Source organism: Lolium rigidum, chromosome 3 (assembly GCF_022539505.1).
Source record: "Lolium rigidum isolate FL_2022 chromosome 3, APGP_CSIRO_Lrig_0.1, whole genome shotgun sequence".
NCBI lineage: Eukaryota > Viridiplantae > Streptophyta > Magnoliopsida > Poales > Poaceae > Lolium > Lolium rigidum.
The window spans coordinates 219,798,659-219,870,747 of NC_061510.1; the positions used below are offsets into that span (position 1 = coordinate 219,798,659).

Sequence of the window (72,089 nt, forward strand, 5' to 3'; positions counted from 1 at the left end):
TTGATCAAGTAAAGCCAGGTAAATCGACTATGAGCATCAATAAAACTGACATAATAATTGTGACCACTAAAAGAGGTTTGTGCTGGACCCCAGACATCAGAAAAAACAAATTCAAGAGGACTCTTAACTTCTCTGGTGGATGAAACAAAAGGGAGTTGGTGGCTTTTGCCTTGCTGACAGGCATCACACACAGCTATCTCTTTATTGCTAGACTCTAATGGCAGTTCATGACGATGAAGAATATGGCGAACAATGGGAGTGGCAGGATGACCAAGGCGAGAGTGCCACTGGGACGGCGACACGCGGACACCGCTGAAGACGCATGGGGCGGATGGATCCTCCAGACGATACAAGCCTTGGCTCAATCGACCACTAAGCAGAACGTCCCGGGTTGCTCGGTCCTTGACAAAAAGATCAAACGAGTGAAATTCACGTAGGACATTGTTATCAAGACTGAGTTTGGGAACTGATAATAAATTGCGAGTGAGCGAAGGAACCCGTAAAATATTACGAAGATGAAGCTGCCTAGATGGATGACTAGTTAAAAGAGATGCTTGGCCAATATGAGATATGGGCATACCTACACCATTGGCGGTGTGAACCTTGTCGTGCCCATAGTAGGGCTGATGCGTGGTCAGCTTGCTGAGCTCGTTCGTCATGTGGTCCGTAGCGCTGGTATCCATATACCACGCCGGATCAACAGGGTAGGACGGTGTAAACCCGTGATCGGCATGCTGGTCCTTGGCCTTGGTGGCGACGTGAGCAGCAGGAGACGAGGGCGAGGCAAAGTCCGCCATGGCGAGTTGGCGCTCGTTGTTCTTGCCATCATTGCCAAGGACGAGGAAACTCCGCTGAAAGCGACGGTGGCACCGGGCGGCGACGTGACGAGCACGGCGGCAAAGCTGGCACACCCGATCCTCGTGGAGGCTATCATACTCCTGATCGAGCCCTCTGAGCACGTAGCCAGCGAATTCCTCGTCACGAAGGGGCTGACCGATGGAGGTCAAAGTGTCCGCCAGCACCTTTATCTTGTTGAAGTAGGTGGTGGCGGAGGAGATAAGCTTCTTGATGTCTTCGAGCTTGTTGCGGATGGCCATCGAGCGCGAGGTAGAAACCTGGGCGAAGGCATGCTCCAAAGTGGTCCAGGCGTCGCGGGAGGTGGCGGCAAAGAGGCAGAGGCCGGCGACCACCTCGCTCAAGGAACCCTGGATTGCGGAGAGGATTGCTTGATCCTGCTGCTCCCACACACGATGCTCAGGATTGATGGCGGGGCCATGGATGGTCGCAATCACCTGCGGGGGACACGGCAGGGAACCATGAACATACCCAAGGAGAGAGCGGCTGCGGAGCAGCGACAACACCTTGGCGCGCCAGAAAAGATAGTTGTCCGGCGTCAGCCGGATGGTGATCTGGTTGTCGAAGTGAAACGGCATGGCAGCTGCCGTGATGACGTCCCTGAGCGGAGGAGCAGATGGCGCGGTCTCCAGGGGCGAAGTGACGTCCACCGAGGCCGGCGGTTGGATGGCGAGCGTCGATGATCCGGAAGAGGTCACAGACGGCGCGGCCATCGTCGTGGCAACGGTTGTGGCAGCCGCAGCAGGGGCAGTGGACGGCAGGATCGGGCCCGAGAACATGGAGCCAACGCTGGTGGTGCCAAAAAACTGCGGCACCGGCGGAGCAAGCGACCCCGGCGGGGTGTTGAGGAGGGCGGCTAGCGAAGCAGGAAGAACCCCTGTGCTAGAGATGCTCGGTGCGGAAGCGGACATGGCGGTGACGCTAGGGCTAGTCTAGGCAATGGCCGACGGGGGTGGGAGAGATCGGTGGCGGCGGCTAGGGTTTGGCTAGGCGGCGGCCAACGAGGAGGATCGTTAGGTTAGGCCGATACCATGTTAAACGTATAATGTTGGGGAACTTGCTCAACCCTCTAGGGATGGCTTATCTCTCATATATATAGGAAGGTACAATGTACCAATACAAGAGTATAATACAAAGACCACATACGGTCTGTACAAATACACAGCTATACAAGTCTAAAAGGGTTGGATGATGTACGCCTACGAACGACGATTGCAAATCTTCTCTTTCTTAATAGATGGTCCCATTTTGCTGGTCTCACAGCAAGCCACATCACCTCATTAACAATCTTCATCTTCCCCTCATTGTTCTCGGCCGTAGGCAACGTTTTTTATGCCCAGCCTGATACGGCACGAGCGAAATGACAACAACTTGGTCGCCATACCCACGGGAGGACTGAACAACCGTACCTTCGTGGCCTGACCCACGTGTATCGAGAAGATGGGCTGACCGAATGCACCAGCCCATCACCCGTTCGACCACCACGAGTCCACGACTCTGTTCGTCTTCCTCGCCAGGTCGTCCGTAGATCTCTCTCCCCACCACGACTCCGATCGGTTCCTCTTCGTTCATGGCCACCGGCCACCGCTCGCAACGGAACGGGTATGCTCTGCCAATCCCCGCATTCAACTCAATAAATCCGTCCTTGAAGACCCCATCCGAGCCCGTTACTACTGATCGTCTTCCAAGCAGCGAAGGGACGAACCACCTCTTCTTCTCCAGCATTTAACTAGCAATGGAAACGAGCGGCCGCCTCCCGGCCCCCTTTTTATTCTCAAGAACCCACCTCATGTGTGCCCCGTCGCCGTCCTCCCGCCTTACCTCGCGTCTCCCTTCCTTCATAAGTTGATCATACAGATCTTCCAGCAGCCTGCCCTCCATCTTCTGCATCTCAAGAATTCAAGCCCCTAATCCTCGAAGAAGTTGCCTCTCCGATTGAGCCTCTTCTTGCAATGCCCTTCCGCCGTTAAGCCAATCTTTCCTGCATAATCAACTGATCTGCAACTCTCTTGAAGCGGCCCACTTCCCCAATCTCTACAAGCAAAAGGTAATCTATACCTAATAATAAAGGGAGAAGCGTTTCCTCGGTTTGGTCCGTAGGTTTCTGCCAAAAAGTTTCGTCAACGCTTTTTTTGAACTGTTTTGCCCTCCCACCAAATCGCATAATACAACATTTGCCATGTACCGGTTCAATCTTTTATTTTTTCTCACCCGAACGATCTGCTCTGCCTTGCTCGCCTTTCCTCGCAGCGGCTGCTGCATGCGGATTGGCGTGAGCGGGCTGGCGACTGCCAGGAAGGGAAGGGCGGAGGCAGCCGTCGACGGAAGGGAGGCAGCAGCGGAATAGGATTCTCGGTCCCCTGACCTCCACCGCCGGGCCGTGATGGTCAACGGCAGGCGGCGCTCCCCGGCCAGGGCGACCTCCATTCGCGAGCAGGGTCACGCGAGCAGAGGCGGGGGTCGCGTGTTGACCGGGCTAGCTGGTGCTGGCGGCAACGCGTGCGTGCGGGAAGCGAGCTGGTCGGACGACGGCCGGGGCAGCTCCCGGCCGTACGAGGAACGAGGCGAGAAGGAGGCTCGCGCGTGGGGCTTCCCCCGCCAGCGCTAGGCCCGAGGTGAGGAGATACGCTAACACTGGGACGGTCGAGTGGTACGACCGGGAAAGACTCCTCCCCACAGAGACCCTCCTCTAGATCCGGCGAGCGCGCGAGCAGGGAAGCGAGGTGGCCGTCGGCGATGGGGTGCTGCAGGCCGGCGGCGACGTTGCACGAGCTGGAGTCGGGATGGGCGGCGGCGGAGGTCGAGCGAGGTGCGGCTGTTCCTGAGCGATGCTGTGCCTGAATGGGAGGCCTTGGTCGCAATGTGTGGCGTAAGCGAGGTGCGCACTACCTGATCCCCTTTATGGGTTACGTTGTGCAAGCCATCAATGTGGGCCGGCCTGTGCGAGCGGCCGAGCAGCCTAATTAACGAACAAAGAACCGATCAGGGAAAGGGAAAGAATTATCGACTCAACACCTACGCATAGTCCCACCTCGCTCCCGTACAAGGAATCCCACCTGTTTATATCCTCAAGTTTTCTGGGTTGTAACAAGCCACTACCAGCAGCAGCATCATTGTACGGTCTAAGATATAATGTCGGAGAGGATTTAAAAGAGGAAATTGGAAGCTGGGTGGCATGGGAAAGGAAACAAGGAAAGGTAGGGAAAAGCCAAATTAAAGGAGGAATTGCAAAAAAAACTACGTTGGTGGTAGCGAGGAAGGAAAGGCAGAGCGTACGGTGCGACCGCTGGAGAGAGATTGGACGGAAGGATCGATTGGCGGCGAGACTGTGGAAGCGGTGACAGAGATGGAATTTCGGTGAATCGGCCGCCGCGACCTTCCAGCAACGCTAAATTTGGACGGGAGCTGTCGAGTTCGGGTGACACATCGTGGATGGAAATCATAGTGATGTTTGTGTGCCATTCATATGTGGTGGCCGATGATTTTTTTTCCTAAGATCTGTTTTTATTGTGATTTTTAGTAGTATTGTGATTATTGGAAAGAATCCCATTTTGTACAAATAAATCGAGTATTTGTAATTGAGACATTATTAATATATACACCAGATTGAATATGGAAGTTGTAATTGAGACCATCTGCTAAAGATAAATTTACATGAAGAAATGTGCTGGAGATAACCTAAATAAATCGAGTATTTGTAGATATTGGAAATGCTTGTTGCAAACATAGTTATAGGACATTATTAATATATACACATATATAATATGGAAGTTGTAATTGAGACCATCTGCTAAAGATAAATTTACACGAAGAAATATGCTGGAGATAAGTATTTGTAATTGAGACATTATTAATATATACACCAGATTGAATATGAAAGTTGTAATTGAGACCATCTGCTAAACATAAATTTACATGAAGAAATGTGCTGGAGATAACCTACATAAATCGAGTATTTGTAGATATTGGAAATGCTTGTTGCAAACATAGTTATAGGACATTATTAATATATACACCAGATATAATATGGAAGTTGTAATTGAGACCATCTGCTAAAGATAAATTTACACGAAGAAATGTGCTGGAGATAACCTTACCGTCCACAACGGACATAACTATAAGGGAAATAAGAAACCAGCAACACCAGATTGAATATGGAAATTGTAATTGAGACCATCTGCTAAAGATAAATTTACATGAAGAAATGTGCTGGAGATAACCTAAATAAATCGAGTATTTGTAGATATTGGAAATGCTTGTTGCAAACATAGTTATAGGACATTATTAATATATACACCAGATATAATATGGAAGTTGTAATTGAGACCATCTGCTAAAGATAAATTTACACGAAGAAATGTGCTGGAGATAAGTATTTGTAATTGAGACATTATTAATATATACACCAGATTGAATATGAAAGTTGTAATTGAGACCATCTGCTAAACATAAATTTACATGAAGAAATGTGCTGGAGATAACCTACATAAATCGAGTATTTGTAGATATTGGAAATGCTTGTTGCAAACATAGTTATAGGACATTATTAATATATACACCAGATATAATATGGAAGTTGTAATTGAGACCATCTGCTAAAGATAAATTTACACGAAGAAATGTGCTGGAGATAACCTTACCGTCTACAACGGACATAATTATAAGGGAAATAAGAAACCAACAAACACGATGATCTCATTGGCCGAGGAGAAAAACGGTTAAAAAGAATAATTAGCCCAACCTGAAACCTAACTTCTGGTTAGCCATCGGCAATGGGGGAAAATAGAAGTCAGAGTGTTGAACTAAGGGAAGTGTGATGTATGATCTGCCACGGAGGGAAAGTTTCGGGAAAATTTGCTGGGTCTTCGAACATCATCTTGACTCTTGAGCTAGCAGATGGTCACCTAGCACGCACGGCTGCTATCAACTACATCATTGAACTGTTTCCGTAGCAACGCACGGGTTTTGTGCTAGTCTATACCTAATAATAAATGAGCTAAGGTTTCTGCCAATTTTTTGGTCCAACTTTTTTTTGGACCGTTTTGGCCTCCCACCAAAATACATAATACAGCAAAACTGCCATGGTACCGATTGGTTTATTTCTTTCTCAACCTCCCAAACAGAACCGTGTCCGAGCTCCCAGCAGGGCGACGTGAGTGGAAGCAACCGGTTGATCCCATCCGGATTTTTGTCCGCCTACCGATGCCTCTGGGAACGTTCTTGGGCTTTGATTTGGCTGTCAGATCTGGGCTTTCAGAAATAACCAGGGTTGTTTCTGGCCTAAGAACGCAGTACGCAGTAACAGAGATGGTGTATTGATATTCTCTGTTGAATAGTCCCACATCGATTCCTTATAGCGAGTTGATCCGGTTTATATACACTCAGGAATTCCAATCATCAGCAAGCAATTACATCAGAAGATGACTTGATCTACCACAGATGTTGAGAAGCGAGAGCACAGAGCGGCGCAAGAGAAAGGAGATCGGAAGCTCGGATATTGTGGGAATCGGTGGCGGCGGTCGAACACGAGCACGAGAGAGAAGATGCGATGCGCGGCCTGGGTCGGAGCAAGGTGAGGCGCGGAGCCGAGAAGCGGACGAGACGGAGCGAGGGCCGGTGGCGTCTGCCGGAGGCTAGCGGCGGTAGGGGAGCGCGTGCAGGTGTACAAGTTGCGTGCGTGTATGGACGAAGAGGATAAGGTTGGGGCCGCTTCGGTTGCTGACCTGGGGGAAGTGGGGATTTGGTACGGTTTGGCTAGGTCTAGCTTCGCTGATGGCTACCTCTTTTTTCTTAATTATTTTTCGATCCATACGGGAAAAAAAGAGAGAGCTTGCGAGCGTTGCATATTATCTTTGAATGATCGATTTTGGACCTGACGGCCCATGCTGACCAACATCATTTTACTTTGTGCATTTTTGCGACACAGATTTTATTCGGTTGTAGCACAAGAGTATTTTTTAGTCGAAATTACAACATTGTCACCGTTTAAGTAAAAAGCGCTTTGTTTTCGCTCGAGTCTCTAACGAGAAGGATACACATCGCTTTGTTTGGCGTGAGGCACGCGGCGAGCTGCTGCCGCTGGTCGGGAGGACATGTACACGAGGTGCAGCGAAACATGTGCGCATGGACCGGCCGACAGTGGCGAAGCTAGGAAAATTTGCCGTTGGTGTGAGCCATCTATATTCAGCTGCACATTGTTAGAAAATTTCCTATTTCATAGGAGGATCAGAAAAAAAATGTTGGTCTCGCCGCTGGTTGGTGGGGCGTTCAGAAGACTACGGAACACCTGGGGCATGGACCAGGCGATGGCGGTGAATCTAGGAATTTTTTTTATTGGTGGCATCCATCTATATTCATTGGGTGTCATTGCATGGACCGGGTGACAGGTGGTGAAGCTAGGAATATTTGTTTGTTGGTGTGAGCCATCTATAAATACTGGTTAACTGGGTGTCGCTGCACATAGATAGGAATTTTCCTATTTCTTAGGAAGATTTAATCGGCAAAACATCATTGGTGTTCATTTGACACCATTGATTACATGCTAGCTCTGGCCGTGCCGTGCGATCTTCTCGGAGGTGCCATCGAGGCATGGCCGACATTGGAGCGTGGACCAACACATCACCAAACCTACCCTCCCCGAGCTCAAGGCCCTCTCGAGGCCGAGCCTCGTCCCCGCGTGTAGTTCTCATGTGCCCACATCAACCACCTTGAAGCAATATGTATATATGTATTTTTATGCAACCTTGTTACCCCGCGTGTAAATTTGTTGACGATACATGGACACGAATATTTTTCTCTCCCGGTGCAACGCACGGGCGTGTTTCCTAGTGTAAACTAATAGTAAGTGCATTCCTGACTTGCTCTATAATAAAATTTCTTCATTTTATTTGTTGCATTTCCCTAACTTCCGACGGATTTTACTCCAGTATTCTTTGTTGAAAACCAGTTTTGGTGAATTACCTTCGTTCCTATCCTATGTTGAGGGAGGATTTTGTTCTTAGAACAAAACCACCCCAAATCATCTGTCAGACTGTACACTGACTGCATTACTCTGTTATTTTCATGTTGTGTATATGTTCTTGATGGGATAATTATCTTCTTGGTTTGTCGTCTTACACGGTCAGTACTTCATTTTAGTTGTTTGCATGCTATGAGATCTACAAGACCTCAATACTTTTAGAACTTTATTTGCTACCTCAGAGGCAAAAATGGTGAGAAGAAAAGACATGATATAGAGATTGGTGCGGTCATCTTTGTTTCGGACTCTGTACTCTTCGACATATATCAATAACGAAATATGTTTCTTCTACAGATTTTTGTCAAATCTTTTTGCCAGGACTTGCACTGGGCACTAGACTTGCATGCGGATTAACATTTTAATTTTGCACACTTTGGCAAGACTGGATCTCTTAAGGCAAATCTCTCCAACTCACTTGCTGATACATTCTACTCTGTAACGTAAGTTGATGCATTTTACATGGCTAAATTTTCAACTCAATTCTGCTGTTAGGTGATAACTTTTTCTTTTGAATATGCAGGTTAGCACACCACATAGTATGGTAGTAGCTACATGGTTGATGAATAGGCAGAACATGGTGGCAAGATAAACTACTCCCAGGATGTAAATGTGCATCTTACTTTTGTTTATCAATAGTTTGGTCAATTGTTATGGCGATGGTTCTGATTAATGTTGAAAGTGTATGATAAAATGGTCTTGGTACTGCGTGCATTTGGCTGACTGTGGGTAGTACTGGACCTGTAGAGGATAATTGTAAATCTTTTTTTTTGAACAACAGATAATGGTAAATCAAATTGCTAGGATGTTGGACTGTTTAAAGTGAGTTGATATTTTCTTTATTCATGTTGGATAGTGCCTCAATTAAGCAACTTCAGGGTGAAGTAAACCGAACTATTATTTCACTGCAGATGGGGTACGTAGCTGTTTAAAACATTTCTTTTTTCTTGGTTGCATCTCATGTCCACTGACGATATGGTTCTCATTCTCTTTTTCGTTATACACTAACAGTTGGTAAACTGCATTGTTGATGGATTAGTGTTCTACAGCAACAAACAAAATGGACTGCCACGAACTTAGCATGAGATGATTCTCAGAAAATTGGGAAGGATTTATTCATTCACTACTGATGACTCCATGAACTTCGTTTCCTCAATAACTTATGGAGAAAATACTAGGTGAGGTAGATAATACAGAATTAGTTGCTGGTAGTGCAACTGCGTTATTTTCGTCACCTCTAATCGCTCTGTTTTGTTCATCTCTGGAACCAGGTTTCACTCTGCATACCTGTAAGAATAATGTCAGTAACATTATGAACTGTATGATAAGCAGTTCATCTGATATATATTGCTTTGTTTTTCAGTCTTCTCACTACCTGCTCTACGTTTTTTTATATATTATTCATCAACGATGCATATCATATATAACCATTCACATGAAGTTGATAGATTTTTTTTAGCTATGTAAAGCTATTTAGTTAATTATTTCTACACCAATAGACGGAGAACATGCCATTTAATTCGATGATTACTCTTTGATGCCCTTTGTTCCAGAGTTTTTAGACAGTTCCGCCGCAACGCGCGGGGCATTATCTAGTTTAATAGTTAAGATTAGCATTGCTAAGCTTCGACTATATTGGCGATAATTATACAGGCACAAGGACTTGTACATACATGAATCGGATCCGGTTTCATCATGGACATATAGTCTCCTACTTCTATACAAATCTAGAGACTCACATAGATGTTAGATGACGAGTTTTTTGGACATCTGGTCGGATGTATTGATGAGAGATGTTTGGAGATGTTTGACACCTTCCTCCTGTTTGATCGGAGATTTTTTGGACATCTGATCGGAGATGTCAAATTTGAAATAGTTATAGTGTCCTATCTCATAAATAGGAGACTGGGCTCAAACACATGCTGGAAAATAAGAAATATTTTCCTTTTAGAAATTATGTAGCCATAAATCTTAAGAGTCAATTAAAATAGTTGCTGAGAGTACAAATATCTGAATCATTTAAAGAAAAGAAATCCCTAGATTTTGCCTTCCAACTGAAAATGTTTACGGAGCAAGCTTGGTGAGCAGCTCCTCTATAACAGAGGGGCAACTGCTTCTAAGGTGCTGATAGCCTTCGGATGCCATGACAGCCTTTAAATTGCCTGGAGAAGTGAGGAACCGGAAGCATGCCCTCTTGAGCTCGGTGCAACCATGCTGTTCGGCCAGGGTCAACGTAGTCGCGACCGTTCTGTGGTAGATGTGGTTACACAGCTTCTCTTCGCAGGTCAGCTTTAGCCTCTCAATGTTATATCTGTCCGCCGCTACAAGAAGATGCTGACACATTGTTGCGGTGATATCCTCATCCATCTTTGGCAGGGAGTCGGTGTAGATGAAGTGGAGAAGGGCCTTGAACACGTTGGCCTCCATGTCGTCGATCCGGACACGGGATGCAATGCTCTCCTTCATCGGACCAAGGAGCTCTGCCTCGAAGACCGATGACCGAGCGGCGAGTATGCACCTGTGTGCAGGGAATGTGTCATCAGCAACCTCAAAAGTAACATCGGCCGCCTTGCCTGCCAAAAGTAGTTGGCCAAGATGCTGGTGCATGTTGGACGGTGGCACCACCACCAAAGACTGTGGCATAGGCTCCGTGAATGTGTCCTTCATCACCGCGACATCGCACCTGATGCTGAAAGCATCATCTCTTAGGCTAGGGTTTTTTTCCAAGACTTTCCTTTCGATGAATTTAGCGAAGCCCCATTCAGTTCCAGTGTTGGCGAAGAGGCGGATCTCGCCGCTGCGTAAGCTGTACGACGGTACTGGTTGGCCATCTTGGTCAAGCAAACTAAATTTGTATCCTGCTCTTACTTCATCGGCATTGCTGTGGTCGAGACGCAGATACATCGATATCCAATCGGTGTCATATTCCCCTATACCGTCGGGGTAGTACCGCATACACCAGCGGTGGCCTCCGATGTCAAACGTCTCGGAGCAGATGTATTTGCCGTTGCCGAGCCCCTTGGTGCGGGAGTAGCCGGCGATCTTGACGACGTGCGACCCGCAGACGGCCGGAGGTGCGACGATGGCCGACTCAGTCGGCGAAGACGCGCCGCCGCTGAAGACGTTGTCGACGGAAGACGACATGATTAGCCCCATATTTGCCGTGTGGAAGTGGAGCTCGAATCGACGGGTGCGATGGGTTGAACTGTGAACTACCGGAGGAAAACAGTGTATATTGGTTAATTTGCATACCTCCCCTTTATAACATGAGTCGGATTATTTCTCATGGACTCCTAAGTTCGTACATCTTTTAGATGTGGACTCCTAATAATTATGCCTGAATTCTTTCGGGCGAGCGCGTGCCAAACCGAAGTTCCAGGCGGACGCACTACACGACAACTGTTAAACCGTGCGTCCAGTTAAAGAAATGGTAGGCTAGCTGATAACATGTTTCTTTTTTGAAAAAATTGTAACTTCTAAATCGTGTGGCGAAATTGCAATCCGTTTTCACTTCTAGAATCCCCATGACGAGAGCTTCGAAACTAGACCACGTTTTCATATGTTTCGATGAAATTTTTTAACAAGTAACTTTGATGCGCGATAGAGCAACTTTGTTATGCAGCAAAACAATTTTGGTGTATGGAAAAACAACTTTCATGTGCAACGAAAACAATTGATTCACAAGATGGTAGGCTTCGCAACAGCTGCAGCAACAACTTCTAATGCACCAGAAAAAAATGACACTAGCAACTCTAGGTCGTTGGCCGCACCCATGATGTAGTTCACAAGGTTTAGCCCTGGTCGGTCGTAGCAACAATGTTGCCGATCAAGCCATCCAGTGGCGAGCGCAGTTGTAAGCATCACCGCCCCACATTTGGTGACTCTAGCATAGCTAGCATTGCTTTCCGAAACATCCCATGTCGGTCGAGTCATTCGTTCCCCCGCTCATGCCGGCCGAGTCATCCTCGCAACTTTGTTGCAATAGTTGCTTTTCGTCGTTGCTATGTTTCCTATCATGCTTTTCGGTAGTGTAGGCAACTTTGCAACAACGAGTAGACAAGTTCGTTGAAACAGTAGACAACTTCCCTGCAAATGATAGGCAAATTGCTACCACGGTAGGAAACTTCATTGCGACGTCGGCAACTTCGCTGCAACGGCAGACAACTTCGCTGCAACGGTAGGCAACTTGCTGCAAAGATAGTGCCGAAGGATAATTTTCGTTGCACTCCAAAAGTTGTTTTGCCACACACCAAAGTTGATTTGCTGCACAACAAAGTTGCTCTATCGCGCATTAAAGTTGCTTGTTAAAAAAATCCATCGAAACATATGCAAATGTGGTCTAGTTTCGAAGCTCTCGTCGTGGGGATTCTAGAAGTGAAAACGGATTATAATTTGGCCGCACGGTTTAAAAGTTACAGTTTTTTATAAAACAACACATGATATCAGCTAGCCTGTCATTTCTTTGACAGTTGGACACGTCTTTCCGTTTGTGTGAGGTGTAGACAGAAACTTTCCTAATGATTAGGGTGTGCCATATCCTTCCACCGACATGCACTTTCCATTTTGGAGTGACCGCTCAGATTGACCAACGGGCACGCGACCGCCCGCTAGATGCGTTCATAATTATGTACTACTTCCATCGGCGTTAGAGCATCTCTAACTGATCTGGTAAATATTGTCCCGTAAAATTGCGTATAAAGACGCTGAAAAACATGTAGAAAAATATGTATAACGGACCTCATGGACTTCCACGGTTTCCATTTGCGGGGTCTGTTTGGCGGGAACCCAAATGCGAAACTGTAAATCAAGATTTTTCTTAGCAAATATTACAATAGCTAGACAATACATGCAATGGTCTATAGCTTTTGTATCCAATTGTTGCAATCGAGACGAAACAAAATATGGGTAATGTTCAATGCAAGTGGCCCAGAAAGTTACACCATCACCACATCAAGCCGAAGGAGAGGGCATCAAGCAACACTGTCGTCACCGAGCTCACTGAAAGCACGACCAACACTACTACCATCACCGGAAGAAATATCACCACTAGCCAACACCCACCACCTCCAAGGGTCGCTTGCTTTATTCTCTCCAAGATGTCCCTCCTAGCCATCCCCACCAAACTCTCTTGTCATTGCTGTTGGAGATATGCCCAAGAGGCAATAATAAAGTGGTTATTATATATATATCTTTGTGTTCATGATAAATGTTTATATATCATGCTATAATTGTATTAACCGAAATATTGATACATGTGTGTTATGTAAACAACAAGGAGTCCCTAGTAAGCCTCTTGTATAACTAAGCTTGTTGATTAATAGATGATCATGAACATTGGATGTTGTTAATAACAAGGTTATGTCATTATGTGAATGATGTAATGGACACACCCAATTAAGCGTAGCATAAGATCACGTCATTAAGTTATTTGCTATAAGCTTTCGATACATAGTTACCTAGTCCTTCGACCATGAGATCATGTAAATCACTTATACCGGAAGGGTACTTTGATTACATCAAACGCCACTGCGTAAATGGGTGGTTATAAAGGTGGGATTAAGTATCCGGAAAGTATGAGTTGAGGTATATGGATCAACAGTGGGATTTGTCCATCCCGATGACGGATAGATATACTCTGGGCCCTCTCGGTGGAACGTCGTCTAATTAGCTTGCAAGCATATGAATGGTTCATAAGAGACCACATACCACGGTACGAGTAAAGAGTACTTGTCAGAAGACAAGGTTGAACAAGGTATAGAGATACCGATGATCAAACCTCGGACAAGTAAAATATCGTGTGACAAAGGGAATCGGTATCGTATGTGAATGGTTCATTCGTCACTAAGTCATCGTTTAATATGTGGGAGCCATTATGGATCTCCAGATCCCGCTATTGGTTATTGGTTGGAGAGAGGTCTCAACCATGTCTGCATAGTTCGCGAACCGTAGGGTCACACACTTAAGGTTTGATGTCGTTTAAGTAGATATGGAATATGGAATGGAGTTCGAAGTTTTGTTTGGAGTGTCGGATGGGATCCAGGACATCACGAGGAGTTCCAGAATGGTCCGGAGGATAAGATTCATATATAGGAAGTCATTTTATAAGTTTGAAAATGATTCGGTGCATTTATGGAAGGTTCTAGAAGGTTCTAGAAAAGTCCGGAAGAAATCACTATGGAAGGCGGAGTCCCGAAGGGACTCCACCTAGCATGGCCGGCCAACCCTAAGGGGGTGGAGTCCCAAGTGGACTCCGCCAAGGTGGCCGGCCACCCCCCTCCAAGGAAAGGTGGGAATCCCACCTTGAGTGGGAATCCCACCTTGGGTAGGTTTCCCTACACATGGAAGGTTTTGGGTTGGGGTCTTATTCGAAGACTTGTAGACCAACTCTTGGGGGTTCCACCTATATAATGAGGAGCAAGGGGAGGGGGCCGGCCACACCAAGCCCTAGTTGGCCGCACCCCTATAGTGGCCGGCGCCCCCTCTCCCAAACCCTAGCCGCCCCTCCTCCACCACCTCTCCCGCATACGCTTAGCGAAGCTCCACCGGAGATCTCCATCGACACCGCCACCACGCCGTCGTGCTGCCGGGATTCCAAGGAGGATCTACTACTTCTGCTGCCCGCTGGAACGGGGAGAAGGACGTCGTCTTCATCAACACCGAACATGTGACCGAGTACGGAGGTGCTGCCCGATTGTGGCACCGTCAAGATCTTCTACGCGCTTTTGAAAGCGGCAAGTGATCATCTTCTGCAACAACGAGATCTAATCTCGTAGGCTTTGGAAATCTTCAAGGGTTAGTCTCGTTCATCCCCTCGTTGCTACCGTCTTCTAGGTTGCATCTTGGCTTGGATTGCGTTCTCGCGGTAGGAAATTTTTTGTTTTCTATGCTACGAATCCCATCAGTGGTATCAGAGCCGTGTCTATGCATAGATTGGTTGCACGAGTAGAACACAATTGTTTTTGTGGGCGTTGATGCTTTCTTGTCTTTAGTTTGAGTACTTTGCATCTTTGTGGCATAGTGGGATGAAGCGGCTCGGGCTAACTTTACATGACCGCGTTCATGAGATTTGATCCACGCTCGACATGCAACTTGTATTGCATAAGTGGCTTTGCGGGTGTCTGTCTCTCCTACTATAGTGAAGATTCAATTTACTCTTCTATTGACAACACTAGTATCACCGTTGTGGTGAATGTTCGTAGGTAGATTGGATCTTACTCGAAAACCCTAAACCACGTAAAATATGCAAACCAAATTAGAGACGTCTAACTTGTTTTTGCAGGGTTTGGTGATGTGATATGGCCATAATGTGATGATGAATATGTTTGAGATGATCATTATTGTATTGTGGCAACCGGCAGGAGCCTTATGGTTGTCTTTAAATTTCATGTTGAGTAGTATTTCAAAGAAGTTGTAATAGTTGCTACATGGGAGAACAATCATGAAGACGGCGCCATTGACCTTGACGCTACACCGACGATGATGGAGATCATGCCCGTTGATGATGGAGATCATGTCCGTGCTTTGGAGATGAAGATCAAAGGCGCAAAGACAAAGGGGCCATATCATATCACATATGAAATGCATGTGATGTTAATCCTTTTATGCATCTTATTTTGCTTAGATCGCGACGGTAGCATTATAAGATGACCCCTTGATACGTCTCCGACGTATCGATAATTTCTTATGTTCCATGCCACATTATTGATGATATCTACATGTTTTATACATACTTTATGTCATATTTATGCGTTTTCCGGAACTAACCTATTGACGAGATGCCGAAGGGCCGGTTCTGTTTTCTGCTGTTTTTGGTTTCAGAAATCCTAGTAAGGAAATATTCTCGGAATCGGACGAAATCAACGCCCGGCATCTTAGGATCACGCGAAGCTTCCGAACACCCGAGAGAGGCCGAGAGGGGGCCACAGGCCCACCAGACACTACCCTGGCGCGGCCAAGGGGGGGCCCGCGCCCCCCTGTTGTGTCGTCGCCTCGTTGACCTTTTGACGCCGCCTCTTCGCCTATTTAAAGGTCCCTGACCTAAATCTTCGAGACGGAAAAGCCACGGTACGAGAAACCTTCCAGAGCCGCCGCCATCGCGAAGCCAAGATCTGGGGGACAGGAGTCTCCGTTCCGGCACGCCGCCGGGACGGGGAAGTGCCCCCGGAAGGCTCCTCCATCGACACCACCGCCATCTTCATCAACGCTGCTGTCTCCCATGAGGAGGGAGTAGTTCTCCATCGAGGCTAAGGGCTGTACCGGTAGCTATGTGGTTAATCTCTCTCCTATGTACTTCAATACAATAATCTCATGAGCTGCCTTACATGATTGAGATTCATATGATGATGCTTGTAATCTAGATGTCATTGTGCTAGTCAAGTGGATTTTACTTATGTGATCTCCGGAGACTCCTTGTCCCACGTGTGTAAAGGTGACAGTGTGTGCACCGTGTGGGTCTCTTAGGCTATATTTCACAGAATACTTATTCACTGTTATGAATGGCATAGTGAAGTGCTTATTTATATCCCTTTATGATTACAATGTGTTTTGTATCACAATTTATCTGTGTGCTACTCTAGTGATGTTATTAAAGTAGTCTATTCCTCCTGCACGGTGTAATGGTGATAGTGTGTGCATCGTGTAGTACTTGGCGTAGGTTATGATTGTGATCTCTTGTAGATTATGAAGTTAACTATTGCTATGATAGTATTGATGTGATCTATGCCTCCTTCATAGTGTGATGGTGACAGTGTGCATGCTATGTTAGTACTTGGTGTAGTTGTGTTGATCTGTCGTGCACTCTAAGGTTATTTAAACATGAATATCGAATATTGTGGAGCTTGTTAACTCCGGCATTAATTGAGGGTTCGTGTAATCCTACGCAATTAGTGGTGTACATCATCCAACAAAAGAGTGTAGAGTATAGCATTTATCTATTCTGTTATGTGATCAATGTTGAGAGTGTCCACTAGTGAAAGTATAATCTCTAGGCCTTGTTCCCAAATACTGCTATCGCTGTTTGTTTACTATTTTACTGCATCTATACTTCCTGCAATATTACCACCATCAACCACACACCAGTCCTGGACAGCAAAGCACTTTTCTGGTGTCGTTGCTACTGTTCACATTTATTCATACCACCTGTATTTCACTATCTCTTCGCCGAACTAGTGCACCTATTAGGTGTGTTGGGGACACAAGAGACTTCTTGCATTGTGATCGCAGGGTTGCTTGAGAGGGATATCTTTGACCTCTTCCTCCCCGAGTTCGATAAACCTTGGGTGATCCACTTAAGGGAAACTTGTCTGCTGTTCTACAAACCTCTCGCTCTTGGAGGCCCAACACTGTCTACAAGAATAGAAACACCCGTAGACATCAAGCACTTTTCCAGGCGCCGTTGCTCGGGAGGAAAGGTAAAAGGCATTCATACTCCGGTCCCAGGTAAAAGTACTTTTCTGTTGCCGTTGTGTGAGTGCTCGAAGCTATTTCCTTTAGATCCTGCAATTGCATCTTTTTGTTTCTTGTTTACACTAGTTAGGCATAATGGACAACAATGAGCTTTTTGTTCTATTTCCTGAGTTAAGACATGGATTGTTTGATGCGAAAATTAAAAAACCTATGGAACCTTATTTGCATGCTGGTAGTAATATTAGTATGAACGCTTTGAACACCATTGTTGATAATGATATAGAAAGTTCTAAGCTTGGGGAAGTCTGGTTTTCATGATCTTTTTAGTCCCCTAAGCATTGAGGAGAAAATTTTCTTTGATGATACTTTGCCTCCTATTTATGATGATTATAATGATAGTAGTCTTTTGGTGCCACCTACTATGGAGAGTAAATTTTGTTGTGATTATACTATGCCTCCTACACTTGATGAGAATAATAATGATAGCTACTTTGTTGAATTTGCTCCCACTACAACTAATAAAATTGATTATGCTTATGTGGAGAGTAATAATTTTATGCATGAGAATCATGATAAGAATGTTTCATTTGATAGTTATATTGTTGAGTTTGCTCATGATGCTACTGGATATTATTATGAGAGAGGAAAATATGGTTGTAGAAATTTTCATGTTACTAAAACACCTCTCTTTTGCTGAAAATCTTGAAGTCTGCACTTGTTTTATCTTTCTATGCTTGTTGCATTATGCTTCATGGATTTGTTTATTTACAAGATTCCTATGCATAGGAAGCATGTTAGACTTAAATGTGTTTTGAATTTGCTTCTTGATGCTCTCTTTTGCTTCAACTACTATTTCTTGCGAGTGCATCATTAAAGCTGCTGAGCCCATCTTAATGGCTATAAAGAAAGAACTTCTTGGGAGATAACCCATGTGTTTATTTTGCTACAGTATCTCTATTTTATATTTGTGTCTTGGAAGTTGTTACTACTGTAGCAACCTCTCCTTATCTTAGTTTTGTGCCTAGTTGTGCCAAGTAAAGTCGTTGATAGTAAGGTTCATACAAGATTTAGATTACTGCGCAGAAACAGATTTCTTTGCTGTCACGAATCTGGGCCTAATTATCTGTAGGAAACTCAGAAAATTAAGCCAATTTACGTGAGTGATCCTCAGATATGTACGCAACTTTCATTCAATTTGGGAATTTTCATCTGAGCAAGTCTGGTGCCTCAATAAAATTCGTCTTACGGACTGTTCTGTTTTGACAGATTCTGCCTTTTATTTCGCATTGCCTCTTTCGCTGTGTTGGATGGATTTCTTTGTTCCATTACCTTCCAGTAGCTTTGAGCAATGTCCAGAAGTGTTAAGAATGATTGTGTCACCTCTGAGCATGTGAATTTTTGATTATGCACTAACCCTCTAATGAGTTTGTTTTAAGTTTGGTGTGGAGGATGTTTTCAAGGGTCAAGAGAGGAAGATGATACAATATGATCAAGAAGAGTGAAAGCTCTAAGCTTGGGGATGCCCCGGTGGTTCATCCCTGCATATTTCAAGAAGACTCAAGCATCTAAGCTTGGGGATGCCCAAGGCATCCCCTTCTTCATCGACAAATTATCGGGTTTCTTCTCTTGAAACTATATTTTTATTCGGTCACATCTTATGTACTTTACTTGGAGCGTCTGTGTGCTTTTATTTTCGTTTGTTATCTTAGTTCTCTGAATAAATTCATGCTTGTGTGGGAGAGAGACACGCTCCGCTGGTTCATATGAACACTTGTGTTCTTCGCTTTACTTTTAATGTTCATGGCGAAGGTTGAAACCGCTTCGTTAATTGTTATATGGTTGGAAACAGAAAATGCTACATGTGGTAATTGATAAAATGTCTTGGATAATTTGATACTTGGCAATTGTTGTGCTCATGTTTAAGCTCTTGCATCATATACTTTGCACCCATTAATGAAGAAATACATAGAGCTTGCTAAAATTTGGTTTGCATAATTGGTCTCTCTAAGGTCTAGATAATTTCTAGTAAAGATTTTGAACAACAAGGAAGACGGTGTAGAGTCTTATAATGTTTACAATATGTCTTTTATGTGAGTTTTGCTGCACCGGTTCATCCTTGTGTTTGTTTCAAATAACCTTGCTAGCCTAAGCCTTGTATCGAGAGGGAATACTTCTCATGCTGACATAGGCATCCCCAATGGGCCTGCCGAAGATAGTACCCGGGGTTTACTGAAGGCCCACTACCCGAAGAATAAGAAGATTCGGAAGCCCAAGATATTGTTAAGGAAAGCTAGAGTTGTAATAGGAAGCATTATTTGTAATCTTGCGGGAGGAGTTAGAAACCTTCCCGGACTCTGTAACTTGCACAATACGAATCCCTCGGCTCCGCCTCCTATATAAGGGGGAGTCGAGGGACAAAGAAAGCATCGAATCATTGTTTCTCAAACCCTAGTTTCATAATCGTCGAGTACTTTTCGGCTGAAACCTTCGAGATCTACTTGCCCTCTACTTCCAACTAAACCCTAGTCTACAACCCGTAGGCATTGACAAGTTAATACCTTGTCAATTGGCGCCGTCTGTGGGGATTAGAGGCATCAAGGATCCGATCTCGATGGCACGTTCAAGATCGTCGACTTCATCAACCGCAAGCAACGCAATGGATCGAGGTAAACAGATCGCAACTGGTCCTGTCGATTTTGTTCCTCACCCGCCCTCCCGTTTGGATGCATATGCGTATCTGGAGGAGCCTATGGAGATGACGTTCGGGAGATTTCACTTTCGCGTCGAGAAAGAAGGATCGTATCGTGTTGAAATTCCGATTTCATCGGGATCATCGGCGTTCGATTCCGATTTTTCAAGCTATACATCGTCAACCGAGTCAGGAGAGGAAGAAACTTCGTCGTCATGCTTCATCAGCACCAGGGCAAGAGAAAAACTCGCCAAGATCTGCAGCGACATGTCGTTTGAGTCATCTGCGGACTCCTATATAAGCGATGGCTCAAGCAGTGTCGACAGCTACAACTTCATCGACAAATCTACCACAGTGGGCAAGGTCTTCGCCAATCTTAATGATGGTGTCACCAAACCCAACATAGATCTGAATACAAAGTATCATCAGATTTATGTCATCGGAGAGCCAAGCCGTGACCAGGAGGAAACATCTGAGGCTTTCGACGATTTGGGAAATCCATACGTCGATCCCTCTAATCGCGACAAGGTCTAGGCGAGTAAATACGTCGGACCCGAGCCTCGCGATAGAGTTCAACTCCCGCGAGCAGCATGGGATAGAGCCGCAAGAGCTATGGATGGCTCGGAACCAATGGCTACAACAGCCACGCCAGCGAGTTGCAAGCATATCAATATAGGCTCGCACGAGCTGCAAGGGAATTGGAAAAACAGACAGCTGCTTTAAATAGAAGAAAGGAGGTAGCCTCCGCTTCAAGCAGGCGAAGAGCAGAGTTAAGTCGACAATCTGGAACTTCGGGAGATAGCCACAGAGAAGCTCGGAACAGAGCAAGGTCAAGATTGCAACATATACCCGAAGGAGAAAGAGAGCACCTGGTTCAAAACCTCGACATGTCTTTTATGTCGATAGACACAAGAGGAAATATTATCCCCAAGACACCAGAAGCTGGGTATATGGCGACACAAGCCTTTATCCTTGCGTCTAGGCCACCTCCAGGAGATCCAAGGGAGGCACTGTACAACATGGCAGTGGCAGGAGCTGAAGCCATGGGAACGGCGTTTGCATCAACACCGCCAGAGGGAGCAGCAAGGCAAAATAGTCCACGACCTGCGGCAGCAGCAGCATCAACTGTCGAAGGAACAAGTGGAGCAAGAGACACGGCAGCACAAGCAAGGGTGGACAGAGCACGGCAAAGCAGAAGGGAACATCGGCACTCCCCAGAATTAAACGATGAGGATATGTGTGGTTTGCCGTGCTTCACAAGGAGAGTACGAAAAACTCGAGTCCCTTCGGGATTTAAGTTGCCTGATAACTTCAAGAAATTCGATGGCCTGCAAGATCCAGAGGATTGGCTAGTTGATTACCTCGAGACGGTGAAGTTAACTGGAGGGACCAGGGCAACATCTATGCAAAGCATCCAAGTGCATTTAAGTGGAGCCGCACGATCTTGGATCAAAAAGCTTCCTCCAGGGTCTATCGACAGTCGGGATAGCTTCGAGGACATATTCGTCAAGAATTTCCGGTCCACACTGCAAGAAACCCGCATCTCTAGAGGAATTACGGGCGTGTCGACAGAAGCCAGACGAGCCAATGAGAAAATATATCCAAAGGTGGAACATCATCAAAAACTCGGCAGAAAATATATCTGACGAGAGAGCAATAGATGCATTTGTCGCAGGGATCAAGCGTGGAGATTTTGTCGAAGATTTGGGAAGGACCAATCCAAAGACAGTGTCCGCATTAATGGAAATAGCAAACAGATGGGCAGATGGAGAAGATGTTGTCCACAACAAACGGCATAGGTCGCCAGAGGAAGACCGCGGTCGAAATTATCAACCAAGGCGACGATTTCCTCGGCAGTACTCGAGCTATGATGCTCCGGGACAAATCTCGGCTGGTTTCCGAGCAAGCGCAGGAGGAAACAACGAGAGATGATTACCGGAGAAGTAATGAGCAACGAGGCGACAATAGAGATGAATCTCGAAACAATAGACAAAATAGCGGGCCAAGGTTCCAGAGGCCTTTCGTGTCTCCCGAAGAGATGTTGAACGGGCCGTGTCAGATGCACTTTTTCCTCGACAGCAACGGAAAAAGACAGTCGGGACATCTGCAGAAGGATTGTCGCAATTTCCGGGCAATCCTAAGGTATGCGGGGCATGCTAATGCTCGAGGCAGCGCAAAGAAATCCTCGAGAACCCAGAAGTGAGATTCACTTGCCACCTCCCCCCGCGATTACGGACGACAATCGACATCAGCTCAGAATAGCGGCGGCACCTGCACCACCGCCTTACGTTGATCCTAATTCTAATGGAGCGGTCTCGATGATTCAGAAGGGAAGGCCATCCAATAGAACTCAGAAAGTAATCTCGCGGCAGGTGTTCATGGCAGAGAAAATGCCTCCACCAACAGTCGAGTACCTTAATTGGTCAGGGCAAGACATTGGCTTCACTATAGCAGATCATCCACAGCAAGTTCCTCGACCAGGGCAGTCATCACTCATACTAACAGCGGTCATCGCAGGATTTGACGTATCTCGCGTATTTATAGATGGCGGCAGCAGCTTAAACCTTATGTACGCAGATACATTAAGGAAGATGAACATATCCCTAGCAAACTTGAAGCCAACAGACACGAGATTCCACGGTATCACACCAGGAAAGCCAAGCTATCCGCTGGGGAAGATTAATCTCGACGTTCAGTTTGGGACCCGAGAAAATTACAGAATCGAGAAGTTGGAGTTTGAAGTCGTAGATTTCCCGTCACGGTACCACGCTCTGTTGGGACGACCAGCATATGCTAGATTTATGGCGGTACCACATTATACGTACCTGTTGTGGAGGATGCCTGGACCTAAGGGACCAATCACAGTCAAAGGAAGCTTCGCCCTAGCCGATAAATGTGATAAGGATTTTCATCGAATATCAGAAACTTTCGGGATGCAAGCTGAGTATTTGACGTCAAGGCTCATGACTGACTACGACGTACTTCCAGACGTTGGGAGGCCAAATAAAGAATCAACTTTCAACACTGAGAAAAATTCTAAGGAGGTGCAGATTCGCCCGACGGATCCAAAAAAGACGACATCCATCGCAAAAGACATGGACCTCGCATAGGAAAGCGCGCTCGTCGAGTTCCTCCGTGAGAACTGGAAAATCTCCGCATGGTGTCCAGCTGACATGCCAAGAGTACCCAGGGAACTTGCCGAGCACCACCTAAACTTGGATCCACTAGCAAGACCAATCAAACAACCTTTGCGACGTTTTTCGGAACCAAACCGCAAGGCTATGCTGTCAGAAATTGATCGGCGAGAGAAGCTAGTTTTATCAAAGAGCTGCATACAGAGGCCACATGGGTAGCAAATCCAGTGTTGGTGCCAAAGAAAAACACTAAAGTCCTTCGCAAGTGCGTCGATTTTACGTGTCTCAATAAACATTGTCCAAAGGATCACTTTCCCCTCCCGAGGATCGACCAAATTATCGACTCCACGGCAGGATGTGAACGTCTTTCCTTCCTGGACGCATATTCTGGTTATAACCAGATTAGATTAAAAGAAGAAGATGAAGTAAAAAAACAGCGTTCATCACACCTTACGGCGTGTTTTGCTATAGAACAATGCCCTTTGGTTTGAAAAACGCGGGAGCAACATATCAGAGGATGATGCAGAAGTGTTTGGCGGCACAGATTGGAAAAAATGTGCAAGTGTACATCGACGATGTCGTCATAACGTCAAAAAAGGGGACGACGCTGATCGAGGATCTCAAGGAAACCTTTGACAACCTCGACAAATTCTGCCTCAAGCTGAACCCGACGAAGTGCTCCTTCGGCGTCCCAGCGAGAGAACTTCTTGGGTTCCTAGTTTCAGCAAGAGGGATTGAAGCAAATCCAGACAAAATACAAGCCATCGTAACAATGAGGAAGCCAACAAAGTTGAAAGAAATACAGCAATTAGCTGGGCGAGTCGCAGCTTTAAGCAGATTCGTCGCCAGGCTGGGAGAAAAAGCATTACCGTTCTACGCTTTAATAAAACAAGGGGAGAAATTCCAGTGGAACGAAGAAGCCGATAGAGCTTTCGAGGACCTGAAATGCACAATCTCGACACCACCAGTCTTGGTGGCGCCGAAGGAAAAGGAACCTCTCCTGCTGTACATTGCAGCCACACCCCAGGTGGTTAGCACGGTGCTAGTTGTCGAAAGAGAAGAAGAAGGAAAACTCCATGGAGTGCAAAGGCCGGTATATTTCATCGGTGAAGTTTTATCGCCTTCCAAACAGCGGTACCCGCAGTACCGAAACTAGCATATGGAGTGATTACAACGGCAAGAAAGTTGCGCCACTATTTTTCGGCACACCCGATAATAGTAGTCAATGAAGCACCTCTCTCAAATATACTGAACAATCCGGAAGCTACGGGACGTGTCTCCCTTTGGGGAATAGAACTTTCCCCTCGGGATATCACGTATGAAAAAGAAAGGCAATCAAGTCGCAAGTTTTGCCGGATTTCATTGCAGAGTGGATGGAGGCTGCAAAACACGGGACCCCAGATTTGTCGAGAACTTGGACCATGAACTTCGACGGATCCAAGAGAGTAGAAGGAGCTGGCGCAGGAGTGATACTTATATCACCTGAAGGCGACAAGTTAAAATATGTCCTGCGGATGACGTTCCCAAACGCATCCAACAATGAAGCAGAATATGAAGCCCTCATACACGGGATGAAGATGGCGAAAGCTTGCGGCGCAACTCGACTAAAAATCTTTGGCGACTCACAATTGGTAGCTCAGCAAGTTATGAACCAATGTGATGCAGTCAATGATAGCATGATAGCATACACGGAGGTGTACAATGAGCTTGAGAAGCTGTTTGATGGATGCGAGGTAAGTCACATCAGTAGGTTGAGCAATGATGAAGCCGACGTTCTCGCAAACATCGGGTCGCAGTGCCTTCCAATCCCGCCAGGCGTATTTTGGGAAGAAATAGCGGAGAGATCCACAAAGCCGAAGAAGGCGTAGAAAAAAGCAAAGGAAGAAAAAACTTCGGCGCCCCTCAAAGAAGCCGTGGAGGACGAAGGGGACCAAGAGCTTGTGATGATGGTAGAAGTTCCTTGGATGCAAGCGTACATATCGTATATCCTCAGGAAAGAAATACCCGATGATCCAATTATGGCAAGACGAATTATTCGACGATCCAAAGCTTTCACAGTGATCAAAGGGGAGTTATACAAGCGAAGTATTTCAGGCGTCCTGCAAAGGTGCGTCACACCCGAAGAAGGAAGGATAATCCTAAAGGATGTGCATGAAGGAATATGTGGTCACCACGCGAGCAGTCGAGCTATTGCAGCCAAGGTTTTTCGGGCAGGATTTTACTGGTTGACAGCAATCGAGGATGCAAAAGAGATAGTACGAACCTGCGACACGTGCCAGAGATTCGCCGCAAAACCACACTCTCCGGCGGCAGAGCTGGTGCCAATACCATTGTCGTGGCCCTTTGCCCAATGGGGACTCGATATGGTGGGCAAGTTGCACAAAGCTTCGTCAGGAGGATATGAGTACCTGTTGGTTGCTGTCGACAAATTCACCAAGTGGGTAGAAGCGAAGCCAATAAATTCACCAGACGCAGCATCGGCAATAAAGTTCGTGAAAGGCCTCGTTTTTCGGTTTGGAGTGCCTCATAGCATTGTCACAGACAACGGTACTAACTTTACAACTAAGGAGTTCAAGGCGTACTGCGCAGAAGTAGGCATTAAATTGCACTTTGCGTCAGTGGGACATCAACAAACCAATGGCCAAGTCGAAAAAGCCAATGGTATCATCTGCAATGGCATTAAAAAACGTCTGCTAGGACCACTTGAAAAGGCTCGACATACCTGGCCAGAAGAATTGCCAAGTGTTTTGTGGAGCATTCGAACAACACCAAATACGGCGACACAAGAAACTCCGTTTTTCCTCGTCCACGGAGCCGAAGCAGTACTACCAATTGAAATAGAGCACGATTCTCCAAGAGTAACAGAGTATGACGAGGAAACATCACGAAAAGCTCGGGAGGATGATATGGATGCACTCGATGAAGCTCGAGATGAAGTACTATCACGAGTTACCAAGTACCGAGCAAGACTCGAAGAACTACCACAGTCGACGATTGCGGCCCAGATCTTTCCAGGTCGGTGATTTGGTCCTACGGCTCAACCAGCAAAGTACTGAAAAGCTCGAGTCACCATGGTTGGGACCTTACGTCGTCACGGAAGTCATCGACGGAGGAGCGTACAGGATCAAGGACAAGAAGACATGGGTTCCCGAGAAAAACCCCTGGAACGTGGCGCAGCTCAGGCGGTTCTACGCTTAGAGTCGAAATATAGTCCTCCTCTGTAAAAATACAACGTACTGAAACGCCCGCGAGTTTTCAGACGCACTCTTTTCCTTTTCGGGGCACCGAGTGGGGCCGGAAAGGTTTTTAATGAGGCGGGCTCGCGGTGCTGCAATATAATAAAGATAGTGGAGATATACATCTTATTCTTCGATACGCTCGGGGGCTCAATGCCTTCAAGTTACAAAATATATACAGAATGAATAAACTAGACTTACCGAAATATTTCGCCTTGGTACAAGAATACCTCGTCAAACAGAACATCGGAAGCTAACAATTATAAATATAGTGTACTCATCAAAATTTTATTGCTTTGGTCTGAAAACCTCGCAACAAAAATATAGAACGTCATCACCAAGACACTCGGGGGCTCGTCCCCATCGACAGCAAAATATACATATCTTCTCGCAATAAGAGAAAAATCTTCGGGATAACAAAACAGTATAAGCTCCAGCCAAAGGCTCGGGGGCTCGACGATCAAAAATAGAAACAATACATATTTACAGAGTTGACAGCTTTACAATATAGATCATGTTTACAAAGACGTACCAATGGTGAAACTACAGCAAGAAAAAGGAAAAAACCTTCAATGGATACCTAGCACATGATCTATGGTTATTCGTTCATTGGAAGGACGAGTACTATGCTCGGCATATCTACCCTTCACAAAGAACTCAACATCCATCCGAAGAAGTTCATCCATCATATCTTCGGCTACAGGAGTCACCAGATCATCGATCTTGCCCATGCTTCTCTTGTTCTTCGACATTTTAGGCAGGCACGTGGGAACAATTTGATTCATGGGCAATTTTGGATAGCAAATCTTTATCATCATCATAGCAAATCTTGCGGCGGAAGAGAGTTGAGCCCGCACAAAGCCATGGATTCGAGGAGCATCTCGAAATTTTTCCATTAATGCAGGAAGAGTTTCTGGCATCTTGTCGCGAGGAAACATGGTTCCATAAACTAAAAATAAAGTCTTTGTACAGAAGTCAAGGAAGTCACGGACCTGAGCCGCGCGATCTTGGAATCTGACAATTTGGCGGGTACGCTCAGGAGTAACCCAAAAGTTAGAACCATGTTGTGCAGCCAGTCTGAGCAGAACATTGGCTCGAGCTTCAACACATTGATCTTCAGCAGCAGTATCCAAAAATGAGCCTGGTACATCAAATAAATTGTCAAGGAAGGAAAAATAGCAAAAACAACATCCAGCATGGTTATGAACAGGAAACATACATGTCATGTCCAGGCTGGCGTCAGTCATTAGCTGAAGCATACAATTTTCTCGAGAAGAAGCTTCGGTAGCCTCAGCAACGGCAGCATCCTTTGCAGCAATGACTTCTTTTGCCTGTTGAAGAGCAATATTCTCTCTCTCGGATGCTTGTCGAGATTGTTCCATCATCGCAAGAGTTTGTTTCTTCATGGATTGGAGTTGTTGGCGCAGTTCTTGCAAATCTTGCGACAAATGTTGTCTTGAAGAACCTTCGATGAGGTTATCATTGACTAGTGTTTTCTTCGAGAAGGAGGAAGAAGGAGAAGTATCGGCAGAATGAGGATTGGCAGAGTAGTTATCAAATACCAACTGGAAAAGAAAATTCCAATATCAAAGGATTGCACAAGACAGAATTCCATTGATCTTCAAGAAATTTACATGGATATTACAAAGGAGTTCTTCAAAAGGACTACTAAGGTAATTGTCGCCAAAGTTAATATGGCGACAATAGCTAAAGAAAAAGAGAAAATAAAAAGAAGGGGCATTCAACTAGACCTCCGGCTTTGATGAGCTAGGAGTTGAAGATGGCTTGATCCCGAGATAGGACAGGATTTTCTTCGTGTTGGGCTTTGCCGCCTTGATCAACGATCGCCATTCTGTTTGCTCTATCTGCTCTGTGTCGCCTACTTTCGCCCAGTCGATAGTTTGTTGGCTATCAGCGACCAAAGCAACAGTGCTTTCGACAGCAATCTTCATGTTCTCCTGGCGCATCTTCAGTCCAAGATCCTCTGGTGGATTGAAGTCCTTGGCAAGAGCAAGGAAAGTCTTGGGTTCCGTTTTCTTCGGGAAGAAATAGGGGAACAGCCGTGAAAATCCAGCGTCAGCATGTTCAATGCCTTCGCGAGCTTCGGTTCCATGAAACTCAAGGACAGAGAGCGCATCAAGCAGAGGATCGTTGTCGGGATCTTCAAGCTCAAATTCTTGGTTTGTTTTACCTATCGTAGAAAATATATGTTGGTCGACAGTAAAAAAAAGAGAGAAGCAAGTCTAAGAAAAATAGAATGGATCGACAAAATCACCGACCAAGCGCCGATTCTGCGCGTTCAAACGCTTGATGATCGCCTTTTCACGAGTAGCCTGCGCGGCTTTGTGCTCGTTCAAAGCAGTTTCGGCATCATCAAGTCTTTTTTGCAGATCTTTGACACCAGCAGATTCTGCCTTGGCCTTATCAGCCTCCGCTTTAGCCTGGCCAGCATCAAGTTCAGCCTTCTTGCGAGCCGCTTCACTTTGCTCTAATTTCTGAGCAAGCGTGTCGACAAGCTTGTTGGCTTCCGCTAGTTTTTCTGCCAAAATAGTCAAGAATCGTCAAAATTGCAACAAAACAGGAGCAAGAAATTATAAACAAGGGCCAGCAAAGAATTATTACCTTCAGTCTTGTTGGCGTACTCACGGTACCCAATGAATTGGGCACCGATGCGAATAAGCTCTTTGATCATAGGCTGTCAAAGAAGGACAAAGAAAGAAAATGTCGTTATGGAAAAATATGATGGCATAAAGAAGCAAATAGAGGAAATATAGACAGTGACAAGAAAATTAAGAACTTACATCATCCAAGAGAGGGTTAGAGGAGCTACTCAATTGGAGGGTAGGCTCCGGGATTGTTTCAATCCTTGTCCTTTTCGGTGAAGGGACAAGGGGGCTTGAAGGAGGAGTAGGAGCGCCGACGTTTTGTTGAGGAGGCGAGGATTCCTCTCCTTCAACTGGCGTTTCCGAAACAACTAGAGTGTGTGACGTACTCGTTCGAGCAGCCACATCAAAAGCTGGTACTTCTCCCTCATCATCACTGTGATTAAATGTTGACAGCATAAAAAGCAAGATAGACAAAAATCTTCGAGTACAAAACAAAAGTGACTTACGAACTGATGAGGGCCTCAAGGTATGGATCATAAGCTGCCTTCTGACGTGAAGGAACAGCTTCTTCGGCTTTGGAGGTGCCGGAATCTTCGACATCAGTCCTTTTCCTTTTGTTCCTTGGAGAAACAGCAGGAGGAGGAGATTGTGCCGATGCAGTACCTTCAGAGGCAGCCTCCTTTTCAGAAGATCCCGCAGATTTTTGAGAATCTGCGGGTTCATTCACAAAAGAGGGGGCATCTTGGTTGTCGTCGGTGACAACGGCCCTTTCCTCGACTTCTCCACCTTCAGGAAGGAGAGGAAGCGAGAAAAGATTTGGATGGTTCTATACAAAAATAGGGGAAGATGTCAAAAAAGGAGTTACAAAAAGATAGCAAGGCAATAACAAATCAATCGACAAAGTTTACCTTGGGAAGCGCATTGGTGGCGCTGTACGGTTTTACACGACAAGAAGAAGGGACAGAATATTTTTTGCTGAGAGAGGAGATTTTTCGGACAAGCTTCTCTAAGTCCTTGACCTCCAAATCCGCTGACAGCCGATCTGCGTCCTTGTCGCCAGCATACTTCCAGAGAGGGTATTTGCGAGCCTGAAGAGGCTGCACTGCGGCTCTAAGAAAATACGCTCGTGATTTGGATACCCGACAACTCTTTGCCGCGAGTATTTTGCAACTCACGGATGCGAGTCATCAAGGCCTCTGTCGATGTTTTTTCTTCCTCGGTAGCCTCTGCATCCCAGGAGCGGCGGCGAAGGATTTTCTCGGCACCATCGAAAGGAGGGATAATGATATGGGCATGGAGGCCTATGTGGAGCCCAATTTCAGGACTCCACCAACCTAGGTGGTACGCCATCAAGGATTCAGGAGTGACACGCTAGGACGACTTACGCCATGTAATAATTAAGTCTAAGGTTGTGTCATTCATTCTATGTTAGGAAATAATGTAGCCGGGTCATGCTGTGGGCCATCTAGGGTTTTTAATAGAGTCTGTTTGACTTGGGCCTGTCCAAGTCGAACTAGGTTAGGCCCAATAAGGGGGCCGGCCGGCCAGCTCTCCCTCTCATATAAGGAGATGGCACGGCTAGGGTTAGGTAGAACAAGTTTAGTCTCAAGATTAGGGTTTTCCCCATTGCGTGTGTTCACGTGTATCATCCCTCCGGGGGTACGGCGCTGCCGTTTATCTATATTATCCGCTGCAAAGGTTCTTGTGTTCATCAAGGATTGTCTAGCTCAGGTTTGAGGCGTTTCGATGTGGGAGGAACCCAGTGGATCCTCCTAGTTGATGCCCGATCTTTCACAGCGAGAACCTGGGGTAGAGATTCCTCCCAACAACGCGATGAACGCAGCCTGGAGAAGAGGGAACGAATCCAGCAAGCAACGGATCGATGAATCGATACGCCTCAAACCAAGAGCTAGACAATCCTTGATGAACACAAGAACCTTCGCAGCAGATATAATAGATAACGGCAGCGCCGTACCCCCGGAGGGATGATACACGTGAACACACACAATGGGGGAAACCCTAATCTTGAGACTAAACTTGTTCTACCTCTAACCCTAGCCGCACCTCCACTTATATGAGGGGTGGGGTGGCCGGCCAGCCCTAGTGGGCCTCTCTACCTTGGTTTGGACAGGCCCAAACCAAACTGACTCAATTTAATAAAAACCCTAATTGGCCCACATATGACCATAGACATAAAATAAGATAACTAAGCTGGTGGAGTCCTGAATCGGGGCTCCACATAGGCCTCCGTGCCCATATCATCCTCCCCCCCTTCAAGGAGCGTTGTCCCCAACGCGTGTGGGTCTTTTAGAAAAGGTGACGTGATATGAACATGACACGTCCTCGCCGTCTTCAAGTCTTGCTTGCCTTCCACACCACATCCTCCCTCGCGGCCTTCTCGACTTGTTACAGCACTTGGCGCCTCCTTTCTTCTCCACATGAGCTTGGACTTCGGCGCCAATTCCTTCTTCTTGCGAGGTTTTGATGGACCCTTGTGTCGCTGCACATGACCCTGCACATGATGTGTAATTCCTGGGCCACATAGATGTCTCACACGTCCATCCTTGCCTCGATGCATCCGCGGTGTCGCGGAAAACTGGACAGTACTCCTAAGGACAGCCATTGATATGATATTTGGGGTCTAAGGTTGTACCAGTAGTTTATTATAATCTTGTTATTAGGAGATAATAATGTAGCCAGGTCATGCTGTGGGCCATCTAGAGTTTTAATAGAGTCTGTTTGACTTGGGCCTGTCCAAGTCGAACTAGGTTAGGCCCAATAAGGGGGCCGGCCGGCCAGCTCTCCCTCTCATATAAGGAGATGGCACGGTTAGGGTTTAGGGTAGAACAAGTTTAGTCTCAAGATTAGGGTTTCCCCCATTGCGTGTGTTCACGTGTATCATCCCTCCGGGGGTACGGCGTTGCCGTTTATCTATATTATCCGCTGCGAAGGTTCTTGTGTTCATCAAGGATTGTCTAGCTCAGGTTTGAGGCGTATCGATTCATCGATCCGTTGCTTGCTGGATTCGTTCCCTCTTCTCCAGGCTGCGTTCATCGCGTTGTTGGGAGGAATCTCTACTCCAGGTTCTCGATGTGAAAGATCGGGCATCAACTAGGAGGATCCACTGGGTTCCTCTCACATCATGTGGTATCAGCTTTCTGGGTTGCTCACGGCGAGGTGTTGTTGATCGATCTCTTTGATCAGTTTGCATCGGATAAAATTATCTCTAAGATCGGAGGAGTTTGGCTCTCTGTCGAAGGAGGTTGGTTGGAGGAAGTTTGGCGTTGTTTGGTGTAGTTTGGAGGTCATCCATGGCTTTTTCGGAGGTCAAAATCGCGAAAAATCGCGACCAGAATCAGAAAGAAGACGAAATTTCGCGACCAGGAAAAACCTGGTATGAAATCCGGTCAACCGGGCCAGTGATCGGGCTGCCTGGCGTAGAATCCGGTCAACCGGGCGCCAAACCGGGAAGTTCGCAAAAATTCGTCCGGTTGTGTTCCGGTCCAACGCATCCGGTTGGCGACCGGTCAACCGGGCCAGGGACCGGGCTTGCCGGTCTGGAGGCCGGTCTAACCGGGCCCTGGGCCGGACTAGCTCAGACTACTGCGGTTTTTCCTCTGGCGGTTTCTCCTGTTGCTGCGGTGGATTCTCCGGTGATGCGGGCTAATGCTGTTGATGTTGTTGCTCCAATGTCTTGTGTTAGTGAGGCACATAAGAGTGACGATGTGTATCATGACTACCTCGGTATGAGGATAGGTACCAAGTTTGACGCATCGCAAATCAAATGGAGGTTGTCTAGTTCTGCGACACCGACTGAATTTCAACTTTGGGAATCACACATTGAAGGTGGATTTGCGAGATGCAAGGAGTTTGATAGTTCTTTTGGTGGCCAGATGGAGTTTGCTATTGCCTACAGGCGTGTTGACGATGTTGTGGCTAGTTGGTACCGTAATGCTCTCATAGTTCGGGGTATCGTTGGTATACGGTCTAGTTGGGCAGATTTCAAGCGGTTTCTTCGTCATAGCTTTAAATTTGCGAGCTTGAGTAAGCCGGTGGTGTGCTCTAACACTACTGTGGAGGAGGTTGTTTCCGTATCGACAGTCATTGAGGAGAGGAAACCTGGCTCTGATACCAAGAGCACTACTGTGACTGTTGAGGAGGATGTACCATTGAGCGGGCTGAATATGCAACTCAAGAGGGTACAAGGTGATGCTTGCAAGACAGTTGACAAGGGTCAGCGATGGAGTTTGTTTCAGACTCAGTGCATTATCAAGGGCAAGGCTGGCAAGTTGATGATTGATGGTGGAAGCTGTACTAATGGCATTAGCAAGGCGATGGTGGCAGCGTTGGCGTTGTCTACATGGCGTCTTCCTGAACCTAAACGTCTTGAGTGGTTGAATAGCTGTGGTATGCTGAAGATTACTCACAAGGTGCGTGTGCCATATACAGTTGATGACTATATTGATGAGATCGATTGCGATGTGTTGCCATTGGAGGTGTGCGGATTGCTACTTGGGCGTCCTTGGCAGTATGATCGCAATGTGACACATGCTGGGCGAGCAAATACATATTCTTTTATGCATGGTGGCAAACAACGGACTTTGAAGCCTATGGGTGATGATCATATCAAGTCCGATGTGGAGTTAGTGGTGCGTAAGGAGAAGTTGCACAAGCCTAAAGTGCAGCTAGAGGTGCATGATGTTCCAAGCATCGATGTTGGTGATGTTTCAGGCATGCCTGTAGATGACAAGCCAGTTCTTGTTGGTGACAAGCTGGATGAAGCTACACTTGTTGTTGATGTGGATGTTGCAGCATGTGCTACAGTTCCAGTTTGTGTTGATGCCAGTATACAGACTGATGATGTTTGTGCTGATGATATTTCAGTACATGTGGCACAGATGCGCTTGGGAGGAGTGGGAGGCGAGCGCGTCAGTGGAGATGGTGGGCAGCGGCACTACCGTGCTAGGAGTACAGTCCAGTTTTCCGCGACACCGCGGATGCATCGAGGCAAGGATGGACGTGTGAGACATCTATGTGGCCCAGGAATTACACATCTTGTGCAGGGTCATGTGCAGCGACACAAGGGTCCATCAAAACCTCGCAAGAAGAAGGAGTTAGCGCCGAAGTCCAAGCTCATGTGGAGAAGAAAGGAGGCGCCAAGTGCTATGTCAAGTCAAGCAGGCCGCGAGGGAGGATGTGGTGTGGAAGGCAAGCAAGACTTGAGGACGGCGAGGACGTGTCATGTTCATATCATGTCACCTTTTCCAGAAGACCCTCACGCGTTGGGGACAACGCTTCTTGAAGGGGGGAGGATGATATGGGCATGGAGGCCTATGTGGAGCCCAATTTTAGGACTCCACCAACCTAGGTGGTACGCCATCAAGGATTCAGGAGTGACACGCTAGGACGACTTACGCCATGTAATAATTAAGTCTAAGGTTGTGTCATTCATTCTATGTTAGGAAATAATGTAGCCAGGTCATGCTGTGGGCCATCTAGGGTTTTTAATAGAGTCTGTTTGACTTGGGTCTGTCCAAGTCGAACTAGGTTAGGCCCAATAAGGGGGCCGGCCGGCCAGCTCTCCCTCTCATATAAGGAGATGGCACGGCTAGGGTTAGGTAGAACAAGTTTAGTCTCAAGATTAGGGTTTTCCCCATTGCGTGTGTTCACGTGTATCATCCCTCCGGGGGTACGGCGCTGCCGTTTATCTATATTATCCGCTGCGAAGGTTCTTGTGTTCATCAAGGATTATCTAGCTCTTGGTTTGAGGCGTATCGTTCGTCGATCCGTTGCTTGCTGGATTCGTTCCCCCTTTTCCAGGCTGCGTTCATCGCGTTGTTGGGAGGAATATCTACCCCAGGTTCTCGCTGTGAAAGATCGGGCATCAACTAGGAGGATCCACTGGGTTCCTCCCGCATCAGATGTTGTCTTCAGCACATCCATGGTTCTCCTCCTGAATGTACAACCACTTCTTGCGCCAACCTTGCACTGAGTCAGGGAGTTTGACGTCGAAGTAATCGACTGTGGGGCGAACGGAAATAACAACGCCGCCTATATTATAGGCAACATTGGGGGAGCCATTGCGGCGACAAAAGAAAATGTGCTTCCATAGCGCCCAGTTAGGCTGGATGCCAAGGAAGGCCTCACAAAGGGTGATGAAAATGGAGATATGGAGGATAGAGTTGGGCGTAAGGTGGTGAAGTTGAAGACCATAGGCAAAAAGCAATCCACGGAGGAAAGGATGAATGGGGGCGGAAAGACCGCGGATGAGATGGTCGACGAAACTTACCCGATACCCCATTGGAGGGGTTGGGTAGCTTTCTTCACTAGGGAAGCACAGCGCCTTGGGCATCTTGTTAATCCCTAGCTTCTTCAAGCGATTGATGTCCTGGGTGGAAATTTTGGACCTTTCCCACTCCGCGCTTCCCAGATCTACGGCAGCCATTGACGATTCAGGCGTGCTGTGTTTGATCAACCGACGCGGTGGCATCAACAATGGCGCAGGAATGCAGCTTGGAGAAGATGAGCTTAGGAAGTTGTGGGGCGCAGGAGGAGGTTTTGCAGAGGAGAGCAGGAGAACGGCGCGAGCGAAAGTGCTCGAGGAATAAGAAGGAGATCTTATATAAGAGGTGCGGCGAAGCGGCGAACCGTTGGATGGAAAAAGTGTGCGGCAGATGATAACCACGTGGAAACAAGGGTAAGAAAGTATTTTAACACTGGAGAAGTTACGGTACGTGCGCCAGGAAAAGAGGAGGACGTGTGTCCCCCACCTACACGACGTGTCAAAATAATGGATAATTTGGGCCCGCAAGGCAGCGGGAGAAAACTTCTCGCGATTTTCGGACTTGCAATCGTGGCTATCGTCAGCAATAACGTCACCTTGGCAGAGAGAAAAATTCGACTCAACAGCTCCATCAAAAGGCGACATGCAAAAATATTGGAGAGCCTTTGATCAAATACATGTTTTTGGCCAAATGCTCGGGGGCTACTTTGAAAAAATGAAAAGATAAAGAAAGACAAAATAGAAATGGCGTGAGCCTATGATCAAATACAAATATTTGTTCATAGCCTCGGGGGCTACTCCCATCGGGAGCGCTGTTCGCGCACCCGAGAAATTATAGAACTTCGGGAGAGAAAGAAAATATAGCGGCATAAGGCATGGAGCCTACAACCAAGCACAAGTCCTTGGATGTAGCCTCAGGGGCTACTCCCATCGGGAACGCTGTTCGCGTGCCCGATGAAATTATAAAAAAGAAAGAATGAATGAAAAGAAGAAAGATAGAAGAGCAAAAGAGTATATTTCGAGTTATACATAACTCTGCATATACTCCCATCGGGAGAGCAATATAAGTCATCTTTGACTCAATAAAATGTGCCATTCCAACAGTCCGAATAAGCACTCGACAATATATTCTCGAACGCCAAAGTTGCGATCAATTTCTGAATGCCGCAAAACTTTGCGAAGGTAAGACCCCGCATCCGTTACGTGAGGCGTGGCGCCGTCTCCGACGTCGGTTTGCTACTTTTATCCGTATCAACGGATACGAAGAAAAATCCTAACGGACGCGTTAGGTACCCGATAAATATGACTGGGACTCGACAGAATGGTAAAACCTTAAGCGGCACCTGTCGAAGTTTACACCAGTATCCCGAGATCATGTCCAGGGACGTGATTTTGAAGTAGGTTTTTGCGGATTGCCACTAGAGCAGTTAACTAGTACCTGATCTGTCAGAAGAACTAGCCCCAACTACCATTATCCATGTACAATATAGAAATTTATGTGAAGAAATATAGAAAAGTTTTAAGTTGTCGAGTAAAAATAAACAGTGGAGATTTTCCCTGACTCTACGATTCAAGCAAAATCTCGGGGGCTACTGACATAGGCATCCCCAATGGGCCTGCCGAAGATAGTACCCGGGGTTTATGTAAGGCCCACTACCCGAAGAATAAGAAGATTCGGAAGCCCAAGATATTGTTAAGGAAAGCTAGAGTTGTAATAGGAAGCATTATTTGTAATCTTGCGGGAGGAGTTAGAAACCTTCCCGGACTCTGTAACTTGTACAATACGAATCCCTCGGCTCCGCCTCCTATATAAGGGGGAGTCGAGGGACAAAGAAAGCATCGAATCATTGTTTCTCAAACCCTAGTTTCATACTTTTCGGCTGAAACCTTCGAGATCTACTTGCCCTCTACTTCCAACTAAACCCTAGTCTACAACCCGTAGGCATTGACAAGTTAATACCTTGTCACATGCATCCAAAATCCTTGAGTCAACCACTATGCCATTTGTGTCCACCATACCTACCTACTACATGGTATTTCTCCGCCATTCCAAAGTAAATTGCTTGATTGCTACCTTTAAATAATTCAAAATTTATCACCTCTGATTTGTGTCAATGTTTTATAGCTCATGAGGAAGTATGTGGTGTTTATCTTTCATTCTTGTTGGGCAACTTTCACCAATGGACTAGTGGCTTCATCCGCTTATCCAATAATTTTTCAAAAAGAGCTCGGCAATGGGATTCCCGAGTCCCAAATTAATTAACCTAAATAGACACTCCTCCATGGTATGTGATTGTTGGACGGCACCCGAAGGATTCGGTTAGCCATGGCTTGAGAAAGCAAAGGTAGAGAGGAGTGTCATCATAATAAAACTAAAATAAAAAGGCACTCCTTCATGATATGAGATTGTTGGCAGGCACCCGAGGATTCGGTTAGCCATGGTTTGTGAAAGAAAGGTTGGAAGGAGTGCCACCCAAAAATAAAAATAATTCATGGGAGCCGCTCTTTGAAGGTTTGTCCGGCAAGGGGGTTAGAGTGCCCACTACCATTCGTTGACAACAACAAACACCTCTCAAAATTTTACTTTTATGCTCTCTTTATGTTTTCAAAACCAAAGCTCTAGCACAAATATAGCAATCAATGCTTCCCTACGCCAAGGGCCATTCTTTTACCTTTTATGTTGAGTCGGTTCACCTATCTCTCTCCACCTCAAGAAGCAAACACTTGTGTGAACTGTGCATTAATTCCTACATACTTGCATATTGCACTTGTTATATTACTTTACATTGACAATATCCATGAGATATACATGTTATAAGTTGAAAGCAACCGCTGAAACTTCAAATCTTCCTTTGTGTGGCTTCAATACCTTTACTTTGATTTATTGCTTTATGAGTTAACTCTTATGCAAGACTTATTGATGCTTGTCTTGAAAGTACTATTCATGAAAAGTCTTTGCTTTATGATTCATTTGTTTACTCATGTCATTTACCATTGTTTTAATCGCTGCATTCATTACATATGCTTACAATAGTATGATCAAGATTATGATGGCATGTCACTCCGAAATTATCTTTGTTATCGTTTACCTGCTCGGGACGAGCGAAACTAAGCTTGGGGATGCTGATACGTCTCCGACGTATCGATAATTTCTTATGTTCCATGCCACATTATTGATGATATCTACATGTTTTATACATACTTTATGTCATATTTATGCGTTTTCCGGAACTAACCTATTGACGAGATGCCGAAGGGCCGGTTGTTGTTTTCTGTTGTTTTTGGTTTCGTAAATCCTAGTAAGGAAATATTCTCGGAATCGGACGAAATCAACGCCCGAGCATCTTAGGATCACGCGAAGCTTCCGGAACACCCGAGAGAGGCCGGAGGGGGCCACGGGCCCACCAGACACTACCCTGGCGCGGCCAAGGGGGCCGCGCCCCCCTGTTGTGTCGTCGCCTCGTTGACCTTTTGACGCCGCCTCTTCGCCTATTTAAAGGTCCCTGACCTAAATCTTCGAGACGGAAAAGCCACGGTACGAGAAACCTTCCAGAGTCGCCGCCATCGTGAAGCCAAGATCTGGGGGACAGGAGTCTCTGTTCCGGCACGCCGCCGGGACGGGGAAGTGCCCCCGGAAGGCTCCTCCATCGACACCACCGCCATCTTCATCAACGCTGCTGTCTCCCATGAGGAGGGAGTAGTTCTCCATCGAGGCTAAGGGCTGTACCGGTAGCTATGTGGTTAATCTCTCTCCTATGTACTTCAATACAATAATCTCATGAGCTGCCTTACATGATTGAGATTCATATGATGATGCTTGTAATCTAGATGTCATTGTGCTAGTCAAGTGGATTTTACTTATGTGATCTCCGGAGACTCCTTGTCCCACGTGTGTAAAGGTGACAAGTGTGTGCACCGTGTGGGTCTCTTAGGCTATATTTCACGGAATACTTATTCACCGTTATGAATGGCATAGTGAAGTGCTTATTTATATCCCTTTATGATTGCAATGTGTTTTGTATCACAATTTATCTGTGTGCTACTCTAGTGATGTTATTAAAGTAGTCTATTCCTCCCGCACGGTGTAATGGTGACAAGTGTGTGCATCGTGTAGTACTTGGCGTAGGTTATGATTGTGATCTCTTGTAGATTATGAAGTTAACTATTGTTATGATAGTATTGATGTGATCTATTCCTCCTTCATAGTGTGATGGTGACAGTGTGCATGCTATGTTAGTACTTGGTGTAGTTGTGTTGATCTGTCGTGCACTCTAAGGTTATTTAAACATGAATATCGAATATTGTGGAGCTTGTTAACTCCGGCATTGAGGGTTCGTGTAATCCTACGCAATTAGTGGTGTTCATCATCCAACAAAAGAGTGTAGAGTATAGCATTTATCTATTCTGTTATGTGATCAATGTTGAGAGTGTCCACTAGTGAAAGTATAATCTCTAGGCCTTGTTCCCAAATACTGCTATCGCTGCTTGTTTACTGTTTTACTGCATCTATACTTCCTGCAATATTACCACCATCAACCACACACCAGTCCTGGACAGCAAAGCACTTTTCTGGTGCCGTTGCTACTGTTCACATTTATTCATACCACCTGTATTTCACTATCTCTTCGCCGAACTAGTGCACCTATTAGGTGTGTTGGGGACACAAGAGATTTCTTGCATTGTGATCGCAGGGTTTCTTGAGAGGGATATCTTTGACCTCTTCCTCCCTGTGTTCGATAAACCTTGGGTGATCCACTTAAGGGAAACTTGCTGCTGTTCTACAAACCTCTGCTCTTGGAGGCCCAACACTGTCTACAAGAATAGAAACACCCGTAGACATCACCCCTCTCACTAAAATATCAAGATAATAAAGTGTTCATCCTTAGTAGCACCGTTGCCAAGACTTGTCGTTTCGAAGCATCTCGTGATGATCGGGTGTGACGGGTGCAAGCCAGATTTGCACACGCGGATACTAAGGTTGCCTTGACGAGACTAGCATGTACAGACATGGTCTCGGAACACGGGATACCGAAAGGTAGAACATGAATCATATGATTGATATGATGAACACTTTGAATGTTCGCCAATGAAGTTAAATCTCGTCTCGTGATGATCGGGCTTGGTGTAGTGGATTTGGTTCGTGTGATCACTAAGACAATGCGAGGGATATTGTTTTGAGTGGGAGTTCACCTAGATTTTTAATTTTGTTGAATTAAAATTTGAACTCAATTTGTCATAAACTTAGTCTAAACTATTGCAAATATATGTTGTAGATCATGGCATCCCCATCAATCAGTTTTAACCAGTTCCTAGAGAAAGAAAAGCTTAAGAGCAACGGTAGCAACTTCACCGACTGGTTCCGTCATGTGAGGATTTTTCTCGCTGGTGGAAACCTGCAATATGTGCTTGATGCACCGCTAGGTGACCCTCCTGCAGAAACTGAAACCGATGAAGTAAAGAATGTTTACGAGACTCGGAAAACTCGGTACTCTCAAGTTCGAGTGTGCCATCCTATGCAGTCTGGAAGCCGATCTTCAAAAATGTTTTGAGCACCACGATCCTCATGAGTTGGTCAATGAGCTGAAAGTTATCTTTAAAACTCATGCGGCCGTGGAATGCTATGAAGCATCGAAACACTTCTTCAGTTGCATGATGGAAGAAGGCAGCTCAGTTAGTGAGCACATGCTCGCCATGACCGGGCATGCGAAGAAACTCAGTGACTTGGGAATAGTGATTCCTAACAGACTGGGGATTAATCGTGTCCTTCAATCACAACCACCTAGTTACAAGAACTTTGTGATGAACTACAATATGCAGAACATGAACAAAGAGTTACCTGAACTCTTCGCCATGCTGAAATCTACTGAGATTGAGATAAAGAAAGAGTATCAAGTGTTGATGGTCAACAAGACCACCAGTTTCAAGAAACATGGCAAGTCTAAAGGCAAATTCAAGAAGGGCGGCAAGAAAGCTGTCGCGCCTCCTGTGAAACCTAAGACTGGCCCTAAGCCTGATGCTGAGTGCTATTACTGCAAGGAGAAGGGACACTGGAAGCGTAATTGCTCCAAGTATTTGGCCGATCCGAAGAGCGGCATTGTCAAGAAGAAGAAAGGTATATCTGATATACATGTTATAGATGTTTATCTTACTGGTTCTCGTACTAGTACCTGGGTATTTGATACTGGTTCGGTTGCTCATATTTGTAACTCGAAACAGGAACTACGGAATAAACGAAGACTATCGAGGGATGAAGTGACGATGCGCGTTGGAAATGGATCCAAGGTCGATGTGATCGCTGTCGGCACGCTCCCTCTACATCTACCTTCGGGATTAGTTTTAAACCTCAATAATTGTTATTTTGTGCCTGCGTTGAGCATGAACATATATCTGGATCTTGTTTAATGCAAGACGGTTATTCATTCAAGTTTGAGAATAATGGTTGTTCTATTTTTATGAATAATATCTTTTATGGTCACGCTCCTGAGAAGAATGGTTTATTTCTATTAAATCTCGATAGTAGTGATACACATGTTCATAACATTGATGCTAAGCGAATTAAATTGAATGATAATTCTACTTATATGTGGCACTGTCGTCTTGGTCATATTGGAGTGAAACGAATGAAGAAACTCCATTCCGATGGATTACTTGATCACTTGACTTTGAGTCACTTGATAGATGCGAAGCATGTCTAATGGGAAAAATGACTAAGACTCCATTCTCTGGTATTATGGAGCGAGCTACAGACTTATTGGAAATCATACATACCGATGTGTGTGGACCAATGAGTGTAGCCTCGCGCGGTGGTTATCGTTATGTTCAAACCTTCACAGATGATCTGAGTAGATATGGGTATATCTATTTTATGAAACATAAATCCGAAACTTTCGAGAAGTTTAAGGAATTCCAAAGTGAAGTAGAAAATCAATGTAACAAGAAGATTAAATTTCTACGATCTGATCGCGGAGGCGAATTTCTGAGTTATGAGTTTAGCATGCATTTAAAGAAATGCGGAATACTTTCACAATTGACACCGCCGGGAACACCACAACGAAATGGTGTGTCCGAACGTCGTAATCGAACTCTCTTAGATATGGTTCGTTCTATGATGTCTCTTACTGATTTGCCGTTATCATTTTGGAGTTATGCATTAGAGACAGCTGCATTCACTTTAAATAGGGCACCATCTAAATCCGTTGAAACGACACCGTATGAATTATGGTTTAATAAGAAACCTAAGTTGTCGTTCCTTAAAGTTTGAGGTTGCGAAGCCTATGTAAAAAAGTTACAACCGGACAAGCTAGAACCCAAAGCGGAGAAATGCGTCTTCATAGGATACCCTAAGGAAACTATAGGGTATACTTTCTATCACAGATCCGAAGGCAAAATCTTTGTTGCTAAGAACGGAACCTTTCTTGAGAAAGAATTTCTCACTAAAGAAGTGAATGGAAGAAAAGTAGAACTCGACGAGATTATTGAATCTTCTCTCGTTGATCAGAGTAGCGCAGTACCGGAAGATGTTCCTGTGCCGCCTGCACCGGTAACAGAGGAAGCTAAAGATAATGATCATGAAACTTCGAGTGAGATAGCTACCGAACCTCGCAAATCGACAAGGGAACGTGCCACTTCTGATTGTTATGATCCTTGTCTAAATGTCATGATTGTGGACAACAATGCTGAAGACCCTGCGACGTATGAAGAAGCGATGATGAGCCCAGATTCCAACAAATGGAAAGAAGCCATGAAATCCGAAATGGGATCCATGTATGATAACAAAGTGTGGACTTTGGTAGACTTACCTGATAGCCGCAAGGCTGTCGAGAATAAATGGATCTTCAAGACAAAAACAGATGCTGATGGTAATATTACTCGTCTATAAAGCTCGACTTGTCGCAAAGGGTTTCCGACAAATTCAAGGTGTTGACTACGATGAGACTTTCTCACTCGTAGCGAAGCTAAAATCTGTGAGGATTTTGTTAGCAATAGCTGCATTTTTCGATTATGAGATTTGGCAGATGGATGTCAAAACGGCGTTCCTTAATGGATACATTGAGGAAGAGTTGTATATGGTACAACCCAAAGGTTTTGTTGATCCTAAAAATGCTGACAAGGTGTGCAAACTTCAGCGTTCAATTTATGGACTGAAGCAAGCATCCAGAAGTTGGAACCGACATTTTGATAAGGTGATCAAAGACTTCGGGTTTATACAGTGCCATGGAGAGGCCTGTATTTACAAGAAAGTGAGTGGGAGCTCTGTAGCATTCCTGGTATTATATGTAGATGACATATTATTAATTGGGAATGATATAGAACTATTAAGCAGTGTAAAAGGTTATTTGAATAAATGTTTTTCAATGAAGGACCTTGGTGAAGCAGCATACATATTAGGCATCAAGATTTATAGAGATAGATCAAGACGCCTATTAGCGCTCTCACAGAGTACATACCTGGACAAGATTCTAAAGAAGTTTAGAATGGATGAAAGTAAGAAAGGATTCTTACCGATGTTGCCAGGTAAGGTCTTGAGTAAGACTCAAGGTCCGGCTACGGCACAAGAAAGAGAGAGAGGATGAATCAGATCCCCTATGCCTCGACAGTAGGCTCTATCATGTATGCCATGCTATGTACTAGACCAGATATAGCACATGCAGTTAGTTTGACTAGCAGATATCAAAGTGATCCAGGAATGGAACACTGGACAGCGGTCAAGAATATCCTGAAGTATTTGAAAAGAACTAAGGATATGTTTCTTTGTTATGGAGGTGACCAAGAGCTCGTTGTCACCAGTTACACCGATGCAAGTTGGAACACTGATCCTGATGACTCTAAGTCTCAGTCTGGGTACGTGTTTATATTGAATGGTGCTGCAGTAAGCTGGTGCAGCTCGAAGCAGTGCACAGTGGCGAAGTCTTCAACAGAATCAGAGCACATAGCGGCTTCAGAAGCTTCATCGGAAGCGGTATGGATGAAGAGGTTCATTGTACAGCTTGGTGTGGTTCCTAGTGCATTGGACCCACTAGTGATATATTGTGGCAACATGGGTGCCATCGCCAATGCACAAGAACCAAGGTCACACAAGAAGCTGAAGCATATCAAGCTGCGTTTTCATTCGATTCGCGAGTACATCGAAGATGGAGAAGTAAAGATTTGCAAAGTACACACTGATCTGAATGTAGCAGATCCGTTGACTAAAGCTCTCCCTAGGGCAAAGCATGACCAACACCAAAATGCCATGGGTGTTAGGTACCTTACAATGTAATCTAGATTGTTGACTCTAGTGCAAGTGGGAGACTATTGGAGATATGCCCAAGAGGCAATAACAAAGTGGTTATTATATATCTTTGTGTTTATGATAAATGTTTATATATCATGCTATAATTGTATTAACCGAAACATTGATACATGTGTGTTATGTAAACAACAAGGAGTCCCTAGTAAGCCTCTTGTATAACTAAGCTTGCTGATTAATAGATGATCATAGTTTCATGATCATGAACATTGGATGTTGTTAATAACAAGGTTATGTCATTATGTGAATGATGTAATGGACACACCCAATTAAGCGTAGCATAAGATCACGTCATTAAGTTATTTGCTATAAGCTTTCGATACATAGTTACCTAGTCCTTCGACCATGAGATCATGTAAATCACTTATACCGGAAGGGTACTTTGATTACATCAAACGCCACCGCGTAAATGGGTGGTTATAAAGGTGGGATTAAGTATCCGGAAAGTATGAGTTGAGGCATATGGATCAACGAGTGGGATTTGTCCATCCCGATGACGGATAGATATACTCTGGGCCCTCTCGGTGGAATGTCGTCTAATTAGCTTGCAAGCATATGAATGGTTCATAAGAGACCACATACCACGGTACGAGTAAAGAGTACTTGTCAGGAGACAAGGTTGAACAAGGTATAGAGATACCGATGATCAAACCTCGGACAAGTAAAATATCGCGTGACAAAGGGAATCGGTATCGTATGTGAATGGTTCATTCGTCACTAAGTCATCGTTGAATATGTGGGAGCCATTATGGATCTCTAGATCCCGCTATTGGTTATTGGTTGGAGAGAGGTATCAACCATGTCTGCATAGTTCGCGAACCGTAGGGTGACACACTTAAGGTTTGATGTTGTTTAAGTAGATATGAAATATGGAATGGAGTTCGAAGTTTTGTTCGGAGTCTCGGATGGGATCCAGGACATCACGAGGAGTTCCGGAATGGTCCGGAGGATAAGATTCATATATAGGAAGTCATTTTATAAGTTTGAAAATGATCCGGTGCATTTATGGAAGGTTCTAGAAGGTTCTAGAAAAGTCCGGAAGAAATCACTATGGAAGGTGGAGTCCACCTAGCATGGCTGGCCAACCCTAAGGGGGTGGAGTCCCAGGTGGACTCCACCAAGGTGGCCGGCCACCCCCCCTCCAAGGAAAGGTGGGAATCCCACCTTGGGTAGGTTTCCCTACACATGGAAGGTTTTGGGTTGGGGTCTTATTCGAAGACTTGTAGACCAACTCTTGGGGGTTCCACCTATATAATGAGGAGCAAGGGGAGGGGGCCGGCCACACCAAGCCTTAGTTGGCCGCACCCCTATAGTGGCCGGCGCCCCCTCTCCCAAACCCTAGCCGCCCCTCCTCCACCACCTCTCCCGCATACGCTTAGCGAAGCTCCGCCGGAGATCTCCATCGACACCGCCACCACGCCGTCGTGCTGCTGGGATTCCAAGGAGGATCTACTACTTCCGCTGCCCGCTGGAACGGGGAGAAGGACGTCTTCTTCATCAACACCTAACGTGTGACCGAGTACGGAGGTGCTGCCCGATTGTGGCACCGTCAAGATCTTCTACGCGCTTTTGAAAGCGGCAAGTGATCATCTTCTGCAACAACGAGATCTAATCTCGTAGGCTTTGGAAATCTTCAAGGGTTAGTCTCGTTCATCCCCTCGTTGCTACCGTCTTCTAGATTGCATCTTGGCTTGGATTGCCTTCTCGCGGTAGGAAATTTTTTGTTTTCTATGCTACGAATCCCATCAATTGCATTCATGGTAGCCGAATTCATTGCCATTGTCTTGGTCTCCTCAACCATGAGCTCCATCACGGCCTTCTTCTCCTCGGCAAGAACATTCCTCTCCTCCAAGGACCTCATCTGCTCTGAGTGCTTTCCACCTTGCATTTTTTTCTTCGAGCTTTTTCTAGGCCATGCGCATCTTCGTGTGCATTGTCTATGTCATAAAAAATTCCTTTGATTCACCATATCATCATTTGTTACCTCAAGCTTGCGGTCTTCGGCTAGCTTTTTAACCTTTTATTTTCCTTCTTCCGGCCGCCGGGCTTGCCCTTATTTCTTTCTCCCTCATTGTCACTCCCATCATCATCCAGTTTGGTGAAATCTCCTTCCTTCGGTGGATTTTCATTGTCCCTCAACCTCCACTTCTCACTATGCTCAAGCAAGGCCAAACAATGTTGGCGCACAAGTGGCTTCTTCTTGTAAGCCGCCATGCTCTTGTATCTCTCCATTGCAATTTTATCGTACATACAAAACAATGCATTGGTGAGAAAAACAATCATACAAACTACATCAAAGGTAATTAAAACAAATTGAGATCACAATGTTCTCAAATAATCATCAATGCTTCATCCACTGGGAGGTGCATTTCTCACTTGCTCCAAGCATGCACTCCAATGGCTACAACATGATTCGATCACATCCCAACATCCTTTAAGTGATATTATCGTGCAAGTCGATGTGATTGGAGAAACAAGTGCAACAAAATGGAAAAACTTCCCCCCTATCTGTTGCCAATACTTCTTCCCAGTTTGATCATTGCCCATCACCGTATCGAGTGACATCATCTCCCATGCCCTCACTAAGCAAGCATTTTCAATGTTGGCGTAATTTATGTTTTTTGAGTTGGGTAGGTTGATATGACTGGTACACCGCCTCCCCATCATCACCGCCCACACTATCACCCTACACACCATCAATGTCATCACCCTCCAAGCAGAGATAAAACAACTCAAACAACATATTTTTGATGTAAAGCGAGTTTTGGTTCAACAAATTGGCATACGAGGTAGGAACCTCATGAAGATCGATGCTACATCATGAAAATTACAAATTTGACCTACAAATTCGCATTTTTAGATGCAATTAGAGAGGGAAAAATTGCGTACCTTGCCGGTATGGTGGCGGCGATGGAAGTGGTGTTGGGAGCAACACACTACAGTTAACACCCTTCTTGCCCCCCTCAAACTTAGTGGCGGTAGCTGCGAGGCCGCGATGGTGACAGTGGCAATGGTCAGTTTGCCTCCTTGTATGACATGGCTCCCTTGGCGCTTCCGCTTTGATGTGGGTGTCACAATCTAGGTCGTGGGAGCCACGCGACAAGGCAAAGTCACGCAAGGTGAGGCAGCCGCACGAGGGGGCCCATCGACTCCTGAGTTCGACGGTGCCACAGAGGGTAGCAACAGGGGCCATCGATTGGGCTTGTGCAAGGTAACCAAGGACGATCCGAACCATGGCGGAGTGAGCGCAACGAGACAGGGCCCAACAAATTCGTGGGAGGAGTTCGATGGCGGCGGTGACATAGAAGCGGGGAGGGTGGGGAGCTAAAATATCCGTCGCGCCAATTCCTTCTCGCGATATAGGGCACTCTCGGTCCCACTCGAAGCCCTTGGTTCTATGGGCTTCCGCCAAGAATTCAGCGGTCCCTTTTTTTAACAGGCCACATGGTTATACGAGATCTGTTTGGGTCAATTTTCGCTACAAAACCTAAAAATAACATAATTTTATGTTTCTAGAGATTTTACATGATCTATCAGAGATACTCTTACAACTTCGTCTCGAACCTCTTGATTGGAGCACACCAAATACCCGCTCCACATCCTTCTTGACGGCCTCTTGATCTTTCACGAACCTCTTACATTTCTAATCTTCAGGGTTGTGGACTGTCTTGACAAAGGTGTACCATGAAGGATAGGTGTCATCAGCTAGATAATAACCCTTGCCATATGGATTACCATTGATCTCGTATGCAACCTGAGGAGAATTGCTTTCTGAAAGACTATCAAATACCGGTGAGCATTGGAGAACATTGATATCACTGTTAGATTCTACCATGCCGAAGAAGGGATGCCAAATCCATAGATCATGTGGTGCAACTGACTCAAGTATGACCATGCACTCTTTTGTATGCCCTTTGAACTTTCCTTGATAACCGAAAGGTCAGTTCTCGATAGCGATCGGTGTTGGCCTTGCGCTTCTCTGACGAGCCACCCCTATGTGGAAGCATCAGGTAGTGGTAGTGCATCATGCTTGCATCGGCAAAAAACTCAATGATTTGATGAAATTCTTGTAGAAAAAATCGATTGCCTTACTACCCATTTGCACAAGCAGATGATGCTAGTCAGTTTATGGACGCATCGTCAATTTGCCCGTGCAAAGCAAGATAAAGAAATTTGCGCGGTGAACATACCTCAAACGTTGTCGGGCAAATGGACGAGCAGGTTGTGGGCGCACATGCTAGAAGGGCGCCTGAGCGTGTGGCCGGCGATGAGTAAGTGCCACGGCCGGTGGTGGGATGGGCCCTAGAAGGCAGTCAACTTCGGCAATGCGCGAGAGATGTGGTGTTGCTGGAAATGGGGGAAGCACTCGCGATGATGGCTGGGACGACATCAACCATCAAGATCTTATGTGCGATGGTGCAAAACGGCGGCAAGAGAACGTGGTTAGGATCTAGTGGGAAGTGGCGACAATGGTGACCCAGTGCACAACCGAAGGCGGTACCTGCGGTGGCAGTGGAGATGGTGGGCGGGGGTTTGGAAAGAGAGTTTCTTGTGTGCGTGCCTTGTGTGCCACTAGCGGGTGGGTCGCGGTGAACAAGGGGACGACGTGCGCTGTCCAGCCTGATTTATCCGCGGCCCAATTTTGGTGGACGGATGGGTCGGTCTGCTCGAGTCGGGGTCTATTTGGGTCTGGAGCGTGTGTGACCTGTTGACCTATCCGCGCAGACCGTTTCAGAAGGGTGATGACCGGTTGGGTTGCGCCCCGCTGGTGATGCCTTTATCTCTTTCTCGTCTTGAAATTTCCCTGGGTGTCTCCTTCCAAATGAGCTTGCGCTACATCCTTTGTGACCCAATGGGCTAAGGCCGTGCCCCGGTGAGCTTCCACCGCCGCATCCCCCGACTACCACCACTACATCTCCCAGTGCTCCCGCCACCGCATCCTCCTCTGCATATCTATATCTCTAATCTTCCATGCTGGACCCGACAACGTAGACGACAACATTACAGGGTGAGACCGGTGCCCCTCAGAGGCGTGGGAAGGTGGCGGTGTTGAGGCCTGGCTTGCCAGTGCTACACATGGTAGTCTCGCGACCACCGTTGCAACTTCAATCGCCGGCGGTGCTCTTCGCGGAGCCCATTGTGAGGTGTGGTGTTGCAAACAATGTTCGATGAGCTACACAAAGCCCAGGCGTCTAGGCTATAAGCTGTGTGCAACAGACCTAAGAGGCTAAGGCGCCAACCTCAAGCGTTTCAAGGAGGAGCTACCTATTGTGCGGGATAATGCTGAAAAATCAGCTAGTGTTGCTATCAACGGGGCGCAGTGGTGGTACCGGCAATGACCAGCGACGATGTTGTCGCAAGGAGATGACAACAATCGTGGGCGCACGACATTGCTAGCATGGGAATCGGTGTTTGCTACCAAGGGTACACAGTCGGAGATGAAGCAGAAGGAGGAGATCAACGACGGGTAGTCACGGTTGGCCGCCTACCTCTGCAAGCAGACGCGGCTCTCTAGCGCTGACAACCCCGTAGACAAGACAAGCTACAACAAGGCGTGGCTGGACTCGTTGAAAGACCATCATGCATGGGAAGTCTCGATCGAGGCACCGATCCGCGAGGCAGGTTGGCAAATTTTCTACCTCGGGAGCGACGACGGTGGCAGCGTCGCCGGTTGCTGGATCAAGGCGTCGTAAAGGACAAGTCCAACTTGCATGGGAAGAACGAGTTCGACCAATCTGACAGCTGGCAATGCGAGTGGTACAACCACAGGATCAATTGTTGCTACTCAGGTCCCACGTCCGACTTCCCATGCTTAAATGTATTTTTTTGATAAATCGAACTCATTGACAAAACATATCTTATTCCCGGTGAAACTATTTTGAAATATGACGTTTGAGTACGGCGCCATTGAGGTTGGACCCGAACTTCTGCAGCAGGGAGTGCCTCCAAGTGGTTCGGCACCAAAGCCATTGGCGTTGACCTAACTTTAGCGTCATACCGTGTGGCGTAGACATGCTTTGGCAAAGAAAGCGTGTCTTAACTTTATCTAGATACAGATGTATCGTTAGTTAAAATGCATCTAGATACATTCCTCAGTGGGACACTTTTTTGAAGGAGGGAGTAATAGTTTTGCCGAGGAGCTAGATGAGACACCAGTTTTGTCAAACGGTAAAATTTGTCAAAAATACGGTTTTAATGAATCTGACCTGGTGCCTAGTTTAGGCTGACTTTGATACCTGTTGCTGACCAGTGACCACTGACCACTGACCTGGAGGCCAGTCGACTACTTTTTTCCTTGCGTTGCCGAGTCGAGTTTTTTGAGCACTGGGCAAGATTTCTGCTACGACTTATCTTCTTGGCGAGGAACTTGGTTCGCGTTTTCCTTACTGAGCAGAAAGCATGCCCAATTTGATCGTGCCCCGTGCACTTCAGCATCAAGCAAGCAGCAACTGAGATACGGACATACGGTGAAGCAGAATCCCACCTCGCCGCCCTGATTCTGCTCAAGTAGGGCGGGATTCAGCAAGGCATCATGGACGGGGCCGGGATCATGGCGAGCGCCGCGACGGGGGCGATGGGCTCCCTGCTCGCCAAGCTCGCCGCCCTGCTGGGGGAGGACTGCTACCGGATGCAGAGGGGCACGCGCCGGGAGGTCGCCTTCCTGCGGGACGAGCTCAGCAGCATGAACGCGCTCCTCGAGAGGCTGGCCGACGCCGAGGCGGACGCGCCGCTCGACCCGCAGACCAGGGAGTGGAGGGGCCAGGTCAGGGAGATGAGCTACGACATCGAGGACTGCGTCGACGACTACATGGACCAGCTTCGCGGCCGCGGGCCGGACCTGTCTCTGTCCGGCGGCGGCGTCCTGGGGTTCGTCCTCGGCTACGTGCAGGCGGTGCGGGAGATGGTCTCCCGCCGTGGGATCGCGGAGCAGATCCAGGACCTCAAGGCTCGCGTCGTCGAGGCCGGACACCGGCGGAAGCGGTACAAGATCGATGCGGCGGTTAGCTCTACTCGTGTGGTGCAGGTTGATCGCCGGCTGCCGGCGCTCTATGCGGAGCTGGGTGGGCTTGTCGGTGTCAGTGGTCCGAGGGAGGAGCTCATCAGGTTGCTCCACGATGGGGATCAGAGGATGAAGGTGGTGTCAGTGGTGGGGGCTGGAGGATTGGGCAAGACTACTCTTGCTAATCAGGTGTACCGAAGCACCAGAGATCGATTCGATTCCAAATCTTTCGTGTCCTTGTCGCAAAATCCCGACATTGGAATGATCTTTCGGACTATGCTCTCTCAACTCAAAAAGGATGAATGTGGTGAACTCACTGGATCAGGTGATAAGGAGCAGCTCATCAATGAATTGAGGGATTTCCTACAGGACAAGAGGTATCCAAGTATATAATTACTCCTAGCTATCTTTTCATTTTGATTGTCTTGACATTGACTGCAAGCTGCCTGTTTACCTTGTCCCAAGACAAGTACTGAATTCTCTGCAGCACTTTTGACATATTACTATGCAGATAACAATATATTGGTTACCATTTAATTATAGTTCTCCCTCATTCCATAGGTATTTAATCGTAGTTGACGATATATGGAGTACCCAAGCCTGGAAGATTATCAAATGTGCTTTCCCTGACAATACTCATGGTAGTAGAATCATTGTGACAACCAGAATTGGCACTGTTGCCAAATCATGCTCCTCCCCTGACTATGATCTTGTGTATGAATTGAGGGCACTAAGTGAGGATGACTCTAAGATGTTATTCTTTAGAAAGATATTTGGCTCTGAAGACGAATGCCCTCATCAACTGAAAGAAGTTTCAGTTGAGATTGTAAGGAAATGTGGTGGTTTACCTTTGGCAATCATTACTATGGCTAGTCTATTGACCACTAAGTCTGACACTAGAGAAGAGTGGATGAAGGTCTGTAGTTCGATTGGTTCTGGACTCGAGAAAAACTCCGATGTGGAGGAAATGAACATGATACTATTGTTGAGTTATAATGATCTTCCTCATCATTTAAGAACCTGCTTATTGTATATGAGTATGTTTCCTGAAGATCATGAGATCAGGCGGGATTATTTGGTAAGAAGGTGGATAGCAGAAGGGTTCATCAAGGCTTTTGGAGGCAGAAATTTAGAGGAGGAAGGGGAATGCTATTTTAATGAACTTATAAACAGAAGCCTGATACAACCATTGGATTTTCAATACGATGGAAGAGTATATTCATGCCGTGTGCATGATCTGATTCTCGACCTAATTGTGTCCAAGGCGGTTGAAGATAATTTTGTTACTGTAGTTACTGACAAAAGACAAATACTGCACCATCAAGGAAAAGTTCACCGACTCTCATTCGACTGCGCTTGTGTACAGAATATGTTATCACATTCCATGTCTTCTGCTCATGTTCGGTCCCTGAACATATTCAAGTATTCTGAACTAATGCCTCCTCTTTCCAACTTCCGGACCCTGAGAGTGCTAGATCTAGATGGCAATGAGAATTTGGAAAGCTCCTATCTTGAAGATATAAGCAACTTGTTTCACTTGAGATACTTACGGATTAGAGCAAGTAACATTACACTTCCAGAACAAATAGGAGAGCTGCAGTCCTTGATGATATTGGATCTTCTCAACTGTTCCGAGACAGCCGAATTGCCTTCAAGTATTGTTAAACTTTGGAAACTGAAATGGTTAATTGCTCATCGTGTCAAATTGCCCAATGGAATTGGCAACATGCAAGCTCTAGAGTTTATGTCACTTGTAGTTGTGGACTTCACTACCCCAGTAGCCGTGTTACAGGAACTGGCAAATTTGACCAAATTGAGAACCCTTGGATTGGATTGGCGCATCAGTAATACGCGCAAGGATAAAATGGCATATGCAGATAATTTTGTTTCCTCACTTGTCAAACTAGGTACTTCCAACCTTCGATATTTAACGCTCATCAGTCCATGGTCACTTGACTTCTTGCTGGATTCCTGGTCCCCTCCTCCACACCACCTTCGGGAATTAGCAATCAAAGGTTGGTGTCTTAAAAAGATTCCAATGTGGATGGCATCACTGGCTAACCTCACCTACCTGGACATCGAAGTTAAAGTGATACAGGAAACCCTTCAGGTGCTTGCGGACTTCCCTGTCTTACAATTTCTTAAGTTGTACTCAAATGCAGCAGACCCTGAAGAAAGATGTCTTGTTGTCAATAACAACGGGTTCCGATGTCTGAAGAAACTGAACTTCGTCCATTGGACGAATCTGATGTTCTCCGAAGGAGCGACACCAATGCTCGGAACTCTTGAATTTCAGATAATTGTACATGAAGTGAAAACTGCATGTGGATCTAGTTCTCCTGATCTTGGCATATTCCACCTCTCCGCTCTCAAGAACCTTGTTGTTAACATCTATTGTGAGTGTGCAAGGGTTGAAGAGGTTGAGGCATTAGAGGCTGCTATTCAGTTTTCTGCTAGTATGCTTCCCAACAATCCAACACCCACATTCCATAGATTTCGTGAATCAGAGATGCTAATGGATGATGCGGGATAATAAGAAACTTCACCCAACCTAGCCTGCATCCAGACCTTAAGGTATTGACGGTTGATTGCTTAAAGTTAAAATTTCTACTCATTTCGGTTTCGATTTGGCTGCAGAAACTGGACTCCCCATTGTGATTTTGGATCATTCCAGACAATGCAAACATTTTCATTACGAGCTAAATTATAGCTATGGCTTGCAGCTGTTACTTTAGTGCCTTCGTTTGGTGTTTTTCTTGGTGACCAATGACTTGATGTATCCAACTTCCAAGGTGCCAATGGATCTGTCTTTGCCGACAACTGTCTATAGCTTGTAGACTGTTGTCACTGATGGATTTATTTTTACCAGCTAATTTCCAGGACACTTGTGTGGTACTGTACTTGCTACAAAAGTGCATGGTTTTTCTTGTTCGCGGGTCCTAAAGGAGAGTACTGGACTTGTTACAGATAATTTGCTTACACGCTTTTGCTACCGTACGCACCCACCACAAACTCGCCAAATCGCGAAATCACATGGACGGTTAGGATTCGTTCATACCGCTTCGGGTCTGGGGCATGATCGTCATCTCCTGTGTACTTCGGGTTTGGCTGGGTTCGTATCAGCCCACGTACAAGCTAACCCACACCGCTATGTATTATACGCGTACGTGTCCACGCGCGGCCACGACGGAACCGCCGAGATATATAAATCTTTCTCCCATGTCCTCTTCAGCACATCCATCCAAAGCAATCCCCAAATCGGGAAAAAACCCTAGGTTAGGAACAGCACAGCTCGCTCTTGCTCTCGCTCGTGCTCTCGCTCGCGCTCGTCCATGGAGAGGGGGAAGGGGAAGGAGGGGAAGGGCAAGGAGGCGGCGGTTGAGGACACCCAGTTGGCCGCACCATCGGCGGCCGGAGCTGCCCAGATCTGAGCTCCGCTTGGGGCCAGAGGGCAAGATTCGGCTCCACGGGGGCTGCACCGGCGAGCAAGAAGCGTGAGCACGAGACGGAGGCGCGGATGCGGCGGCGCAAGAAGAAGAACAAGAAGAACCGGGAGAGGCAGGAGAGGAAGGAGGCGGGGCTCAAGATCAACAGCCCCGACGACGTGCCCACCTTCGATGAATCCGACTCCGCCGACCCGTCCGAGGTAAATTTCTCCGCCGACCCCGACGACATGCAGGAATGCCTTGCTCGCTCGCAAGCTTCTACGAAATCCTCTCTTTGGTTAGTCTATATGCTGTGAATTTCTTGTAGTACCAAGCCATTTTGATATTTGTAGTAATTCCAGAGATGAATTTGAGCTTGCTCAAGTGTTCATCTCAGGTTCTTGCTTGGTTGGGTTCCCTGTAATCCCTATCTGCTGATCAATAAGGCTATCTAGTTTGATTAGCTTCCTCTGGTTCCTAGCAATTATATGGTTCTAGGCACTGGATGATTCACTTATCACTTGTGCCGGGTTGCAATTGATGTCTAGACAGGTTTTAGATTAACTGCTACTACATTGTATGGACACAGAAGTTGAAATGTGGCTCCAATACTTGCAGATGTTGTTTGTTAATCACTGCATGGAAGCCTTGATTTCTTGACTGGAGCTTTGCCTTCACTAGAGTGTCATGTGCAAGTCATGCTACTGTAAACTTAATCATTTGGTGTTGTTATTGTTACTAATTGAACTATGGTTGCTTGCTGTGTAATGATAATCACTGGAATTCTTTATTGATGAACTGTGTATTGGTAATGATTCAATTTGTTTGAGAAGAATGGATGGATGCCAACTATTGTTGGATTAATATTCATCACAATCTGAATCTGTCCATATTATGATGATTGATGCTATGGCTGTGGCTTACTAGGTTTCATGTGACCTCAGTAGCTCTTGCTACTGCTACCGGTTGCTCACCTTGATGGATAAACTGTTGGTTTTTATTAATAGAGATCCTCACAGTAGGGTATCATACATATGAATGCCACTATGATTGTTTTATGAAGAAAATAAGGGTTTCTGATGGTTTAATAGCTAGGTGGTGCTAGGTGGTGTATGTGGCTGTCAAAGCTTTGTGTGTATCTGGTTTATACTTGGATATGCTTGTATTTCATACTATTTTGCATATCTGCATCTACTAGGCACTCCAAGTTTTTGTTTGCCTCAAATATTGCTAGCATCACTTGGTCTATACGAATTGATGACTAATACCTTTTGAGCATCTGCTCATTGTTGGTGCGATTTGAGCATGCATATTGATGGATTGGATCCTCTGGATCCTTTCCAGGTATCAAGTATAGCATTGTGGATTGCTAGGTCGGTAGTAATGCCCTGGGCATTGCCTGTGTGTCTTCACCTCTTTCACCTAGTGGTGAGTCACCAGATGAGTGAGCTGCTTGGGCAGATGCAATGGTTTGGCTTGTCAACCTAATGATTATCTCCACCTAGGCCTTTCTTTTGCTAACCAAGTGGTATTGCCACTTGTTCTATTCCAAACACTAGTTTTTGTTTAAATTAGATATGGTATGTATAGTTACTAACTAATGTGCATTTATACAAATAATTACTTTGCAATGTTTTCATTCCTTTTCTATTTATAGTCATTACATTGTTTGTATGCAATAGCAGCTAATTAACCAAATTTACTTCACTTCACAGGAGGATCCTTCGGATGAAGTCGGTTCTGACCAGGAGGATAGGGACCAGAAGAGTAGGCATGTTCTCCGCAGGCTTAGGTCTGGGGAGATTCGCTACCTTCTTGTCCCAGGGAGGTTCAAGTGCCCCGGTGCAGCCGCAAGAAAATGCCGACGGACTTCCTCGGCATGTACCAGCATGCCACCTACACTGGTGTTGGCAGCGGGCAGACACCCGCACACATCAGGGCCAAGCATGCCGCCTACGGCCTGTTCCTCAAGAAGTACGCCCCCAGGCAGTAGGAGCATGCGGAGGATGGTGCCGACCTGCCTGCCTGCCTACCTGATGCCTACTTCCTTTTAGTTGTCTGTTTGTGTTAAAACTTGGTTAATCCTGTGTTGTTGAAACTATGTTGAAACATGTGGTGTTGAAACTTGGTTAATCCTGTGTTGAACTATGTTTCTAATTAAGTATGCTTAGTGTTTAAGCATGTGTATGTTGTGCTTACTACATATGCTGATGTGGTGTGCATGCTTGGGCCTGTTGTGTGCTTGGATGCTAGGTAAGCATGTTCTATTTGCTGCTGTTGATCTAGCCTGTTAGCATGATGTAGTGACAAAGATTTTGCCAAAGTAAGCGTTTGATTATAGGAAATGTATTGTCAGTTCTGCTCAGTTGTGTTGCAGACGTTTTGTACATAATTGATAAGGTATTTTCCAGTGGAAATGGGGGAAAACCTCTGGTAATCTAAAATAAATACGGCGTGTTGGCAGTAGGGTGGAGTTGTTATCTTATGTGATACTTGACTGCAACAAATCTCTCAGTCAACAACAATAAATGTCTCATTTGACAGCTACAACACTCGCAGCAGACAGCAGCCCAATCTAGACTTGGCTAATGGGCCAACTCCATCCAATTAGGCCCATTAGGCTAACAGGAACAACTTTCTTATTTGACAGCAACAATAATCGGAAACGCAGCGGATAGCCCAATCTAGATTTGACTAATGGGCCATCTCCAACCAAATTAGGCCCATTAGGCAAGTTCAGATGGTACATATTAAATATCAAAAAAAATGAAGCAAAAAATGGGTGTTGCCGCGACTCGAACCGCAGACCTCGTGGGAAGTCATCTGGTAACAAAGAATTCTGGTAAGTTTGTCACACCTCCTAAGCATAATGGGGTGCCGAAGGCCGGAGATAATGTGTACGCCACACCAGGAAACCTTGGTAACACGGAGGGTACACAAGCTAATCCTTTTATCTTAAATGATACCACAAAACCGGCATCATCCTCGGATATACCGGATGACATTTTCGCAAGATCTACCACCAAGGTGAATGCTGGACATAAGGATGACCTACATGACGGTGAAGATGAAGTTATGAGTACTGATCATAGTGTTGAAACAATGGGAAGAGAGGCTAGTAGGAAGAAGGGCAATACAACAAAGTGTGAAAATAGTAATGGTAGAAGGAGAAACGCAGCGGCGGTACAAGTTGGAGGGAAAAGGAAACGGACGACGAATCAAAAATATGGATCACCATATGTGGTCGCGAAACCTAGAGCAAAACGTCAAAGCCGTGTAAAGAAAGGTAACACCATTTATTCGTTATTTCTTTGTTGGCAAATAAATGATGCTGCAACCTGTAACACATATGTTATTACTATTTTGTGCATCAGAGTTGTTTGCAGAACATGAAGATGGGGTATCATCGGCAGTACCAACACAGCAGGAAATAGAAGCTGCCGCTTTATATGTTAAAACAATATCCAAGCTACCAAAACAAGCATCTAAAGGAGTGTACAAGAATGAATTTGGCGCCAGCTTGTCTTCAGAAAAGCTTAACGTCGTTCTTGCGCATGAATGGCTATCTGATGATGTAAGTCTTCAAAACCAAAAGTTTGCGTTATACTCGTAATTGAACTATTTGAATTTAAAATTATTGTTGTTGTTTTCAGATTATTGATGCTGCTATTGGGTATTTGTCTCTCCGTGTTGGGTCTGATAAAATGTTATGTCCAACGTGGAGGACAAACTATCTCCTTGAACAAGCAGAAAAACAATACAAAAAAATACACAATTAAAAATATAGATGAGGTAGTTACAAGACCAGGAGCCATAGGTAGGGTTATGGATGAATATTTCAAGCGTGAGAAGGTAACATCAGTTTCTTTCAATGTTTCATGCCAAATTAGAATAAAACAATATGATAATTGATAAAGTTTTTCCTTCTCTTGTAGACATTTTTCGCACTAAACATACGGAAAACTCATTACGTAACTGTTGTCATGCATACAAAGAAGAAGGAATTCCAGGTCCTTGATCCTCTGTTTGTTTTAGGGGTGACAAAATCAGTTGTGGAAGACTTGGTATTACACTCTCTACATACATGTCTTTTTGTACTTTCTCATGTCTGTGCAGTAATATATTTGTTGTTTTGTAGATTGGGCAAATTTCACAGGACATACAAGAAGCAAACAATACTTGTGAAACAGAATATCCTGATGTCGACGAATGGCCTATTAAAAGCTATGATATCCCTAAACAAATCGATACGTAAGTACCTATATTGCATTACACGTAAAGAAAGTCAGTTTTGTATATGCGGACACTTCTAAATTTTGTCACATTATATACCAGCAATTCATGCGGATTATGGGTATTGCAATGTATGGAGCACTGGGACGGAGATCACATGACTTGCCCGGTTTCTCAGGTTGGCTATACTATGTTCCATGCACTCGGTTAATTTTAACAATGTTAACAAGCCATGTGTATAACATCTTATAATGTTTTGGCATGCTAGAGTCGATGAATCGAGAGAAAGTACAGTTGCAAACATTATTTTTTCACCTAACAACGTTCTTGACAGGGTGAAAAACAAAGTGAGATTGCTAGCAAAGACCAGAAAAATATAAATTTGATAGTGTGACTGTTCGGTTTGCTCCCGCAGAAGGTTTCCGGACACATGGAATATTGAATTTATAATTGTCTTTGGTTGTAAACAATATTTATTCGGTTATGATTATCTACAAAATTCTGTAAAAATGATTTTATTTCCCATTGTCGAAAGTATGCAATTATTTTATGTTTGTACATGCATGCTATGATGTACATAAGGAAATGCCTACTTCACAATATATAATGTCTTTTGCCATTTTTACAAAAGAACACAATAGAATTAACAACATCAGTACAAAATAAAAACATCAGTACGTAGCAAACATTAACAACTCCATCGAATACAAAGCTATTTTTGTCCCATTCAAAATTAAGGAAATTTACTGCCCTTTAGATAACTATGAAAGAACTACCCTTCCTGCTGCAGCACATTCCTGCACATGTTCACAGACATAAAATTACATAACAAATCATAGGAATCTTTTAAAATATATGAAACAAAATGGCAGAAAAACTTACTTCGGATGAAATATGCATATTGGGTTTCTTCTGTTATGCCCTTCTTCTTGGCATGCCCCGCACACCTGCACCCTGCGTTCCTTGTGTCCTAGTGGTCTTCCATTTTTAGTCATCCGAGATTTCTGCGCTTCTTGCCTAGGTGCACCCTTAGTGGACACTTTCAAAGGATCACCAATAACAATATCGCATGCCACTAGCATCTTCATTTTCATGCACCGACCTAAGGGGACCATATGCTTTACCTTTAGCATACCCCTCTCTTCTAGAAATTATGCCATCAATGGTACTGTTCAGCAGTTCATATTCTTCTGAATTGTTTAATGCAATATGCATAGCCTGTGATACCTTAATATTCATCCTGCTGTATTTCATCCGATCCTCTCGCCCTGCACCAACCCCACCCAAACATGTCGCTGGTGCGTCTAGCTGGCAACCCTAACCTGGCATTTTTTGTGAATCGTCGTAGAGCACAATATTGTGGAATTTCAGTAAATTTCAAGAAATGCAGCACATGCAGTATGTGCTTGCAAGGGATCCCCTTTCGAATCATCCTTTGACAGCTGCACCTTATAATTTCTGCCTCCTTGGGTCTATAATCCACGTAGAACCTGGTCCTTACATGATTCCTCCATGCCACAATGAAGATGTTTGACTCTCCTGCCTGCATTTTTTCTAAGATCTCTATGCCGCCAATCTTTGAAAGCTCACCTTGAATAATATAGAACACATCAGGAGTGAAGATTTTTGCAGCAGCAACCTCTAGTTCTCTGAAATTAGTAATTGGCACTGGTGTAGTCTGTGAAGCCGTGCAGTCGTCGTGGGCTTCGTTCTCATGGAGACGGACAATTGCGTTGTCGTAGTGCATAATCATATAAAAAATTATCATTTCCCCATCTAGGTGCAGGTGCAGACAAGAGTTTAAACTTTCACTCCGCTGGTTACTTTTCATACCTAGCCAGAATCCTTCAGAGAGATACGCTGCAGCCCAAAGTTTCCTCTTGTTGTACATCCTCTTCATCCATGTTCTGGTTTTTGGGGATTGCCATTTTCTGTAAAATGCATGCCATCGCTCCTCAAATACTTGCTCTGAGGTGGTGTAATACAGAAGAGTCCTGAACTCATTCAGTGACTTGTTAGGTAGATGCATCTCCATATTTTTTTCAATGTGGAAGCTGCAGATGCGATGCGACACACCAGAAAATACTTCGCCGATGGTGCCGATCATCGCGGCATCTGCATCCGTGATTACTGCCTTTGGCTTCTGTTGACACATCGCTTTGAGGAAAGTCTTTAGAAGCCAAACATATGTTTGTTCATTCTCGCTTGAAAGGATGGCACACCCAAAAACCGTTGTCCTACGGTGGTTGTTCAAGCCCACAAAAGGAACAAATGGCATCTTATATTTATTCATCTTGTATGTGCTATCAAACACCAGCACATCTCCGTAGTCCTGGTAATCCCTACGTGACTGGGAATCACACCAGAACATGTGATTCAGACGGCCTTCGTCATCAACGTCATATTCATAGAAAAATTCAGGGTCCCTCTTTTTCCTCTTTGCCATAATGCGGATGGCTGTGGTAGCGTTACCGTCGAAAAGCAGCCTCCTCCTCTCCCTAGAGCACATGTTGTACAAATCCTTTCTTGTGAATCCAACACCGGCAAATGAACCGGAACCTGCAATGAATTTTCTCATAATGAGGTGCTTCCTGACCCCCATGGATCCTAGTGATAATATCTCAGATCTCTGCGCGTCGTTGATCGTCCTATGGGACCGAAGAAACGGAGTCTGACATGGTTCAGCTGGGTCATGGTTATGTTTGTCTCGAAAATCTTCAACAACCCAGAAACCAGTTCTTCCATCAAACTTCACCACCAAACGTGCCTTGCAGCCGCAGCGAGACTCAGGTCTGAGCCTATATACGCGGCCTTCCGTGGTCAGTTGCTTTTTGGGACGTCTGCCTTCTCTGGAACACACAAAACGCCTTAGCCGAATTACTCCATCATCAAACCGCTTAACCTGGTCCAGCTGGACGCTGAACCCGTAATCTTTAGCATATCTGTTGTAGAAAGAAAATACTGCTGCTTCAGAAATAAAAGTCATCTCTTTTATCATCCAGTATAAATCCCGATTAGTATCAGGATATTCATTGTCATTGCTACCTTTCTGTGTTTTCTCAGGCTAACTAGCGCTTGGCGTCGCCTGCAAGTATAAAACGTAGGCATTAATTAAAACTATAAATTTATGTGTTCCAGCTATATGAGACTGATAAAAAAGAGATAACAACCTGACTCATGTCAACAGAATCCTCAGGAACTGATGCACCTTCCACATCATCAGTATGGCCCGTGTCCAAGTCAGATTCACCGTAATAGTCGTACTCAAGCTGCGTGTCAAATTGTGCCTGAAATTTATTAATACATCGCGGAATTTAGTAACCGTAAATTTTACAGTTGCCATCATTTCATGCATCATTTTATGTCATTTTATGAGTCACTACACATACCTCACTAGTATTTAGACTGTCTGTGTGTTCACCATGGTTCTTATCATTTTGATCGTCTGTGTGTTCACCATGGTTGTCATCATTATCAAATTCATCGTACGCAATCTGCATAAATTATGACAGGAGGAACCATATATTATTTGATGATGCTGGACTGCTGGTAATCGAAATGAAAAATAGTGCACCAAGAATATATAGTAATGTGGCTCACATCAAACTCGTCTTCACTCCAGCCGGCTTCGTGCTGCAAATTTTCCTCCATCTCAGAGTCATCGGAATTATAGCCGACGTACTCGTTTTATTCCTCAATCATACCAGATATAGAGTTCTCCATATTTTGTAGTATTGGACCATAATTAGAATTGAAAAACCGGCAGAATTGCGTCCTCTTACTATGCTAGAAGATGAAGTCATGGGTACCTCTAATTTTAAACCCTAGCGGGGAAGATGCCGAGCCGGTGGCGCGCCTTTCCAAGGTCGTCGATCTGCGGGGGGCGGCGTCGAGATGCGAAACAACCACCGGCGGCGACGGACGTGCCGGCAACAACCGCCAACGGCCGGGCCGGCAACACAACTGCTTGCGTTTTACCTAGCGACGGCGTGGAATAGCTCGATCAGATCTCCAGGACCGATGAAAACGATGCATGCAATGAGAGCTAATCACGGTGATTAGCTTAGCACGTGGGACCCACCCACGTGGGGCCGTCCGTATAGATACGCCTAGGCCCTGTATACCCATACGAGTCTTGTACTGGGCTTGGATATGGGTTTCGGCGGGCAGCACAAAAAAAAACAAAATCGGGACCACCGTACCCCTTCGGCGATGAGTCGCGAGTTTGCACAGGGTGCGCACCGAAGCACACCTCTTTGCTTACATTACAAAGTCATATTTTAGGACTTGGACAGATCGTTTACCGAGTATGGTTAGGTTTTCTCACATTTCATTTTCCTTTAATTATAGGAAAGCACCAGTGTAGTTTGTATTGAGTTTCAGAAAAAGCTTACTGTTATCGTTTTATATATTTCCATCCTTTCTTCCAGAATGAAAATCATGATTTTTGACAGGACTGATATAGCCTAAAAATGAGCATCTTATTCTATTGTTTCTGATTACTTTGTTTTCTGAAGTGAATCAGTTTACTCATGTCGTTTTCTTCGTTTACCGAGTATCCAAGACTTATTCGTTGTGCTGCTGGCTGTAGACATGCCATTTTCTTCGTGTTGTATTGCGTGAATTTGAAACCAAGAGCTTTCCTTTTATTATGCAAAATATATTCAGTTATGCATTTCTTTTTTGTTTATCCTGAATATGGATGGCTTTATCCTAGTAGGTCTACATTGGTAGGTGCACATTGAACTCCAATTCAATGCTTTTGTCTACATATATAAGGTGGTAGAACTGAATCGCTATGGGATTAGTTGGCCAATAATTCGTCAAGTCATATATAGGTTTGTTTCTCTATGGCATTTGTATGTAGAGGCCGGAGGTGTTATCTTGTTATTACGAAAAAGAGCAACTCCAAATGACTACCCTAGGGCTGCGAGACTTCAGGATCTCCCTTTGAACAGATATCTTGGATTTGCCTTAGAGTTCACCTTTCCACTGGCCTTGCAGATTCATTGATTCATCGACATCCTTGTGCCGACTATGTATAAGGCTATCACTGCTCTCTAGACAGCCATCAAGATTCTTGGGGCATGGGCATCGTGAGGAGAGGCTACACATGCCACCTCGACAATGCTAGGAAAGCTATAAGTGTTGCATCTACCCTCTCCGGTGGGCACACATGGTAGGGAAAAGAAGAATTTGCTGGATTACGCTCCTCGTTTCCGAGCACTGAACCAAGAGAGATGGAGCAACGATGTCCAGTGCGTCGAGCCCTGAACTAGAACCGGACTATCAGTTGTTTTCTTACCACTATTTAGATCCGACCCCAAGACCCAAAAGGTTTACTTCTCACCGACTTTTGCCTCACGTTGTACACGGTCGACTTGAAGATGATGTCAATTTTGTTGGTTTCTTGCATACTGAAACATACCACATTTGAGGATTCTGACGAAGTTGCGTGACTTGCGCCTGGCAGGAGTTTATGTTCCAGCGCAAGGTTCACAAGCTGGTGGTTGTTGTGGAAAGAAATGAAATGCCCGCAGCTAGTTTCACAGCCGTTTCTGTTCGGCGCAGCAACTGTGTCGCACGGTCATTGACGCGGCAACTCTGGGCTAGGCGAGGGGCTATCTGGAGGTGGCAGAAGACCAAGTCCCAGGCTGGATGGCTCGCTCGCTACCCTGCAGTTGTAATTCTAGCTCTGTCTCCTACTCACTGATTCCAGTACTGTTTGCTGCTTGGAGCTCTGAGAATACGCCAACACATGTTGAGGTGGACGTTCTTAAGTTAAACCAGTGGACATGATCCGATGAGTTAAATTTTGTAAAGTTTAACATTGTATAAAAACAAATATATCACTCCATGCAATATCTAATGCATACATCATGGAAATATTATGTTTTAGGGTGGTTGTTGTATACTCCCACAAAAGGAAAACGTACCCTTATTCACAGACGGAGGGAGTACTCTGTTTGGAACTGCATAATTTTCTTTTGTTTATTGGGCTTAATTGATGGTCATGATTAAGGATTAATTTTCCATTATCGGATGTCCCGATGTGTATGAAATCATGCTTGTAGTTTGTACTGATATCAAGAGAAAGCTTTCTGTTAGACTAGTCACAATGGGAAGTATCATACACTAGTATCATGCACATGATACTAGTTTATGATACCACATCCACAATGCATAGTATCATAATATGGTATCATATTTATGTCATATTTAATGTTGTGTAGAATCTCAATGCAAATGTGTGTACATGATGTATTTTTCATGAAGTTTTCTAGATTTATGTGTCATGATACGGTATCGTATTATGATACGACTCTCATCTCTCACCTCTCACCTCATTAATTGATGTGACACATCAGATTTTTGCCAACATGGCATGCATGTACTACTTATGATACTCCCATTGGGGCTAGTCTTATGACTGTGTATTTCCATCTAGAATGAAAATCGGGATTTGCAACGGGAAATGCAAACGTTGCTGAAGTGAATCAAGTTGTTCCTTGGAATACACGAACTTATTCATTGTGCTGCCGGTCCCAAACTTGTCATTTTCTTCGTGTTGCATCGTGCAGACTCGGAACCTCAAGCTTTCCATTGGCAATAGTCTCTGATATATCTGCTACCACGATTTTTTTTTGGTTCCATGTGGAAGGTGTCTGCTGCACTATTATTATCTCATCGAATCAACGTCTCAAAACAGGCCCCTTTATTCCTCACAAGCGAAGACACTGAAGTACGTACTACCCCATTGGTAGGTGCACATTGAACTACATTTGAAGCTTTTGCTTACAAATATAAGGTGTGAGAACAGAAGAGCACTGCGATGAGTGGATAGTTCGTCAAGTCATGTACGCATATGTTTCTCAATGGATTTTGCTTTTCAATTGTCACTTGGGATGAGAGGCATCAGGAGGCCTAATGGCCGTGGATGGGGAGGACGGGACACTCCAGATATAGGTGGAGGTTGATAGTGGATCAGGAGCTGTGGGGGCGGGCGGTCGCGCTCGAATCTTAAAGGGCGGCGGGCACATAGGTCGAGGGTGGCGCGCGGGAGGGAAAAAGCATGTAGCGGTGTAGATGAGGCAACAAGGGGCTCGGGATAGCGCCATTTTACGAAGCAGAGGAAGCTCACGCGAAGTTTTCTGATTGCAAATCATTACAGAAAATATGCATCTGAGCTGCTATGCCACATCGTTGCACAACACATGGCAAACTAAAATGCTGCCAATCACTACCAGAATGAACTCCATGTTCATAGTACCTTCTTCCGCATTTACTTGTAACAAAATTATGATTTCAGGGCACTATGTAAGTGGGTCCACCAAATACAGGCGAAAGTTCCCAGGAGGCGATCACCGAGGCAATCGTGGTTGGGCTAGGGTTTTCTCCTTGAGGGTGGTGTCTTCGACGGCGGTTCCGATCTTGACTGCAAGATCTGATCCGTGCGACGGTGCGAAAGGCTCTCTGGTTTCGGCTGGTTCGGGGAGAAGAAGGTTTCACTAGTAGGAAAATCCTTATATGCAAAGCTTAGTTCTGTGGCGCACCACTGAAAATGCGCCACAGAATGTTATTTTGTGGCGCACCATGCTAGGTGCGCCACAGAAATAGCTTAATTTTGTGGCGCACTGCTGTACATTGCGCCACAGAAATTGTATGGGGCCCACATCCTGCCACCACCAATTATTAGTGTAGGTATTTCTGTGGCGCACATGGCGTGTTGCGCCAAAGAAATAACTCTTTCTGTGGCGCACGTGCTTCGGTGCGCCACAGAAGTAGTTGATTCTGTAGCGCACTTGCTCGGGTGCGCCACAGAATTAAGGTAACTTATATCATCTCGCCCGTGCCCTCCCCCGCCTGTTCACCTCTCCCCTCCCCTCTCCCCTCCCCTCTCCCCTCTCCCCTCTCCCCTCTCCTCCGATCCGCCGCGCGCCGCCATGGTCGTCGCCATCACCGTCGCCGCCGCCTTCCTCCGCGAGGGCCGCATGCCGCCACGGTCCTCCCATCCTCGCCACCTGCAGCACAAGCTGCCGCTACGGCGAGGAGGGGCCGCCGTGAGGAGGGGCCGCCGTCGCGTGAAGGTGGAGGAGCCGCCGCGTCCTCCTCCTCCTCCACCGCTGCCGTCGTTGTCAACCTCCTCCTCCACCCCTGTCGTCGGTGAACTCTCTCCCTCCCCTCCCCTCCCCTCCCTCTTCCTCTCCCGCGCGAGCACAAAGTGCTCGACGAAATGCTTGTGTGCTGCTCTGGTTGTGCTGCTGTTGTTGTTGATGTTCTAGCTGCCGTTGCTCGTTGATGTGCTACTCGGATGCAATCTATCTATCTATCCTAGCTTGATGTCATTGTTGCTGCAGCTAGATGCATGCTCTGGTTGTGCTGCTGTTGCTGTTGATGTACTGGCTGCTGTTGCTGTTGATCTATCTATCCTAGCTTGTTGTCATTGTTGCTGCAGCTAGATGCATGCTCTTGCAGCTTCTCACCATTCCTGGTGAACTATACTATTGCTATTGCTTGTGTGTCCATGCTCTAAATGGTCAAATGATCATCATGTGCTAGTGATTTACTTACCGGCTCATTGCTCATGGTTGATGTACCTCAGTAGTGGTTCTGGATGCATTGCTGCTGTTGCTCTGGATGCATTGCTGCTGTTGCTCTGGATGCATTGCCCCTAATTTTTATTGATGAACCATGTGATGGTAATGATTCAATTTAATTCAATGATGTTAATTTGATTTCCATCCTTTGTTGGAAATAAATCCATGTCTGAACCTGTACAAGGTAATGAAGACTTGCTCACTTGGTATTGCTTGCTAGTTGGACATTTGGTTGGTTTTGATGCTACTTGGTTCATTTAAATGCATTAAATGCTACTATGGTATGCTACTCGTGGTATCCTTGTGAAGAAAATGATGGATTCTTGTGAGCTTATGGTATGCTACTATGCTACTGTGGTATCCTTGTGAACATTTACTTGATGGATTGTTGTGAGCTTATGGTATGCTACTATGCTTACTGGATCATGTGCATATAGTTCCCTAAAAAGAAAGAAGCTCCCTGGCCAGATGCTTGATGTCTTGGCTTAGCCAATGATGCAAAGGCTGAGGCAAAAACTTGGATAAGAACAGATACTAAAATAGAGATATTCACATTAGGGAATCATGTAAATGAATGCCATCTGTGGTATCCTTTGAAGAAAATGGGAAGTTTCGATGGTTTAAAAGACTAGGTGATGCTAGGTTATTAAGTTGGTTGTCAAGGTTGGTTTTATCTCGGTTAACTTGGATAGGCTATGTGTTCTTGCTTACTTATGCATATCCATCTCTACTGGATTGACTAGCTCAGGCTTGGCCTCTCTCTTGCCGAGCATCACTTGGTTACTACCAAGTGATGAATAATCCCTTATGGTACCCCAGCTTTGTTTTGAACTCAACTGAGTAATGATAAATTTCTATTTCTTGTTGGCTTTGATGAAAATAGAGATATCCACAGTAGGGGATCATGTAAATGAATGCCACTGTGGTATCCTTTGAAGAAAAAGGACTCGTTTCGATGGTTTTAAAAGGCTAGGTGGTGCTAGGTGATTCGATTGGCTACCAAGACTTGTCTCATCCGGTTAGCTGGGATATGCTATGTGTTGTTGCTTGTTTAGGCATATCTATCACTTACTTGGATTTACTCGGTTCTTGATTGGCCTCTCTTTTGCCGAGCATCACTTGGTCTATATACCAAGTGATGAATAATCCCTTTGGAGCATCTTCTCCATGCATTCTATGTGTGTTTGAGCATCTTGACTTATGTCACCATGGTTGCTGGTTTGTTGGTGTTTTTGTACTTGCCGATGATTAGATGGTTGGTCGATCACTCGTACACTCGGGGGTGGAGCAAGTGGGCCTGGTATGATGGCACAAGTATCAATATTTTGTGCATCCTACCTGGCCTCGCTTACTCCATCCCTGGATGTTAATATTTGTTTCGCCCAACAAAGTATGAGGCATTCCATTTAGTTCATACTAGCTACTTCTTAATTGCATTGGCCTTTCTTCCATTTAGTGCCGATGATTAAATTGTTTGGTCACTTGTACACTCTGGGGTGGGGCCAGTGAGCCTGGTGCGATGGCACAAATATCAATCTCACTACAACAATACAGAGATTTGGTAACACATATCTGTAACACAAGAAAAATTGTGTTACTCCATAAAATTCCAGTAACACACCAATTGTGTCCACCACGAATTTGTAACACAAATTATGGGAGATGCGAAGAGTGTTACAAAGTTGTAACACATGATTGAGGGTGTTACAATGTAGTAACACATAATTTCCAAAAATTGTAATTGTGTTACTAGCTTGTAACATATCTCGAGAGAGAGAGCGCTACCGTTGTACGCGCTAATGAATAAATCGGAAAAATTCGAGTGGAACGAGGAAGCCGACAGAGCCTTTGAAGATCACAAGTGCGTGCTCTCAACACCACCCCGTCCTGGTAGCACCCAATGAAAAAGAACCACTTCTGATGTACATCGCCACAACCAACTAGGTGGTCAGTACTGTCCTCGTATGCCGAGGCCACACCTCATCCTTGGAGCGACACGGCTTGTCCCATGGGACGAGGAACTTGACGCCAAAGGCGCGTTCCCCCAAATCCCAAAGGAAGGCCCGTCGCAGGGGCACCCAGAGTCGTGATCACGGTAGGGGGAGCATCATACCAGCCATTGCGTGGGTGGGAAGGGAATCCAAAACGATGTTGACGAGAAAAGGCGTCCGACTAGGGAGAGAAGGAGAGCTTTCCACCCGAATAGATACATATCGACCTTGGCGATGAGGGGGGAGAAGTGTCGAGGCATACTGGAGGACGAGCGGCGGAAGCCCGTCCACCAGGGGGTGCCGCAGCTCACCATCCTTCTTGACAAGTTGCTGAAGAATGTCCGCGACCAGCAGGAAGAGGTATGGGGAGAGGGGGTCGCCTTGCCACAACCCTGGAATCATGACGAAAAGCAGCCTCGACCTCACATGATTCCTCAAGCAAATCCATCAGATCGACAATGAATTTACAATCTTTATCATACCTAGGGATGTATTTGTGGATTTTCTTCCAGGTTTTAGCAACAAACTGAAACATATTGACCGAGCTGCGATGGTGCCGGCAGCATCTCGTCGTAGAAAATTCTTAAATTAATAATCTTAGTTACTACCATCTTCCATGCAGAAAGTTAAATTTACTTGAAAATTAAATGTTTGTGAAGAAAATTCTTCTATCTCGCTATTCGACAGATGAATTTTTTTCACTGTATGTACTATATCTTTCTAAAAATGCTTATATTGTAAAACAAGGTAATATGCTTTATCTGATGGATGGAATTTTCCTTCTACTTATAGCCTGAAAGCAAAACAAATTATGGGCGGGCAATAAAATTGGCGCTAATACAAAACTTTGCCAGCTGACTCCTTCTGCGGAGCAACAAAATTGGCGCTGATGTAAATTTTGCCGCTGACGCGCGGTAATGCAAAAAATTCCCTCCAATTATCTTAACAAAAATCCCGGATTTATATCCCACCTCGGCCTCGCCGCCATTGACATAGCCGCGCCGCCCTCCATTCCACATCTTTAGATGTCGTTCTTGACCTCCTGTCCTTTCCACTGTCTCCCCAGATCACTCAACACGCAAATCAATTGGAGCGCATCTGTCTCGGCCTTGTTCACGGCCGCCGGCCAGAGCGCAAAGTTGCACGGCTGCATCTCGCGGGGAAATACGGAGGTAGTGTACTTCGCGGATTCACCTCCAGATCTCAAGACCCCCAAATCCCTCATCGGTGGCAATTCCCAGGTGAAGGTACTGCGTAATCTCAATAATACATGTGAATGCCTCTCCTTTTCTCCTTTGTTTAGAAATGGATTTCAGAATGGACAGATTGAATAGCCTATCGTGGACGAAGGTGGAGTCCTAGGGAAGTTTCTCTGCACAATATCTAGACTTGGGGTCTATTCCCACTTGATAAAAAGGATTGGCATAATGTCAAGAAGGATGGTGGAGCTGACACAATACTTCAGTGTGTACAGGTATTCTAAGATAACACAAGAAGAAAAATAGTTATTTTATCTACCAGATTATTTTACTTCCATATATGTGCTCTACTGTTAATAGTATGGTGGCCTAGCTGATTGCATTTATTCATTATTTCATAAAATTCGAAAAAGTTCTTGTATCCTGCTAAATGTGATAAGTGGATATTAGAAACTATCATACGATATTGGAGAAAATTCAAGGTTGGTCTTAAGAAAGAATTCTTTAATGCAAAGAACAAAAAAAGCTATGTGGACAGTAACCAATGGTGTGAACTTGTCAACTATTGGAAGTCCAAAGAAGGAAGGGTAAGCTTTCTGCCGTTTTTTATTGTACTGTGTGCTGATGTTAAGTATTGGATTGGCATAATGTTTTTAAGTAACAGGCAGCGAGTGAGAAGAATAAAATTAGCCGTGCATATATGAAAACATCGCATACAACTGGTACAAAGAGTTATGCTCGTTGGGCTGAGGACCTTGTGAGTATTCTTTTTTGACATCTCATACAGCTGGGACAATGCCTTGCCAATTACATCTAAGTGACACACTACTTACACGTTAAATTCAAGAAAATATACTGAGCCATGATCACTCTGCTAAACTTTTTGTATCCATGTATATTAGTTAGATTTTGAACATATGGCAGATCGCAGTGATTCTTCTCAATTGAACAACTTATATTCTATCCCTTTAATAATATAATAGTTTCCCTTTAACAATGATAGTAATTCAAAAACATTGGTTGGTGCTGTTGAGCTGAACCGACAATTTACACAAGTGCAAGTTGATGAACCTATTGGGAAAGATGAGCACTTGGTAAGGGAAAAGGAGAACTGTGTGACACTTAGTGATGA

At 45.4% G+C, this 72,089-nt stretch overlaps 2 protein-coding genes across 5 annotated transcripts; one reads left to right on the plus strand and one right to left on the minus strand.

Moving 5' to 3' along the window:
* Window positions 1–9,934: 9,934 nt before the first annotated feature.
* LOC124696085 (BTB/POZ and MATH domain-containing protein 2-like) lies at window positions 9,935–11,026 on the minus strand. Its single transcript, XM_047228864.1, has one exon. It carries the CDS (start codon window positions 11,024–11,026, stop codon window positions 9,935–9,937), a length of 1,092 nt encoding a protein of 363 aa, XP_047084820.1.
* A 39,771-nt stretch (window positions 11,027–50,797) lies between these two features.
* On the plus strand, window positions 50,798–64,375 carry LOC124703021 (disease resistance protein RGA5-like). Of its 4 annotated transcripts, none has more exons than XM_047235227.1 (3): window positions 50,798–51,889; window positions 52,074–54,086; window positions 64,175–64,375. In XM_047235227.1, exons 1-2 carry the CDS (start codon window positions 51,045–51,047, stop codon window positions 54,043–54,045), a joined length of 2,817 nt encoding a protein of 938 aa, XP_047091183.1. In that variant the 5' UTR covers window positions 50,798–51,044; the 3' UTR covers window positions 54,046–54,086; window positions 64,175–64,375. The 4 variants fall into 4 exon arrangements, with proteins under 4 accessions (XP_047091183.1, XP_047091185.1, XP_047091184.1 ...); XM_047235229.1 differs by lacking the exon at window positions 64,175–64,375 and adding an exon at window positions 56,653–56,727; XM_047235228.1 differs by lacking the exon at window positions 64,175–64,375 and adding an exon at window positions 54,236–54,456.
* The last annotated feature ends 7,714 nt before the right edge of the window (window positions 64,376–72,089 follow it).

Bases quoted from the DNA above. Each gene is read 5' to 3' on its own strand.
- LOC124703021 (XM_047235227.1), top strand. From the start codon at position 51,045: ATGGACGGGGCCGGGATCATGGCGAGCGCCGCGACGGGGGCGATGGGC. The intron at 51,890-52,073 runs GTATCCAAGTAT...CTCATTCCATAG, and splicing joins GATTTCCTACAGGACAAGAG to GTATTTAATCGTAGTTGACG.
- LOC124696085 (XM_047228864.1), bottom strand. From the start codon at position 11,026: ATGGGGCTAATCATGTCGTCTTCCGTCGACAACGTCTTCAGCGGCGGC.